The following is a 72,089-nucleotide window of genomic DNA, read 5'->3' as shown; positions in this document are numbered from 1 at the left end:
CACTGGAGAAGTCAAAAAACATGACCCTCACAGTGCTTGCTGGCTTGTCCAGGTGGGTGTAGACACTGTTCAGTAGGTAGACGATGGCATCCTCAACTCCTAGTCGGGGCTGGTAGGCGAACTGGAGGGGATTTAAGTGTGGCCTGACCATAGGCCGGAGCAGCTTCAGAACAAGTCTCTCCAGGGTCTTCATGATGTGGGAGGTCAATGCCACTGGTCTGTAGTCATTGAGGCTGCTGGGGCGCGGCGTCTTCGGCACAGGGACGAGGCAGGACGTTTCCACAGCACAGGAACCCTCCGGAGCCTCAGGCTCAGGTTGAATACATGGTGAAGTACTCCACATAGCTGAGGGGCACAGGCTTTGAGCACCCTGGTACTGACACCACCCGGTCCTGCAGCCTTGCTTGGGTTGAGATGTTCCAGCTGTCTTCTCACCTGTTCAGCTGTGAAGCCCACCGTGGTGGTTTCGTGTGGGGAAGGGGTATAGTCTTCCTATAGATGCATTTTGTGTGTGTTGCTTGAATTTTCCAGCATCTGCAGATTTTCTCGTGTTTGTGTTCATATTAAGATCGCATTTTGTACATTATTTGTGCTTTGGAGCTAAGGATTATTGTGTTCCCAGGTGTGACACCAAGCGTCAAGTTATATTGGAGCAAAGTTATCACAAAGCTTAAAGTTTCCCTTGACTAATATGAGGAATTATTTGCCTTTAGTCGGTGGTCGTGACTGCCTATGGAGAACGAGGTTCAAACACTGAGTGAATGTTGACTATATCAGGAGGGCTGACTGCAGAGAAACCACCCTTGTGCTTTCTTGAGACTGGCACTGGCACTGAGGCACAGTAGTTGGAAGGAGTAAAGTTTTATACTCCAGCTGCCTGTGCTAAATCTGATACAGGATTGCTTCAGCACTCTCTTGGGATCTGCCACAATACTGGACCAACTCAGGAGAAAAATCCTAAGGACTGTAAAACAAAAGCGGTTCTTTTTTTTTGAAAATGCAGGTATTTACCATACAATTATTTAAGCTGGGAATCAAGTGTTTATTTAGGCAAGTGGTTTAGTGGCAAGACCACTTATTGAAATCCATGGGAATATATATTTCAGCTAAGAGTTGGTGAATTTAGTTAAGGATTTATGCAAGCATGAAAAAGTGTATTTCTCAGACACTAATCTATTTTACTTAACCACAGTAACTGAACAAATTAAGACTGATTTGAAGCTCAGCTAGTTACCAGAAGGGTTACTTTAGATATAATCATGACCCACGCTCTCCCAATTATTTGGCTAAACAGCATACAGAAAATAATTTGCTGCAGAAAGGTTCTTAACCATTCCTATAGCAGCTCCTGCTGGGGATTATTCATTACTGCAACCTGCAGGCCAGAGCTTAAAGTGAATTGATTAACACAAACTATTCTTAATTAAGATTTTTAATGTACCTTATGATTGCATTTTTCATCTTATTAATGAAACTCTCTAACACCAGCTTTGTTTCCATAACTACAGGCAAGATCTCTCTCTCGGAGACCCCTTGCAGTCTCTGCTGAGCCGGTCACCAGGCACTGGAACTTGCTGCTGCTTTTCACCCCTCTTTGGGAGCGTAAAAGGGAACCAGTGCACAGCAATGTTTTGAGAACGTAGTGAGGGTACCAGTCTACAGCCTTGAGAACAGGTTTTGGTGGAAAACGTGTTTGTCTGGGAAAATACTGGAGCAAGAGCTCTTTTGAAGTGTACAACAAGGGGCAGGCTTTTGTGTAAGTTGGAATTTTCTCTTAGGCTGACTGGTGACTAACTAACTCTAAGAACTGGAGATAGAGGTAAGGGCATCAAGAGGGAGAGAGAGAGACTGGAAAAGCTGTTGGACGTTTGCAATTCCCTCCAGCAGTACATTGGGTGGTATGGCTTAGTGATTGTCTGATATGCATTATTTTGTCTCTTTTACTACTTTATTAACCATTTTCCTTTCTTTCTGTATTTTATTCTTTATATAACTCTAATAAAGTTATTTCTTATAGCCTTTAACACATGCACAGGGCCTTTGTTTGTGGTTAACTCTTGCTGCTGAATCAGAATAGAACAAGGAATGAATTTTGAAATATTTTGGTTACAACTGCTTAGACTGTCTCCTCCTTTCCTGTACAATCATTGGAAACTAGTCTGGTTCGGTGATCATGAGCACCATGGTTCCAACATTCTGATAACTATTTCTATTTATGAAACTTCAAAGGTATGATATAAAATGAAGATTTCAACAATAAAAATGACCCAGAGATCAATATCAGAATGTAACAATGGTTTAGTAAGAGAGATGGGCCAACTTAAATAAAAATGGCAATAAAACAAATTTGTGAGTTGCCTTTGTAATCTTTGGTAATCAGATTCACCAGCAGAGGTAATGGTTTGATAATACTTAATCTTATTTAGACAAAGTCAGTAATAGATAAACTAGGTTATAAGGCATTAATGGGAATAGAGTATCTCAGGGAAAACGGAGGGATCAAGCAGCGCAGTAGCGGCAGGAAAGTCACAGTGACAGGCTAGAACATTCGGAATATGAAACCATGGTGACAAGGGATCTGAGGGCCTAGTTTTTTCCTCCCAAGGCAGATATTGAAGGGAGTGGAGTTTGCAGAGAGTAGAGAAATATGGGTGTAAAGTTAAACAGGTAAGCAATCAGAGATGACCTTCTCGTCGACATCTGCAATCAGAGTACCAAGACCATGTGAAACAACAAGATTGCCAAGACTACCATAAATATGGGTTGGAGAGTTGATATGATGAAAAAAAGTTTACAGGAAGGGAGAGCAATGGCAGCAAAGAGGAGGTACAGGAGCCTGAACAGATACACTCAACATTTTTGGAATAGCTTCTTCACCTCTGGCATCAGATTTCTGAATGCATAATGAACTATCCTATCAGCAAGAATAATCAGGGCCTCTGCTCATTTGAGACAACTCTTAAAGTACAAAACCTAATCGAGAAAACAGACAGGATGCCCTTCATTTATTTGGGACACGATGCTACTCATTTGGGAGAAGAGACTGTTGCCGAACACTTTTTAATTAGCGTCAGTCACACGCACTTGTGTGACCATTAAGACACTAGACCATGCTTAGAGTGAACAGTTTTTAAATAGCATCAGTTGTGTGCATTTGCATTATAGAAACATAGAAAATAGGTGCAGGAGTAGGCCATTCGGCCCTTCGAGCCTGCATCGCCATTCAGTATGATCATAGCTGATCATCCAACTCAGAACCCTGTACCTGCCTTCCCTCCATACCCCCTGATCCCTTTAACCACAAGGGCCATATCTAACTCCCTCTTAAATACAGCTAATGAACTGGCCTCAACTGTTTCCTGTGGCAGAGAATTCCACAGATTCACCACTCTTTGTGTGAAGAAGTTTTTCCTAATCTCAGTCCTAAAAGGCTTCCCCTTTATCCTCAAACTGTGACCCCTCGTTCTGGACTTCCCCAACATCGGGAACAATCTTCCCGCATCTAGCCTGTCCAATCCCTTTAGGATTTTATACGTTTCAATCAGATCCCCCTCAATCTTCTAAATTCCAACGAGTATAAGCCTAGTTCATCCAGTCTTTCATCATATGAAAGTCCTGCCATACCAGGAATCAATCTGGTGAACCTTCTTTGTACTCCCTCTATGGCAAGGATGTCTTTCCTCAGATTAGGGGACCAAAACTGCACACAATACTCCAGGTGTGGTCTCACCAAGGCCTTGTACAACTGCAGTAGTACCTCCCTGCTCCTGTACTCGAATCCTCTTGCTATAAATGCCAGCATACCATTCGCCTTTTTCACCACCTGCTGTACCTGCATGCCCACTTTCAATGACTGGTGTATAATGACACCCAGGTCTCGTTGCACCTCCCCTTTTCCTAATCGGCCACCATTCAGATAATAATCTGTTTTCCTGTTTTTGCCACCAAGGTGGATAACTTCACATTTATCCACATTAAATTGCATCTGCCATGAATTTGCCCACTCACCTAAACTACCCAAGTCACCCTGCATCCTCTTAGCATCCTCCTCACAGCTAACACTGCTGCCCAGCTTCGTGTCATCCACAAACTTGGAGATGCTGCATTTAATTCCCTCATCCAAGTCATTAATATATATTCTAAACAACTGGGGTCCCAGCACTGAGCCTTGCGGTACCCCACTAGTCACTGCCTGCCATTCTGAAAAGGTCTCGTTTATTCCCACTCTTTGCTTCCTGTCTGCCAACCAATTCTCTATCCACATCAATACCTTACCCCCAATACCGTGTGCTTTAAGTTTGCATCCTAATCTCCTGTGTGGGACCTTGTCAAAAGCCTTTTGTAAATCCAAATATACCACATCCACTGGTTCTCCCCTATCCACTCTACTAGTTACATCCTCAAAAAAACTATGAGATTCGTCAGACATGATTTTCCTTTCACAAATCCATGCTGACTTTGTCCGATCATTTCACCGCTTTCCAAATGTGCTGTTATCACATCTTTGATAACTGACTCTAGCATTTTCCCCACCACCGATGTTAGGCTAACCGGTCTATAATTCCCTGGTTTCTCTCTCCCTCCTTTTTTAAAAAGTGGGGTTACATTAGCCACCCTCCAATCCTCAGGAACTAGTCCAGAATCTAAAGAGTTTTGAAAAATTATCACTAATGCATCCACTATTTCTTGGGCTACTTCCTTAAGCACTCTGGGATACAGACCATCTGGCCCTGGGGATTTATCTGCCTTTAATCCCTTCAATTTACCTAACACCACTTCCCTACCAACATGGCTTTCCCTCAGTTCCTCCATCTCACTGGACCCTCCGTCCCCTACTATTTCCGGAAGATTATTTATGTCCTCCTTAGTGAAGACAGAACCAAAGTAATTATTCAATTGGTCTGCCATGTCCTTGCTCCCCATAATCAATTCACCTGTTTCTGTCTGTAGGGGACCTACATTTGTCTTAACCAATCTTTTTCTTTTCACATATCTATAAAAGCTTTTACAGTCAGTTTTTATGTTCCCTGCCAGTTTTCTCTCATAATCTTTTTTCCCCTTCCTAATTAAGCCCTTTGTCCTCCTCTGCTGAACTCTGAATTTCTCCCAGTCCTCAAGTGAGCCACTTTTTCTGGCTAATTTGTATGCTTCTTCTTTGGAATTGATACTATCCTTAATTTCCCTTGTCAGCCACGGGTACACTACCTTCCTTGATTTATTCTTTTGCCAAACTGGGATGAACAATTGTTGTAGTTCATCCATGCAATCTTTAAATGCTTGCCATTGCATATCCACCGTCAACCCTTTAAGTGTCATTTGCCAGTCTATCTTAGCTAATTCACGTCTCATACCTTCAAAGTTACCCTTCTTTAAGTTCAGAACCTTTATTTCTGAATTAACTATGTCACTCTCCATCTTAATGAAGAATTCCACCATATTATGGTCACCCTTACCCAAGGGGCCTCTCACGACAAAATGTTATCCATTTGACCAACAGATGCCGATTGAAAAAGCAGTGATTTTTGAAGAGCCAGGGTTAACCTTCTACAGGCACTACAGTTTTTCTCTGATAGGTGGTAAGAAATATGCAGCAAGACAACCCAGAACTGTTTTGCTCACTGCAGTTTCAAGCATTCAGGCTTGGAGTTGCCACTACTTCAACAAGTTAGAAACTACAACGAATTTGAAGATATTGACAGTCATCTTGAATGTACAATGAAAATGAAGATTTGGAGGATGCAATTGTCAACAGCATTGTATCAAAACACCAAGGCAGGAAATACAAAGACAACGAGAGTGATGAAGGTAGCATATCTGAACTTGAGCTAGTGACTATAAAGGATGCCAGGGAATTTATTGATGGATATGACATTACTTCATGCAGAAAGGCAATGAAGGCAGCCCATTAGCTGCACTAGGTGTCTCCACTGATTTTGTTTATTTACAGTCAATCAAAAGTACACAGCGTACACTGGATGAATTCCTCAGTCAATAATTTTTAGGTACTAATACAGTTTTATAGAACTGTATTCATAGTGGCAGTGTTCTAATTGTTCTGTATTTCATTTAAATATATAATTTGTTACTTAGTTAAATGGTAGTTTGCATTTTTAAAATACCTTTTTAACTATTTCCATGAAACGACAGTTAGTTGGGGCAGCCGCTTTATTGGGCCAAAATGTACTTGTCCCAATGTGTCTCAATTAATTGGAATCCACTGTATATATATTTCCAATTGTAATTTATAGTTTTTTTTATGTTTTACACTGGACTGCTGCCACGAAATAACAACATTCACGACACATCAGTGATTTAAAACCTGATTCTCAACTTAATCAATATCAATAGCAACAAGTGTATATGATCATCTTTAACTAAAGACCATCACTGGAGATATGGAATTGTACAGCACAGAAACCAGCTCTTCAGTCCACCTATCCATGGTAAATATTTTGTCCATCTATAGTAATCCCAATCCTGCATGAGGACCATATCCCTCTGTGCCTTGCTTAAGGATCTGTCTAAATGCCTCTTAACTGTAATAATTGCATTTGATCTGCAACCTCTTCTGGGGGCATGTTCCAAATACAAACCAGAACAGGTTGAAAAAAATGCCCATAGATCACCTTTAATTTCCTACCTCGCACCTTAAAACCGTGTCCTCTTGTTTTTGATATCTCAACCGTGGGAAGTTTTTTGATTATCTATTCCTCAAATCATGTCATATCCTTTGTAAAGTCACCTCACAGCGCACCAAGGAAAACACACCCACCTATCCAATCTCTCCCCAGGAATAAAGACCTTCAATCCTGACAACAGCCTGGTGAATCTCCTCTGCACTCTTTCCATTGCAACCGCATCCTGCCTATAGTATCGCAACCAGAAGAGTACCCAATACTCCAAATTTGGCCAGTGTTTCCATACTTTGATTTTTGTTCTCGGAGCAAAGATCAATATGCTGGAAGAACTTTGCAGTATTACTGGAGGCAGGGGGATGGTTAACATTGAGATAAAACACAGTATAAGACTGGATCTTTATTAAGAGTACTTCATGATCATGCATAATGTATCTTGGGGGTTATGCTAACTAGAATATTATGAATGCCATGGAATATATTTATACTTCTGTCTTGGCTCAAAACTATGCAGTGACAGAATTCTTCCGAGGAGAACCTAGGGCTTATGACTCATGGGTTCGTAAACGGACAGGACACACTAATCCTGTGATGTGATATTCTATGGCACATTACAAAATGTGTTATTTTTGAGAGAGAATTCTCACTTATCTAATCAATAACTATCCATATGGCTGCATTTTGGATTATTGATTGTGTTTGAACATGTTAAACGTTTGGTTATATTCAGTTAGAGATAATTCAATACTCAAAATTACAAGCCATTTGTGATATTATAAATGACATCACCACATCACCTGTACTGACGTAATAATAGCATGAATGTTATTTTAAATATAAAAATTTTTATTCATATATGGTTGCTACAATGGGTAGATTAAATCATTAATTTTGTCAATTGCTCACAGTCTAAAGAAACCTACTCAGAACTGATCTGTATATTGTGACAAAATGCAAGAAGTTCAGCAATCACCCCATCTCCAAAATTATGAACCACGACAAGGCTTTCATTGTAGTGAAGAGCAGACCTTGAACCTAGTATAGAATCTTCACCTCATTCACTCATTAACTAATGACCCAACAGATCTTATTAATTCAGATATAGTCTCTTCATTTAGCCAGCTAAATATTGGCAATGAATCCATGTAAAAATTGAGAAAATGTTTATTTGCTTGGGTTGTGAAAAGCAGAAGAAACAAAAGTATGGATCACTTCAAGTGTATTAAGATAGATATTTCTTTGTCCAGAGATCAACTTCCTTTGATTGATTAAATTGTTTTACCAAATGAGTAAGGTACATATTCCAACAGTAAATATGTGCTACTTTGCTCTGGTTACAATGAAATATTGACATTCTTAGTTTTGGTCAGACTGAGGTCTAAGTCCTGAATAGTGTAAGAACAACAAGAATCTTTTCTTAATGTCACACATATGTTATTTTTGTGTTTTGGTTTTCAATTTCCTAAAACAGAAGTCAGAGGAATAATATCAGGATGTTACTAAAACACCAACAAGGATGGTTTGAAAACAACACAGCTCATTACAGGTGACATTACCCACTTCTACTTGTTTCAGTTGGTTAACATACAGACGTCATTGATCTTCAAATATATGTCGAAAATAGTCAAGGGAACAGATGCATAAACTTTCAAATTAAAAATGGCACTTCATATTAACCACCTGATTTTAACCTTAAATTATAAAAAAAAGTTAGTCATAAATCATATTTCATTCAAAATAAAACTACATATTCTTTAGACTTCACTTTTTTGTAGAAGGTAGAAAAACTAAAGCATTGCAGATTCTGGAATTCTTGAGACACTGCATTTTGACGAAGTCCTTGTAAATGGGAGAGCTGTGGACATGATGGAACTGTTTGAGTCTATAACTGCCTGCAGCCTCTTACAATCCTATGTATTGGAGCCTCTATACAAGGTGGTGATGCAGGCAGTCAGAATGCTCTCCACAGCTAGAATCTTTGGTGACAAACCAGATCTCCTCAGACTCCTCAAGAGTTACAAAATACACGTGGACTAAGATGTTAACTGTCCTGTGCTATCACCAGTGGGATCATCAGTTGATCTGCCACCTGTCTTTAGGAGTTTTGGCCCGCTTATGATCAAGACTCCCTCAAGGTGGTGGGTCAGCAGTGCTAAAGCACCACCTCCCACTGGTGAGTTTAAAAACTTGGCATCTGCCTCTATCAATCACTTCCATCCAACAGATAGTCTGCTCTTCAGGTGTCTATGCAACTACTGAAGGGTTTGCAAGATATGTATACACTGTCTGACTATCTGCCCCTCTGGACATACTTGGTCCACACACACGCTGATCCTTTTTCTGCTGCCTCAGCTACAGCCCTGCTGGTTGACTTGATCTCTCTTCTAGTGAAGCCAAGGTCACGCAGCCACTTCTAGAGAGTGAACGCAATAAAGCCATGGCAGCCTACTTCGAATGGATAGCATGAGACCTTCCACCCTCTGTCTCTGCACTCTGATCTCAAGTATAACTGTTGGTGTGATTTCTTCATGATTTAATCAATATATTGAGCCCAAGATATATCCTCAGAGATATTGACACCCAGGAACTTGAAGCTGCTCCCTCTTTCCATTGTTAACTCCTCAATGGGGACTGATATCAATTCTCTCAACTTCCCCTTCCTGAAGTCCACAATCAATTCCTTGCTCTTGATGACGGTAAGTGCAAGGTTATTGTTGCAACATGACTCATCCAGCCGATCTCACTCCTGTAACACCTCCTTGTCACCATCTGAGATTTTACCAACAGCTGCGTCATTGGCAAAATTATAGAAGAGGTTTGAGCTCTGCTTAGCCACACAGTCAGGAGTGTGGAGAGAGTGAAGCAGTGGGCTAAGCACACATCCTTGAGGTGTGGCTGTGTTGACTGTCATCAAGGAGGAAATGTCAGTATCAATCCTCACCGAATGTGCTCCTGAAGAGGGAGTCAAAGATCCATTGGCAGAGGGAGATACAGAGGCCCGGGTTTTGAAGGCTGTTGATTAACAATAAGGAGATGATGCTGTTGAATGCTGAGCTGTAATCGATAAACAGCAGCCGGGCGTAAGTACTGCTGTTGTCCAGGTGGTCTAAGGCCAACTGGAGAGCCATTGAGATTGTGTCTGGTGCAGACCTGTTGTGGCAGTAGTCCAAGTCCCTGGTTAGTCAGGAGTTAATTCTAGCCATGATCAACCTCTGAAGGCATTTCAACACTGTAGACTTTATGACAGGCGATAGTCATTGAGGCCGCTCTCCCTTCTCTTCTTGGACACCAGTGTGACAGATGTCCTTTGAAAGCAGTAGGGAATCTCCGACTGCAGCTGTGAGACACTGACGGTGTCCTTGAATGCTCGAGCCAGCTGGCAGGCACAGATTTTCAGTACCTTTCCAGGTACACCATCAGGTCCTAAAGCCTTGTGAAGGGTTCAACCCCCTTCAAGGCAAAGCTTTCTGCTGAAGTACTTCTGGAATGTGCTCCAGCAGGAAATGTAGCCTACTGTCTGTCGTGGCAGGAGATCTCATTCACATTTACTGCTTTCCCCATGCACCTGCTCTCAACCCTCCACTCCTCCGGCCAGAACATTTCACCTTTGTCCTCACATTTCACCCCGGCCCCTGCCACTTTCCCCTGCAGATGCAGGAGGTGCAACACCTGAAACATTGAGTGTCTGCTCTCCCTGAAGGTATTAATGAGAAGACGCAATGTCCTGGGTGGTGAGGGTCCTTAATGATGGATATCACCTTCTTAGGTCAACACACTTCAAAGATGTCCCTGATGGTGGAGAGGCTAGTGCTGGCTGAGCCGTGCAGCTTTTCCCAATCCTGAACAACGGCAGTTCCACAGCGGGCGGTGATGCAATCAGTCTAGGAAGCAGAGGGTGAGGGTTGAAGGTTGCTCCATGGAATGGAGGCCAGAGATTAGTGGTGTGCACAGGGATTGAGGCTAACACACTTGTGTGTTGTTTATATCAGTGATTTGGATGAAAATGCACAAGGCTCAATCAGTAGGTATGCAGATGACACAAAATTAGAAACCATAGAAACTACAGCACAGAAACAGGCCTTTTGGCCCTTCTTGGCTGTGCCGAACCATTTTCTGCCTAGTCCCACTGACCTGGACATGGACCATATCCCTCCATACACCTCCCATCCATGTATCTGTCCAATTTATTCGTAAATGTTACAAAAGAACCCGCATTTACCACCTCGTCTGGCAGCTCATTCCATACTCCCACCACTCTCTGTGTGAAGAAGCCCCCACTAACGTTCCCTTTAAACTTTTCCCCTCTCACTCTTAACCCGTGTTCTCTGGTTTTTTTCTCCCCTTGCCTCAGTGGAAAAAGCCTGCTTGCATTCACTCTATCTATACCCATCATAATTTTATATACCTCTATCAAATCTCCCCTCATTCTTCTACGCTCCAGGGAATAAATTCCTAACCTATTCAACCTTTCTCTGTAACTGAGTTTCTCAAGTCCCGGCAGCATCCTTGTAAACCTTCTCTGCACTCTTTCAATCTTATCTATATCCTTCCTGTAATTTGGTGACCAAAACTGAACACAATACTCCAGATTCGGCCTCACCAATGCCTTATACAACCTCATCATAACATTCCAGCTCTTATACTCAATACTTTGATTAATAAAGGCCAATGTACCAAAAGCTCTCTTTATGACCCTGTCTACCTGTGACGACACTTTTAGGGAATTTTGTATCTGTGTTCCCAGATCCCTCTGTTCCACTGCGCTCCTCAGTGCCTTACCATTAACCCTGTATGTTCTACCTTGGTTTGTCCTTCCAACGTGCAATACCTCACACTTGTCTGTATTAAACTCCATCTGCCATTTTTCAGCCCATTTTTCCAGCTGGTCCAAGTCCCTCTGCAGGCTCTGAAAACCTTCCTCGCTGTCTACTACACCTCCAATCTTTGTATCATCAGCAAATTTGCTGATCCAATTTACCACATTATCATCCAGATCATTGATATAGATGACAAATAACAATGGACCCAGCACTGATCCCTGTGGCACACCACTAGTCACAGGCCTCCACTCGGAGAAGCAATTCTCTACTACCACTCTTTGGCTTCTTCCATTGAGCCAATGTCTAATCCAATTTACCACCTCTCCATGTATACCTAGCGACTGAATTTTCCTAACTAACCTCTCATGCGGGACCTTGTCAAAGGCCTTACTGAAGTCCATGTAGACAATATCCACTGCCTTCCCTTCATCCACTTTCCTGGTAACCTCCTCGAAAAACTCCAATAGATTGGTCAAACATGACCTACCACGCACAAAGCCATGTTGACTCTCCCTAATAAGTCCCTGTCTATCCAAATGCTTGTAGATTCTGTCTCTTAGTACTCCCTCCAATAACTTACCTACTACTGATGTTAAACTTACTGGCCTATAATTTCCCGGATTACTTTTCGATTCTTTTTTAAACAACGGAACAACATAAGCCACTCTCCAATCCTCTGGCACCTCACCTGTAGACAGCGACATTTTAAATATTTCTGCCAGGGCCCCTGCAATTTCAACACTAGTCTCCTTAATGGTCCAAGGGAACACCCTGTCAGGTCCCGGGGATTTATCCACTTTAATTTTCCTCAAGACAGCAAAGACCTCCTCCTTTTCGATCTGTACAGTTTCCATGATCTCACCTCTTGTTTCCCTTAATTCCATAGACTTTATGCCAGTTTCCTTAGTAAATACAGACGCAATAAACCTATTTAAGATCTCCCCCATTTCCTTTGGTTCCACACATAGCCGATCACTCTGATCTTCAAGAGGACCAATTTTATCCCTTACAATCCTTTTGCTCTTAATATACCTGTAAAAACTCTTTGGATTATCCTTCACTTTGACTGCCAAGGCAACCTCATGTTTTCTTTTAGCCCTCCTGATTTCTTTCTTAAGTATTTTCTTGCACTTCTTATACTCCTCAAGCACCTTATTTACTCCCTGCTTCCTATACATGTCATACAACTCCCTCTTCTTTATCAGAGTTGCAATATCCCTTGAGAACCAAGGTTCCTTATTCCTATTCACTTTTCCTTTAATCCTGACAGGAACATACAAATTCTGCGCTCTCAAAATTTCTCCTTTGAAGACCTCCCACCTACCGATCACATCCCTGCCAGAGAACAACCTGTCCCAATCCACGCTTTTTAGATCCTTTCTCATTTCTTCAAATTTGGCCTTCTTCCAGTTAAGAACCTCAACCCTAGGACCAGATCTATCCTTGTCCATGATCAAGTTGAAACTAATGTTGTTATGGTCACTGGAACCAAAGTGCTCCCCTACACAGACTTCCGTCACTTGTCCTAACTCGTTTCCTAACAGGAGATCCAATATTAATCCCCTCTAGTTGGTCCCTCTATATAATTGATTTAGAAAACTTTCTGAACACATTTTATAAACTCTAAACCATCTAGACCCCTAACAGTATGGGAGTCCCAATCAATATATGGAAAATTAAAATCCCCTACCACCACAACTTTATGTTTCCTGCAGTTGCCTGCTACCGCTCTGCAGATTTGCTCTTCCAATTCTCGTTGACTATTGGGTGGTCTGTAATACAATCCCACTAATGTGGCCATACCTTTCCTGTTTCTCAGCTCCACCCATAGGGACTCAGTAGACAAGCCCTCTAATCTGTCCTGCCTGAGCACTGCTGTAATATTTTCCCTAACAAGCAATGCTACTCCCCCACCTTTCATTCCTCTGCCTCGATCACATCTGAAACATCGGAACCCTGGAATATTAAGCTGCCAGTCCTGCCCCTCCTGTAGCCAAGTTTCACTAATTGCTATAATGTCATAATTCCACGTGTCAATCCACGCCCTCAACTCATCCGCCTTCCCCGCAATACTCCTAGCATTGAAATATATACACCTCAGGAGATTTTTACCACCACTCACAATCTTTCTATTAGCGGATTTGCTTGAACTTTTAACATCATTTATTTTCACCCCAGCCACACTGTCAGCTCTGGCACTCTGGTTCCCATCCCCCTGCAAATCTAGTTTAAAGCCTCCCCAATAGCCTAACAAACCTTCCTGAAAGGATATTGGTCCCCCTGTAGTTCAAGTGTAACTCCTCTCTCTTGTACAGGTCCCACCTGCCCCAGAAGAGGTCTCAATTATCCTGAAATCTGAAACCCTGTCCCCTACACCAGTTCCTCAGCCACTTGTTCATCCTCCAGAGCATCCTATTCCTACCCTCACTGGCATGTAGCACAGGTAGCAATCCTGAGATTGCCACCCTCGAGGTCCTGCTTTTCAACTTCCTACCAAGCTCTCTATACTCACTCTCCAGGACCTCCTCACTCTTCCTTGCTATGTCATTGGTACCGATGTGCACCACGACATCTGGCTGATCATCCTCCCACTTCAGAATGTCATGCAAGCGATCAGAGACATCCTTGACCCTGGCACCTGGGAGGCAACAAACCATTAGCAGCTCTTCTGGATAGTGAAGAAGGTTATCATAGGTTACAAGGGAATTCAGTTAGGGAATGGGCTGAGGAGTGGCAAATGGAACTCAATACAGATAAGTGTGAGGTGATGCATTTTGGAAGGTCAAACCAACATAAGTCCTATGTAACACACAGCATAAGTCTTACGTAGCCCTACACTATGAGTAGTAGGGTATTAAACAATGTAATAGAACAGAGGGGCCTAGGGCTATAAATGCAGAGTTTGTTGAAAGCACAGGTAGATGAAAAGGTACTTGGCACACAGGCACTGAGTACAGGGGTCGGGACATTACGTTGCAGTTGTACGAGTCAATGGCAAAGTAGTACTTGGAGAATCACGCGGAGTTTTGGTCACCCTATTACAAGAAATAAGTGGTTAAACTGGAAGAGCACGGACAAGATTTAAGAGGATGTTACCAGAACCAGAGGGCCTGAGTTGTAGGAAAACATTGGGCAGGCTGGGCTTTATTCTTGGAAAGTAGGAGGATGAAGGGGGTGATCTTATAGGAATATTTAAGATTTTGAGGGGCAAGGATAAGGTGGGTGGTAATAGTCTTTTCCCAGTGTAGGGGTGACCAAAACGAGGGGGCATAGGTTTAGAGCAAGAGGTGAAGCATACCTGAGAGGCAACATTTTCCATACAGAAGGGGTTGAATATATGGAACAAGCTGTCAGAAGAAACAGTTCAGGCAAATAAAACAGTATCATTTAAGATGCACTTTAATAAATACATAGAAGGACAGGGCGTAGAGAGGTATGTGCCAAGCGGAGGAAATTGGGACTGTGTGGGTGGGCATGTAGTTGGCAATTGACTAGTTGTGCTGAAGGTCCTATACCTGTACTGGATAGCCCCATGACTCTATTCAATTCATAAAGCAGCTTTAAGCATTAGCTAATGCTTACTGAGGTGATGGGTAGCTGGAACCATTTGTGGGAGGGGATGGAAAATGTGACCCAAGAGAGAAAACATTTGGGGAGATAGATGTACGAGTGATGGGTGAATGGATCCAGATTGGGGGGGGGTGGGAAACAATAAGACAACGATGAGTAAAGTTGGGGGAGGTGGTTAGGGGGCAAGAGTACTGGAAAAATAAAAAAGAGAAAGAACTTGGATGAACAAGTCAGAATGGGTAAAGAAAAGGGGGGAAAGGAGAGTAGATTACCTGAAATTTTTACCTTTGACTCTGGCTGCATTCAACTATAACTGCTCACTTCAGTTCACTGACCTTTAGTAGTTTCTCCCCGTAATTTCCCAGTTCTTCTGACCACAGTAAACCACCTCACTTTCTATGTTATATCCTATTTGCCATATTGCCCAACTAAAATTAACTTCGGAAGGCTTGGGGGCAGTTTATTTCTGTCTTGCAGCCCACCTTTGTAGCAAGAGGAAACTTGGAGTTGTTACACTCTCTCCAAGTTCATTCTGGCATGGTTATGCCAAACCCACCAGGTACCTGCTAATTTCAGAAGCAGAGTACGGAGTAGACTGGAATATCTACTCAAGGCAGAGTCAACAACCATTGCTAGAGACAACTTTCAGGGAAACTTATTTCAACCAATTGTTAAATTGAAGGCTTTCAGCACAAAACCATGATTCCAAGAAGAAAAAAAAGTTTGAGAACTTTCCTGCTAAGTCAAAAATTTTTTAAAGCTCACAAGTGTATGGCTACAGCACTGGCAATGACAGCCAAAGAATTATTCCTGCGTAAGTGAAAGGCAGGTTGTTACTTGAATATGAAAGAAGCACTATCCAAGCTCTTGAATCATACATCATAATAAGAACATTTCCAAAGCAACACCTTGATTAATGGAGGAACTCCCATAATAAAGACACTTTGAAAGGCGGTTAGTCACAAAAATCGGAATTCTAAAGAGGGTCTAAAAAGGAAGCATACAAAGGAGAGAAAAATAGCAAAGTGGAACAATTTAGAAAGGAAGCTTGAGAGGGTTAGGGTCTGAAACTATTACATTCGAATCTTTCGCCTTCTTACTCCCGTTCATTCCCAATACCTTCTACTAGTCTACCTAGCATTATCTTCACTTAACTACAGGGCACCATATATAAATACAACAAAGAGAAAATCTGCAGATGCTCGAAATCCAAGCATCACACACAAAATGCTGGAGGAACTCAGCAGGCCAGGCAGTATCTATTGAAAAGAGTACAGTCGACGTTTTCAGCTGAGACCCTCCATTGGGACTGGAAAAATAAAGATGAGGAGTCAGAATAATGGGGGGGGGGGATGGGTGAAGGAAGAAACACAAGGTGATAGGTGAAACCGGGGACGAGGGGTGTGGGTGGGGATGAAAGAAAGAGCTGGAAAGTTGATAGGTGAAAGAGATACAGGGCAGGAGACAGGGGAATCTGATAGGAGAGGGCAGAAGACCACAAAAGAAGAAAAGGGGAAGGAGTGCCAGAAGGAGGTGATGGCCAGGACCTGTGATTCTGTTGGGTTCTGGTGCAGCCTCCTGTATATCAGTGAGATCTCCCAGTGACCACCCATTTTAATTCCACTTCCCATTCCGGCATGTCAGTCCATGGCTTCCTCTACTACCGTGATGAAGCCACACTCAGGTTGGAGGAACAACATCTTATATTCCGTCTGGGTAGCCTCCAACCTCATGGCATGACATCGATTTCTCAAACTTCCAGTTATATGCCAACCCCCCTTCACCATTCCCATTTCCCTCTCTCACCTTCTCTCTTTACCTGCCCATCAGCTCCTTCTAGCACTCCTCCCCCTTTTCTTTCTTCTGTGGCCTTCTGTCCTCTCCTATCAGATTCCCCTTCTCCAGCCCTGTATTTCTTTCACCTATCATTTCCTAGCTCTTTACTTAACACCTCCTCCCTACCCCAGTTTCACTTATCACTTTGTGTTTCTTCCTCCCCTTCCTCCCTCCCCCCCCCACCTTCTTACTCTGACTTCTTTCTTTCTCCAATCCTGATGAAGTGTCTCGGCCCAAAACATCGATTGTACTCTTTTCCTTAGATGCTGCCCGGTCTGCTGAATTCTTCCAGCATTTTGTGTATGTTGCTCATATAATTGCAATATTTACTTCATTTCTTCATTTACTGATAACCCTCCTACAACGGGAAGATTAGATAAATAGAGCAAAAACTTCACTGTGGTAATTGTTCTACAATGTTTGATAAACAATGAAACAGAAAATACTTCAACTTAAATAATAAACCAAAATGCATTGGCTTTAGCTCCTGAAATTTAATCAATTGTTCCGATCTTAACACAATTTCTCTCCTCAGGAGAGCTGATGAAAGAGATGGATTTATTGGTTGAATGAGCTTCAATCTCTATATCGTCCCACTAAGAAACACACCCTCCCTTTCAAAACATCACCAATTTTTTTTCCCTTACTGCATTCATTCTACTGCAAAGACCTTGTTTCCTGTCATTTAAAGATAAAAATGTTTCAGTTTATTCAGTTTCAGTCCACATTAATTCCAATATGAACAAAATTCATCTCTTCTCTATTATGCTCCACTCCACATCTAATTCATGTCCTAGCTGCTTGGCTCTCCTGACTGTCTCTGCCTTATTGTAACTTCATTGGCTGCAGAGCCATCAATCATCTCATTTGGGCACAATGGAAAAGGAGCCTCCATCCTAGTTGGCCCTTGCTTCACACAGCTGACGAAGAATTGGTGAGAGACAAAATGATTGAACATGATATTGATTCCAAATTAGGTCTTCAATTCCAAATTGTATCTATTGCACAAATTTTTTCACTCTGTTGATTAAAAACTCAGAGCCACAAGAAAGTGTATAATAGACGATGATAAAAGTGATTATTTTCAAGGTCATTACTCTTGCTCGTTATTAAAGATAGACTTTTACTTTCTATTCCCCATCTCATTTCTAAATTTTGTCATACCTATTAGATGTATTTTAAGAAGTCAGACTCCCTTTAATCTATTTCTTGTGCACATAGCTTTCTAATAATGATTTAATAAGTCTTCTACACAGTAATTAATGCTTTCTATAAAATTAATGAGCTTTAAACTAAAGCTGTTGGGGAATAGAACCATAAAACCATAGAAACTACAGCACAGAAACAGGCCTTTTGGCCCTTCTTGGCTGTGCTGAACCATTTTCAGCCTAGTCCCACTGACCTGCACACGGACCATATCCCTCCATACACCTCCCATCCATGTATCTGTCCAATTTATTCCTAAATGTTAAAAAAGAACCCGCATTTACCACCTCATCTGGCAGTTCATTCCACACTCCCACCACTCTCTGTGTGAAGAAGCCCCCCGCTAATGTTCCCTTTAAACTTTTCCCCCCTCACTCTTAACCCATGTCCTCTGGTTTTTTTCTCCCCTTGCCTCAGTGGAAAAAGCCTGCTTGCATTCACTCTATCTTTACCCATCATAATTTTATATACCTCTATCAAATCTCCCCTCATTCTTCTACACTCCAGGGAATAAAGTCCTAACCTATTCAACCTTTCTCTGTAACTGAGTTTCTCAAGTCCCGGCAACATCCTTGTAAACCTTCTCTGCACTCTTTCAACCTTATTAGTATCCTTCCTGTAACTTGGTGACCAAAACTGAACACAGTACTCCATATTCGGCCTCACCAATGCCTTATACAACCTCATCATAACATTCCAGCTCTTATACTCAATACTTCGATTAATAAAGGCCAATGTACCAAAAGCTCTCTTTACGACCCTATCTACCTGTGACGACACTTTTAGGGAATTTTGTATCTGTATTCCCAGATCCCTCTGTTCCACTGCACTCCTCAGTGCCTTACCATTAACCCTGTATGTTCTACCTTGGTTTGTCCTTCCAACGTGCAATACCTCACACTTGTCAGTATTAAACTCCATCTGCCATTTTTCAGCCCATCTTTCCAGATGGTCCAAGTCCCTCTGCAGGCTCTGAAAAACCTTCCTCACTGTCTACTACACCTTCAATCTTTGTATCATCAGCAAACTTGCTGATCCAATTTACCACATTATCATCCAGATCATTGATATAGATGACAAATAACAATGGACCCAGCACTGATCCCTGTGGCACACCACTAGTCACAGGCCTCCACTCAGAGAAACAATTCTCTACCACCACTCTCTGGCTTCTTCCATCGAACCAATGTCTAATCCCATTTACCACCTCTCCATGTATACCTAGCGACTGAATTTTCCTAACTAACCTCCCATGCGGGACCTTGTCAAAGGCCTTACTGAAGTCCATGTAGACAATATCCACTGCCTTCCCTTCATCCACTTTCCTGGTAACCTCCTCGAAAAACTCCAACAGATTGGTCAAACATGACCTACCACGCACAAAGCCATGTTGACTTTCCCTAATAAGTCCCAGTCTATCCAAATGCTTGTAGATTCTGTCTCTTAGTACTCCCTCCAATAATTTACCTACTACTGACGTTAAACTCACCGGCCTATAATTTCCCGGTTTACTTTTCGATCCTTTTTTAAACAACGGAACAACAGCCACTCTCCAATCCTCCGGCACTTCACCCGTAGACAGTGACATTTTAAATATTTCTGCCAGGGCCCCTGCAATTTCAACACTAGTCTCCTTCAAGGTCCGAGGGAACACTCTGTCAGGTCCCGGGGATTTATCCACTTTAATTTTCCTCAAGACAGCAAGCACCTCCTCCTTTTCAATCTGTACAGTTTCCATGGTCTCACTACTTGATTCCCTCAATTCCATAGATTTCATGCCAGTTTCCTTAGTAAGTACAGACGCAAAAAACCTATTTAAGATCTCCCCCATTTCCTTTGGTTCCGCACAAAGCCGACCACTCTGATCTTCAAGAGGACCAATTTTATCTCTTACAATCTTTTTGCTCTTAATATACTTGTAAAAGCTCTTTGGATTATCCTTCACTTTGACTGCCAAGGGAACCTCATGTCTTCTTTTAGCCCTCCTGATTTCTTTCTTAAGTATTTTCTTGCACTTCTTATACTCCTCAAGCACCTGATTTATCCCCTGTTTCCTATACATTTCATACAACTCCCTCTTCTTCTTTATCAGAGTTGCAATATCCCTTGAGAACCAAGGTTCCTTATTCCTATTCAATTTGCCTTTAATCCTGACAGGAACATACAAACTCTGCACTCTCAAAATTTCCCCTTTGAAGGCTTCCTTCAATAATGTTCTTATTGATTTGGATTAATGAGATTCAAATGCCCTCATCGTTCAAAAGCAGAATTTGGGGCAAGATTCAGTTCTTATCTGTTTATGTCATTTCAGATAATCAAGTGACTGATCAAATATGCTGCTTTGTGATATTGAGAATATTCAGTCCATTGAGTGACTGCTACCTCAGAGACTGAGAACTTCACCATCCCAATCCCAAATACCACCCGCTGTCCACCTAACCCCCCCCACCCTATGCTACACCATATTAATGCACATGATGATATACATTAATGGTTTGAGACATAAACCCATTGTCTCTTCACATTTCTTCAGTGGCCAGATGCTAAAAGGCGAAAACAATCTATTTTCATACGAGTGAAAAGAACATGCTTGGGAGTTTGGCCCAGGTCACACTGTTGCAGGTCAGTTTAGACAAATTAGGCAAATCAATCCATGGTTGGCAAATTTAGTCCCTGATTAGATATAAAAAAATATGCATATGAAGTTAGGAAACTCCAGACATCTGTAAAGACCTCCAGATATTCAAGCCCCTCAGCTTGGGCAATAAGGACAACCTAAATCTTGGAGTTTATGTCATTTGTAAAACAAGATGGAAACTGAGAGGGCGGTCATTAAAATTGTTAAAACTAGATGCTGAACACAATCCACTTTAAGAGAGGTTTACATACCAAGTTATAAAGTTAACATTGTAGAAACAAACCCTTCAGCCTACCATGAATATCCCTATTGAAGTTCATATCAATAAGTTCGTGCTCATTTAACCGCATTTGGTCTATAGCCTCCTGTGCATTAGCAATTGAAGGGTTCATGTACAAGCTTCTCAAGATGTTGTGAGCACTTGCCTCCTCCATCTTCTCAGTCAGCGCTTTACAAATTGCAACTAGCCCCTGTTGAAATAAAATCTTCCTTTCATTCTAAACTTCATATTTCTCAACTTAAACCCATACCTTCTGGTTTTAACCACCTTTGCCGTGAGGACCTGATTGTATGAACATCAATTTCTTCTGATAATGCCCCCCTTCTTCACCATTTCCCATCCCCTTTTCCCTCTCTCATCTTATCTCCTTATCCACCCATCACCTCCTTCTGGTGCTCCTTCCCCCCCTTTTTCTTTCTTCCATGGCCTTGCCTCTTTCACCAATCACCTTCCCAGCTCTTTACTTCATCCCTCCCCCTCCAGGGTTCGCCTATCACCCGCTGTTTCTCTCTCCCCTTCCCCCACCCCACCTTTTAAATCTACTCTCCAGCTTTTTTTCCTCCAGTCCTGCTGAAGGGTTTTGGCCTGAAACGTTGACTGTACTTAAAGGTTGCATGGATGAACTACAACAATTGTTCATCCCAGTTTGGCAAAAGAATAAATCAAGGAAGGTAGTGCACCCGTGGCTGACAAGAGAAATTAGGGATAGTATCAATTCCAAAGAAGAAGCATACAAATTAGCCAGAGAAAGTGACTCACCTGAGGACTGGGAGAAATTCAGAGTTGAGCAGAGGAGGACAAAGGGCTTAATTAGGAAGGGGAAAAAGGATTATGAGAGAAAACTGGCAGGGAACATAAAAACAGACTGTAAAAGCTTTTATAGATATGTAAAAAGGAAAAGACTGGTAAAGACAAATGTAGGTCCCCTGCAGACAGAAACAGGTGAATTGATTATGGGGAGCAAGGACATGGCAGACCAATTGAATAGTTACTTTGGTTCTGTCTTCACTAAGGAGGACATAAATAATCTTCCAGAAATAGTAAGGGACAGAGGGTCCAGTGGGATGGAGGAACTGAGCGAAATACATGTTAGTATGGAAGTGGTGTTAGGTAAATTGGAGGGATTAAAGGCAGATAAATCCCCAGGGCAGGATGGTCTGCATCCTAGAGTGCTTAAAGAAGTAGCCCAAGAAATAGTGGATGCATTAGTGATAATTTTTCAAAACTCGTTAGATTCTGGACTAGTTCCTGAGGATTGGAGGGTGGCTAATGTAACCCCACTTTTTAAAAAAGGAGGGAGAGAGAAACCAGGGAATTAGCCTAACGTCGGTGGTGGGGAAACTGCTGGAGTCAGTTATTAAAGATGTGATAACAGCACATTTGGAAAGCAGTGAAATCATCGGACAAAGTCAGCATGGATTTGTGAAAGGAAAATCATGTCTGACGAATCTCATAGAATTTTTTGAGGATGTAACTAGTAGAGTGGATAGGGGAGAACCAGTGGATGTGGTATATTTGGATTTACAAAAGGCTTTTGACAAGGTCCCACACAGGAGATTAGTGTGCAAACTTAAAGCACACTGTATTGGGGGTAAGGTATTGGTGTGGATAGAGAATTGGTTGGCAGACAGGAAGCAAAGAGTGGGAATAAACGAGACCTTTTCAGAATGGCAGGCAGTGACTAGTGGGGTACCGCAAGGCTCAGTGCTGGGACCCCAGTTGTTTACAATATATATTAATGACTTGGATGAGGGAATTAAATGCAGCATCTCCAAGTTTGTGGATGACACGAAGCTGGGCAACAGTGTTAGTTGTGAGGAGGATGCTAAGAGGATGCAGGGTGACTTGGATAGGTTGGGTGAGTGGGCAAATTCATGGCAGATGCAATTTAATGTGGATAAATGTGAAGTTATCCACCTTGGTGGCAAAAACAGGAAAACAGATTATTATCTGAATGGTGGCCGATTAGGAAAAGGGGAGGTGCAACGAGACCTGGGTGTCATTATACACCAGTCATTGAAAGTGGGCATGCAGGTACAGCAGGCGGTGAAAAAGGTGAATGGTATGCTGGCATTTATAGCGAGAGGATTCGAGTACAGGAGCAGGGAGGTACTACTGCAGTTGTACAAGGCCTTGGTGAGACCACACCTGGAGTATTGTGTGCAGTTTTGGTCCCCTAATCTGAGGAAAGACATCCTTGCCATAGAGGGAGTATAAAGAAGGTTCACCAGATTGATTCCTGGGATGGCAGGACTTTCATATGAAGAAAGACTAGATGAATTGGGATTGTACTCGTTGGAATTTAGAAGATTGAGGGGGGATCTGATTGAAACGTATAAGATGCTAAAGGGATTGGACAGGCTAGATGCAGGAAGATTGTTCCCGATTTTGGGGAAGTCCAGAACGAGGGGTCACAGTTTGAGGATAGAGGGGAAGCCTTTTAGGACCGAGATTAGGAAAAACTTCTTCACACAGAGAGTGGTGAATCTGTGGAATTCTCTGCCACAGGAAACTGTTGAGGCCAGTTCATTGGCTATATTTAAGAGGGAGTTAGATATGGCCCTTGTGGCTACAGGGATCAGGGGGTATGGAGGGAAGGCTGGGGCGGGGTTCTAAGTTGGATGATCAGCCATGATCATAATAAATGGCGGTGCAGGCTCAAAGGGCCGAATGGCCTACTCCTGCACCTATTTTCCATGTTTCTATGTACTTCTTTTGCCCATAGATGCTGCCTGGCCTGCAGGGTTCCTCCAGCATTTTGTGCGTGTTATATGAAGAGTGATTGCCAGCTACACCTCCCACTTCTGTATACCTCTCACAGCTGAACCCTCATTCTCTTCCGCTCTGAAGCAAACAAACCCCACCTTCCAGTCTCTGTTAACTGAAGCTTTCCATCTCGGGCAACACCCAGGTAAATCTCCTTTGCACCCTCTCTGAAACAATTACATCTTTCTCATTAGTAGGCAACCAGAACTTCACTATATTCCACACTAAATGCTGGAGGTGATAGGCGATACCAGACGAGGGGGACGGTGGATGGGATGGAACAAGCAGCTGGGAGTTGATAGGTGGAAGAGGTAAAGGGCTGAAAAATAAGGAATTTAATAGGTCTGTGGCCAATGGAAGAAGGGGGAATTGAAATGCATAACCACCAGGGATCCTGCCTTTTGCAGCAGAGAGAAGGTGCTTAATGAAGAGGTCCCCCCATCTGCACTGGGTCTCACCGATGTAGAGGAGTCCACACTGGAACACCAAATGCAATAGATGACCACAGTAGGTAAAGTGTTACCCCATTTGCAAGGACTGTTTGGGCCCCTGAACAATAGTGAGGGAGGAAGTGCAGGGGCAGGTACATCGCTTAACCCACTCGCAGGGACAAGTGCCAAGAGGGAGATCAGTGGGGAAGGGATGAGTGGACAAAAGAGTTGTGTTCTTTCTGATCCCTACCCAAAGTGGAGAGGGGTGGGGTCGGGGAACGGAAAGATGTGCTTAACAGGAGGATACCTTTGGAGATGGTAGAAGTTAGAGAATGCTGACCTGGAAGCACAGGCTTTAAGGTGATAAGGACAAGTGGAACCCTATCCCTGTTATGGTGGCAGGAAGATGGAGTGAGGGGAGATGTGCAATAAATGGAAGAGGTAGAGCAAGAAGTCGCTTAATTTATTTTGTTCAGTCATCCTATCTTACCTTCTTCACCACCATCACTTGAGGAATCTTTAGACCTGTACGCCAGACCAAGTTCCTCAATACTCCCTGGCCCCAGGCATTCTCTTTTTAAGAGATCCTCCCCCACAAAAATGCTTCATCTCAATTATTAGAATGAAATTCCGTCTGCCATCGCTCTTCACAGCTTGCCTTTTGATCGGTCGATTTGTAATGACCAATGTGCCCAAAAGTCTTGAGTTGTGCAATTTTTTGCCCAGTGACAACATGTGTGCACTGAACAATTTCTTCAATAAAACAGTATAAATAAGCCAGTTCTAAAATCTGTAAACAAATCATCGCAAACTCCATGTTGTCAACACCGTCCACGTCAGAAACCAGAAAAGGAAACGTGATTGTGTATGATTGTGGGATATACTTAACATGCCAACAAGGTAGAAGGCGACAACCTTTTGTGTGCAGTTTGAATTCCTTTGTGTGCTATTAGCAAAAGATGCATGCACGTGCACAGCTTAGAGGGAATATTGCTTCTGAGCAGCATCATTCTATAGCCCAAGACCCCCTGCCTTACACAGGAGCAAGTACTTTTCCAGAATCATTGCCAACATTGTGACATAATTAAAAATAAGTAAAATGACAAATCCTAATGTATACAAAATAACAGATTCAATTATGCATATTTAAACTTTATTGGCTATACAAAGCATACAATTTATACTTTCCAAGTTTCAAACTTGCTCTATTAACTAAAGTACATACAACTCAATCAGCCTCACATGAGACCTTTTCAAAATCTTGTTCTGCTGATATTGCACTTTGCATTAAGGCACATAGGGAAGAAAATCATGGATAACAAGGTATTAGTGCTCCAACAGCAGGTAATTTGTCACTTAGTCATCATAGTGTAAAAAAATTCATCCCTATTGCTTACAGGCATATACAAAAAATTTCTATTGCATGCATTAGAGGCAATACCTATAAGCAGCATCTTTGTGTCATAATATACAAATGGTTTAACATAAACACTGCATGCACATTAAGAACAGCAAGTCTACATGTGGCTCTGAAGCTACTAGGTTTAAATAAAATATATAACTTAACTAGTTAGCATTCTCAAGTTTTGCAAGTCACTTCCACGTCAGTATGAAGTCAAAATCATAAATGCAAGTTGGTAGTTAAAAAGGTAGAATATTGCAGTTTATTATGGCTTTTGCATTAGTGCATGACCCTTTGGCAGAAAGGGGGTGTCCCACACTTTGTAAGTTTCCTTTTTTGCCACATTCTGTACAAGGCCACTTTCCTTTAAGGACTTGTCATGCATTTCCCATGGGTACGAAGACTGGCAAATCGATGATGGGCCTTACACCAATCGGAGGCTTATGTACTGATGACCAATAAGTTGTCCATTCTTTTCCGATATAGCTCGTGTAGCCATCTCAAGGGTTGGAAAAGTCACCAAAGCTTCTCCACTGGGCTGGCCATTGAAGTTATACAGAATTAAGATGGTATCTGCTTGAAGCTGAGGGGGAGAAAAAGGGAAAAAATTGAAGTGTACATGGAAATTCTTGATACAAGTTGGAGGTTCTTCAATTGATAAATGAGCAAGTCAATCTAATGACTCAGACCATCCAGTTGGTAAATGTGTATCTAAACAAAAATTTAAATTGACAAAATTTAAAGAGCAAAATTGGATCACATTAGTTTAAAGAAGTTAGTGGGCAGACTATGATCAAGCTTCCACATAAATAACATTGTAGCATTTTAAGCATTGCTAATATTCTAACAAACCAAAAAGTCAGAAAAACACAGGAAAGCAGATTCAGGACAGTAACCAACAGCCAAAAAGGGGAAAACAAAAGGATAATCCTTTCAATGTACAAAGGGAGAGGGGGCAATAAAATGGTGTGCAATGTGTAAGTACGAGCACTAGACTTGCACTTAAAGAGCAGTGCTGCGTTTCAGAAAATGAAAGTTCATGTCATAACAATTGTAACTGATTTCACCAGATCTACCCTAGATGTGGGTGGAAGGAGCCGGTGAGTGCAAATGAAAATAGTGCTGCAATTAGTCAGCAAGTCAAGCAGCCTTCTTGGAGAGTGAAACCATTAGAATTTCAGGTTTCTCCTTGACCTACAGAATGTTCCAGCACTCAGTTTTACCTTTGTGCAAAGTAATTTAGTCCTGGTCATTCTGAAAATAAAATTTTAAAGCACACACCAGTTTGTCTGAAAAAAAAACATAATATCCTTTGATATTAGGAAAGGTCCATATTTCATCGATTCTCCAGGCTATAATCTACCAGAGAAGGAAATTTCATGTAAATACATCTCACACTCACATAGGAAACACTATTTTCCATGTGTAACTTCCTTCTCCTTCATGTCCACACCTTTCCATCTTTTCAAAGCAATAAAGGAACCATGGGTATTAGCATCAATCAGTGTTAGCTTCCTATCCTGTACCCATATTTCTCCAGTTCATTCTTGAGGGATGGAAAACAGGGTGCAATAAAAGTACCTGCACTGAACTGACTCTGGTCACTATGGTTACATGTCACCTGACTCGGAGTTTTCTCACCGGCACTCCCCACCCCCCCAACATTGGTATTATCAAAGCCAAGCAAGTTCCTTTAACCAGCACCGCTCCCACCAATTTCATTCCTAGCTGTTGAGAAAACACAGCTAGAGCCACTGCACAAAAGCTAGCTGCAAATACCTCGTTGTGGGTTTGCAGCTCCACCCTTGCAAGATGCCGGAAAAGCTGAGAGTCTCAGAGATGAGGCCGAGAGAGAGAAATGGAAATCCCAGTTAGGAAACATCAGTGGTATCACTCGAGAGCGAAGCCTAGCCAGACAGGCAGCTGGGAAGTTGCTCCCTTACCTTATTGACATTTGTAAAGTTGGTCATCTACAAACAGACCCACTCTTTGGGTGCCTGATACATACTCCTTGCTTGTTCGTTCATCTGAATAAGGCCGCTGTAGTCATCAGGTGCATACTACAGTACAAGTTTGAATATACACATCAGTCAATAGGAACATTGCTTGGTGAGTGCATGCTTCACCACAAATTGCAAACCTAGAAAGTTTTTACCCTGGGCTTTAACTTGGCAAGAGAGAATTTTAGATATTTTTTTAAAAAATGATTAAATTAAAATCCTTTTAACTTGATGATGAAAGGCACCAATGTTAACCATTTCTCTGGAGAAGTAACTTCTGTCTAACTTTGCTATACCTCTTCCTCAACCATATCATGTTGACTGTGGTCAAAAGTCATGAATAGAAGCATCAGCAGCCATTCATTCAGGACAAAGAGGGCATATGCCTTGGATAAATTTAATGAGAATGGGTCTAACTGATAGATTTAGGGAGCTCAAGGGTGACAGCTTGCTTCACACATGTAGTCTACACAAGCTCGGCAGAACCAGCTGATCTTTCTGCAGCAGCACAGCAGACATTTTAATGATGTGTGGGGCACAGGTGGCAAGAGAGAGCCATCTTTCACTTCAGCAAAAAAAAAAATTAAAAACACTGTACAGCTACTTTAGTTCAGAGCTAACTATTGAAGTGATTTTACTTCCAGCCAGCAAGAAGTGTTAGGGACTTCCACGCTGTCACCAGGTCTACGGTGCTGGTCGAGGGGAAACCTGCGAGAGTCTTCCTCGCCATTTGATTGATGCAAATTCTGGCATCGAGACTGGGACAGCACAATCTGGCCCAAAGTGATCGAGCCTTGTTGCTCATGGTAGTACTGGAAAGCCACACACTCGTCTCCACAAGGCTGGGCAATAATCATCATTCAGTTCACAGTGAGCCCTGGTGAATCATATTACAACACAGCCTTTGATTAAAGGTATGAGAATAACGTCACGCATATTCCCCCTTCAAAGTCAAAATTGATTTAAAGAATCCACACGGTAGGCTTATTCAGGAAGTCAGAAGGCATGGGATCCAGGGAAGTTTGGCCAGGTGGATTCAGAATTGGCTTGCCTGCAGAAAGCAGAGGGTCGTGGTGGAGGGAGTACATTCGGATTGGAGGGTTGTGACTAGTGGATTGGAGGGTTGTGACTAGTGGTTTCCACAAGGATTGGTTCTGGGACCTCTACTTTTCATGACCTGGATGTGGGGGTAGAAGGGTGGGTTGGCAAGTTTGCAGACAGCACAAAGGTTGGTGGTGTTGTGGATAGTGTAGAGGATTGTCGAAGATTGCAGAGACACATTGATAGGATGCAGAAGTGGGCTGAAAAGTGGCAGATGGAATTCAACCTGGAGAAGTGCGAGGTGGTACACTGTGGAAGGACAAACTCCAAGGCAGAGTACAAAGTAAATGGCGGGATACTTGGTAGTGTGGAGGAGCAGAGGATCTGGGGGTACACGTCCACAGATCCCTGAAAGCTGCTTCACAGGTAGATAGGGTAGTTAAGAAAGCTTATGGGGTGTTAGCTTTCATAAGTCGAGGGATAGAGTTTAAGAGTTGCGGGGTAATGATGCAGCTCTATAAAACTCTGGTTAGGCCACAATTGGAGTACTGTGTCCAGTTCTGGTCGCCTCACTATAGGAAGGATGTGGAAGCATTGGAAAGGGTACAGAGGGGAGTTACCAGGATGCTGCCTAGTTTAGAAAGTATGCAATATGATCAGAGATTAAGGAAGCTAGGGCTTTACTCTTTGGAGAAAAGGAGGATGAGAGGAGATATGATAGAGGTATACAAGATATTAAGAGGAATAGATAGGAGTGGATATCCAGCGCCTCTTCCCCAGAGCACCACTGTTTGATACAAGAGGACATGGCTTTAAGGTAAGGGGTGGGAAGTTTAAGGGGGATATTAGAGGAAGGTTTTTTTACTCAGAGAGTGGTTGGTGCGTGGAATGCACTGCCTGAGTCAGTGGTGGAGGCAGATATACTAGTGAATTTTAAGAGACTACTAGACAGGTATATGGAGGAATTTAAGGTGTGGGGTTATATGGGAGGCAGGGTTTAAGGGTCAGCACAACATTGTGGGCCAAAGGGCCTGTACTGTGCTGTACTATTCTAAATATTACAGGTCACACAATAAAGACAATGCAGTTCACCCTGGTGTCCATTAATAAGATCAAAAGCAGAAGTCTACCACCCAGCAAAAATTTAGAAGCGGATAGTTAAACTTTGATCAAGCACCACTCAGGTTTCTAAATTAGCTGAAAAATAACTTCAGGGAAAAGATTAGACCAGTTAAATAACACATCTCAAGAAAGGGGAATGTTAGTTACGTGGTTCTGGGAGAACTGTGAAAACAAATGGGGTTGGGAAGTGCCAGTTAGTTTTTTACGGTTTCTAACATGTGCTTGAAGTCTACTTTCATTACAACTGTAAAATTCTCTCTTGCCAATTTCAAAATAAAAAGAGTTGGGGTGGAGAACATTATTACTTCAGGCATCTGAAGTGAAAAGGATCAGAATTACATTAAAGCAAACATGTACATTCCAAACTCACACATTGCAGTCAATCTGTCATTGATTCATTAATCCTGATAAAGGCCCATCCACCATTTTCTAAAAACCATTACCTTGTATCTAACATGCCCAGCAAAATATTAGAGGTTGGGCCAGATAGTTTGTTCAATTATTAGCATATTACCAGACCTGCTCTCACACAAAGCAATTTTTAAGTGATTCCCCCATTATGGAATGAGATGGCAGGAGGAGCAGCAAAGAGACAGACAGATCCAGAAAAATTATTGAAAACATAAACATTAGCTCAAATCTCCTAAACTACATATCCAATCATAAACATATGGAGTCAGGGCAGTTGAAAATTTGGCAGTCTTAATTTTCCTTGCTGAAAATTTAATCCAATACAATCTCAGTAGTTCGGGAGAGAGCGGGGAACAAACATTTTAAAGTCCCCATGCAGATTTTTTGTATGAAGCACAGACCAGAAACTATAAGTTAGGTTAAATTTCCTTCCTTACAAGCAATACATCAGGTCTGGTTCTGTTAAATTCTCTGAAATATCATGTGTTCTGAGGGTCTGATATCTGGTGGAACGAGAAAATAACATTTGATTATACTGCCCATCTTATTCAAAGAGAAAGAGACAACAATTAACACAGTTCACTGGGTTGGGGGAAGGAAATAAAATAATTTTAGGATATCAGCTATTAGGGACCTTTTTATATTTAACTCCTAACATAGTGGGAATTCAGAATGGACTCAAATCAAAGATAGATTCTATATTCTCCAGAATCAGCTTGGGGTTCAGTGGAAACAAAATAATTTACACATTCAAATGGAATGAGAACAAGGCTTTTTAAGAATTAAGATTTTTCATCACAAGCTGATTAGTTGGTGACAATCCCATGGGTAAGGAATGGGACTAAAGTTAAAATCAGTGCTAATGTCCACTGAAAATGGAAGGAACATCTTGCTCCTCAGAATTTAGTTTCACCAATTTTATTGAGATGGTGCAACAACTAGTAGCAGCTGCCAACACCAGTGACCTGGGTACAATCCCAATCTCCAGTGTTATACACAAGGCGTTTGCACGTCCTCCTAGTGGGTTTCTGCTGACTGCTCCAGTGTCCTCCCACATCCCAAAAGATGCAGGCCGATAGGTTAATTATCCCTTGTCTGTAGATGAGTGTTAAACTCTGGGGAAGCAGATGGAAAGGTGGGGAGAATGGTACAGCATTATTATGTGAGGAGGGGTTTAACTCACCTGATGACTTCCATGCTGTTTGACTCTATAGCTACAAGTGTGAACAGTGGAAAAGCACCCATAATTTTTAAGATACACATTTAAACTACAATTGAATGCGTTTAATTAGTGTGCAAAATAAAATTTTCCACTGGATGAAAGATAGCAACTTTAGATTTGCACACCATATACTCTAGCACAACAACACTCCATTTGACAATTTTACTGAAAGGATTTAAATTAATTTCAATTACTAAGGACAGGTATAAGTTGATACAAGATCTTGAACTTAAAAAGTAGTTAGTAAGATAACTGAAGCAAAGCAGCAGATTACAAGAAAGGCCATGATGCAAAGCTTGGTGCTAAGACATTAAATTTTTTGAGTATTGCAAAGAGACTCGTTAGTATTGAGATAGAGCATTTTAATGGCTCAGAAAGGTGACTTGTACTACAGCAGGTCTGGTATTACTGCAACTGCTTATTAGACTGTTCAAGACATGCAGTACAAAACCTCCAAAACCAAAAGGGATTCCATGTAAGGGAAGGGAACCCAAAACCAACCATCTGATTTCTCCCAAAACTGGAATGAAGACTAAATTAGATCATCATTAACAGCTGACAGATCAATACCCACGTGAAGTGCAACTTTTCACAGTATTCCCATTTTCACAGGGCCATACCAAGCTAGAGGCGGTTCCAAAATGCATTCACTTTAAGATCAGCACGCCATTCAACACATCCAGGAGAGCGAGAGAAACAGAATGCACGAGAAAAAAAATTCTTAGTTAGACATCCTTAGGCCTTGGCCAACAGGTGAACTGCAACACCAACACGCTAAGGCTTCATAGCTGCACTGCAATCTTAAAAACGACACTCAGGTAAAAATGTCCTCAAATCAAAAGGAGCGATGCAGCTCGGGAGAAGGTCCTCAAAAGGAGAGCAGATTAATGGTGTTTACCTGATATCCTTGGAAGAAGCTAAGGATGTCTTTCGTTGCAATGTTATAAGGCAGGCCCTGCATGCGGACAAGTGCACCTGGCTGTGGTAACATGGCGTGGGTTGCCGACGACGCCGCAGCAGCTATGGCTGCCTGCGGGGCTGCGAAGTATCCAACCGTCGTCGGGGATACCGGAGGGCTGAAAGTTAACACCAAATATTCTTAGAGAAAGGCGACGCACGCAAGAATCAGCACCCTCCTGCGTGCCTACGCACAAGCCGATCTAAATTTTAAATGGGCGCTGCGCGCCACAATATCAGGAACAATATGAGCAAAAAGGAGTCCACTGAGAAAGTTACCTTGGATAGTAGGTCGTGTAATTCATATAAAGCTGAGTGGCTGTTGCCTGAGCAGGGTAATAGGCAACTGCGGGTGGCGCCGGCTGAGCTGACCGTGCTGGAGCCAAGAGGGCCTGCGGTTGATAGAGGGCCGCCTCAGCTGGTATTACAGCAGGCCCGGGCGAGAATGTCGGGTACGTTGGCGGCGAGAGACCTGAAACACAGATAGCAAAGTGTGCAACTGAGAGCAGAACGGAGGCTTATGATCAGTGTGTTTAAATGTCCCAAATATGTATGCGTGTAATTAGTATTCAAAGGGGTCTGCACTCTGCAGGCAGCCGCTGCGCACTCTATGTCAAATGTATCGAATTTTGCATTCATGCATCTTCTTGGGTAATTTGATTTATCCCTGCATTTTGACTCGGAAAAAAAACTGGCCACTTTAGTGAAAGGCAAAGGTTAATCCAAACATTTTATGGCATCGTGTTAAAGCGTTTCCGAGACTGCACCCCATCCTCAACCCATGAGCATCATCTCCAAAAATTTTCAAAATCCTACAACCCGGCAGACCTACTGCAGAGCTCCAGAAAATACCAAAAAGCAAAAGTCGCCCAGTACAAAACCCAATTTTGCCATTTGGTGAAGTGGGGAAGGGAGGGCAAGGCGTGGGGAGACAACGGAAAAAAAAAAATCAAAACCTCCATTCATTCTCAAGCCTCGATTGATGAAATATTGATCACGGCAAACCAGACAAAGATGAAAAGGTAAACGAAGCTACAGCCTCCACCTACCACAATTTCAGCCTTTAGCAGCAAGAGAGCGTCAGAATTCAAAACTTACATGGTAACTTACATGGCGGCGGAGACAAGCCACTACGATTTAAAGTGCCACCCATTAAAACATAGCTCATTTCATCTCCGGAGCACTGAAACACTTCCACATATCTGTCCTTCATTGTCTTCTTGTGACATTTCTGTGCAACCAAGAAGGCACGGTCTGGGGACTTCATCTGAATAAAAGCGTCACCTGAAGGTCGGCCCTAGGATAAGTGTGGGGAGGGGAGAGCGGATAAGGAGAAACAGCAGTTCAACATTGAGCCTGTTGCAAATTATAGTCAAAAGAATCAACATTTTACATAGATACAGTACAGTGAATCTACTAAAATCACACCTGCAGCTGGCTCAACCTAAAGCCACATTTACAGATTCTGGCTTACAAGGACTTCCAATAACTCTGCTATCAGGATAAAACATAACCCGCCTGGACATCGCCTACTTCCAATAATGAATGTTTAGGAGTGGTTGCAGTGCTTTTTTTAAAAAAACTACGCACAGTTGTGAAAATACTCCATGCTTGGGCAGTTTCATGAATTATCATTGAAACAAATCTGCACACTAATTAGGCAATTCAACAATGCTATTTCTGCTTAACGAATGAACTTCAGTGTTGCTCAGGACTTGTGAGTGCTAACAGGTCTGCGTTACTCAAAATGAAACACGTGACATTTTGATTTTAGGAAATAGAAGATATGAATTGAACTGAGTTAAGTGCATTAGTCCCAAGTATAAATTTAAAGTAATAAACTCAGAATATATTCAAAAATATTTAAAACAATATGGTCAAATTAATCTTGGTAGAGTTAGTGAATTAAAAATATTCTTCCAATACCTACTGAGGAATAAAAGCATAGAGTATAACATATTGAACTTTCCTTTAAAAATGCAGAAAATTGCTTTATCTACTCAAAAATTTATAGATAAGAGTCCAAAGTACTTAGACATTAATATATGTCAATGCAGGATATACAGGACCTCCACAGCTTACAAACACCCAAGTAATGTACATATGAACATTACGTACATGTGGACACAACCTGTACACGAGAACAGGAGACTGATGGGATGGAATTGCTTGCTACTGCGGAACCACAGGCTGGCAGCTGTTTGCAGCCACATTTGCACTTACAAACAGCTCACAGGAATGGAACCTTGCTATAAACTGCGGACAACCTGCATGAGCTCTTAAAACATCACTAGTTGGAGGATATAGTAGAATGAATGTAAACAGCTGAGAGATGGAGTTAGACAAGAGATTATAAAATGACTGTACAAGAAACTTCAAAGCTACTGCCAGCCAAAAGAAAGATAGTTAAATATAGAAAGAGCTTCCTTGCAACTATTGTTTAATTATTAATCAATGATCAAGATAGCCATCAGATACCTTCTAAATGTATACTGCAAAGCTGAATCATAGTATTATTCTCTTCACGGAGTGGCACTATGCAAGAGGACTTCAATCCCAAACAAGTTTTAACTCTAGACCAAACCTCCACAGCCATCACTCCTTACTAATCGCTGGAGAAAAGGCATTGAAAATGAGAATCCTAGCAAAATATTATGTAAGAAATACTTCTGAACAATACAAAATCTAACTTGCTGATACAAGTTCCAAGTTTTATGAAACTATAATTCAAAGCCCGATTAATATAACCAAAGTACTTTTACGACAAATGTAGATTTTTCAGAAACGTTGAAGCTTAGTATACACTGTAGCTTTGGTTGGACTGTGGCGAGGAGAATATAACAGAGCCAGCAGGTATCTAGGGTGAATTCTTATCAGAAGGCACACCTATAAGAATGCCCATTGCAAATGTATCCATGAATTAGAAATGCTAACGTACATCTAGTCACTGTACAAATTAGAACCAAATTAAAAACTCAACCGAATAAACTGCAACAAATGCCACTCAAGTCTACACAAGCTATTGGATCTGAGTCACGGCAACTTTTAATCTCTAATGCCTTAAACTGCATCAAACATGCAATTTTATTTGAAGTTTACTTGTCCATGACCAACATATCTAGCAGCCATAGCCCAAACACCAAATTCAAAGCACTCCAACATGGGCAACTTCCAAAGCTTTGATGGAAATCTATACCAGGGCAACTTTCTGGGAGACAAAAAGGCAGGTGTTAAACCTTAATAGGAATTAATCTGCAGTCGTCCACAAACCCAAGAAAATAATCTATAGCCTACAGAATGTTGGTGAACCCATTTATCAAGAAAATATACATAAATAGATTTATATACAGATAATTGGATTTACATGTTAGAAGAGACCTGATTGAAGGGGGTGTTTAAATAGAAGACAAATAATGTCAAACTCCAGAGATATTAAAGTGAATCACCACATCAAAATTCTCCTTCAGCAAGTCAAGTCTTAACTAGAAGTATGCATTCTCAAAGAGTAATGATAAAAATGAGATGATTTTGAATTACCTGTTGATTCAGCACCATGTGAACACCGTGTGGTTTTATGTCAACTGTAAATTCTCCCATGAAGTCCAGAATATCCTCGATGCTTGCTGTGTAGGGGAGGCCACGTAGACGAATACAATCTCTGGTACTTCCAGTGGCAATGAACGGCTGAGGTATCACAGGGATTATTGGAGCAGGGAGTGTTGAAATTAATGGCGTAGACATGTATCGATTTAACACCTGGGATGTTGGAGGTGGGAAGAAACACTTCTAATTATTTAATATTTCTACAGTTTTGCAACATTACACCAACACAAGCATGCACATGATGCATTTATGTTTCAGCAAGAATCTCTGCTAGTTTAGTACAGGGCTAGTGTCAGAACCCGACTCAATGTCAATAACAGGAAGTGAGATCCTCTCTCAAAAAGGGATCAATTTGCCAGGAGTCTCACTGAGACCCGGCTGAAGACCAACCCTGTTGCGTCTTAGTGCCTTGTACTAATGAAGCATCATAAAATATACAGCAGGGCACACAAAACACAGGAGGAAGTCAGCAGGTCAGGGAGCATCTATGGGAAGGGAATAAACAGTAGACGTTTTGGGCTGAGACCCTTCATCAGGACTGGAATAAGGGGAAGAGAAGGAGTACAAGCCAAAATGCGATAGGTGAAGCCAAGTGGCTGGGAAGGGGGGAATGAAGTGAGAAGCTGGGTGGTAAAGGTAAAAGGCTGAAGGAGTCATTTAAGAAAATACGTGACTGGTGAATAGTTACAAGATAATTACCATTACTTTCACTGGAATAATAATTTCAAAATCTATTGGAAGTTAATACATTATAACCAGACATCACTTTGAGGCATCCACTTCCAAAAAAGTGAACATTGTTAGAAAGAGATGCAACTCCAGATATCTTTGCTGAGAACTACAGGTCGTCCCCAGGACACAGAGGCGATCGTAACCCGGACAGCTCACAAGTCAGAAATGCACCTGTGAACCAAGTCCCCAGGAGGCAGAAGAGGTCTGCAGCGACTGACCAATCCATCACACCAATACCATGGCGTAGAACGTTCAGTCAGCACTTAAAGACAAATATGACTTATGAGCAGCTGCTTAATGTAAAGGTCAGATAGGACACTCCACCTTAAACTACAATTCACAGAAGTTGCTGCACTAGTCTTGATTGCAATCAGTACTCATCGCTTGCTGCAAGCAAAAGGTATGCAAAAAGATGTTGTGCAAAACAACAGTTGCTCCACATCTTCCCTCAAGACTTTGCTTATGCAAATACTTCGTTGGAACCAAGAAAAAAAAAGCACCAACCAGAGGGAAACCTGCTACTAACTGGAACGATTCCTTCTTCTACAAAGCAGGTGCAGTAAGTGGTGGAAGCAGATTCTAAAACAGCTTTCCAAAGTGAATTTAATGGACATCGTTTGTTTGAACGTTTGCAGTGTTAGGGGATGACTGCTCCCACTGAAATGACACAGGTTTTTCAGGAAAACTGCCTGCCCTGTGCCATTTTGAGTTGAAATTACAGTGGAACGGGAAGGGTAGTGAATGGACAGAGGGAGACAGACCCATAAAGGGAGGACAAATACTTATATCCATTCTAATTTAGTTAGAACAATACTCCTGTGCAAACATCACATGCAGGAAGGGATACATACCTGTTGAACTTCTGCTGCAGTGCTTCTGAACAGCTCTATATAACGTTTCCCCAGTATTTCCTTGTGTTTCTTAAGTGCATTCTGAGCAAATTCTTCACATGCGAACAGTACAAATGCATCCCCAGTTGGTCTCCCATCAGGGTATTTCACAAAGAGGAGCCCCTCCTTTTCACCTGTAACAGGACACTCCTTTCCAAAAAAGCCAAGGACATCCTCTGTTGTGGCTGTGAAAGGTAAGCCACGCATTCGTATTATAACTTGGTTTTCCTTCGACAAAAATTGTGCCACTTCATTTGAGGTACCTGTAATTTAAAATAAAATTCATAATGCAAGATACCAGCGTAGCATTTACACAACTGGCCCCCTTTTACTTTTTACTGAATCAAAAATAGTAACTGCAGAAAACAAAAACTACACAAATAAATCTCCAAACAAATCTTGAGCTGATCACAATGGAATTGCAAAATTTGATTACTAATACTTACTTATTCAACAGTAGTATGTTATATAGCAATATGCCATAAAATGACAGGAATGTTGTGTAATAACAGAATTTAAATCCAAATTCGACAGGAAGATGTTTAATGATACCCACGATTATTAGGAAATAAGACATATGCTGCCAATGGAATCCTTGAAGGACTTTCCTTTCGAATAGTCTCCTCCTCACGAAGAGTTATGACAAAACACAAGGTGGAGGAAATCTCAACTAGGTAAGACCACATACAGCTGAATATTAAAAATGCCAGAGTTTTCATGCTAAACTAACCCAGGATGCCTGGTGAACAATAAATACTGGTCAGAGCTCCTCAGCAGCTTCCTTTCACCTTATGGCCCATCTGCAGCTGGAAAGCCTCATTCAGGATTTACCTTTAGATATTGTTACATTTGACCATTGCCTTACTGATCCATTCCTCCCAACCCACCTCCTGAGCCTGCCGATCCCAGACTGCCATCCAAAAAAGCAAAATGATTTTAAAAGTGTTTCCTAGCCACTTCCATATTTCCACATTTCCAGCCGCAGTCACGGATGTTGAAGGACAATCTCCCTCACAGACAGGGACTTCTATCTCCTACAGGCCAACTCCACAGAAGCTTTCTTCATCCCAGCTAATCAGCTTTCCTCACTTGTTCTTCCTTTCTCTCCCACCCACTGGGTGTAATCACTGCCACGCAGACTTAATCAAATGAAAATATAATGTTCTTCTCAGCAGCGATTATGGTGTTACAGTAGGACTGTTTGTGGTAGACTGATCCCAAAAAAGTTAGTGTCACAGTAGCATTACAAGTGCACAGATATACAAATATTAGAAGTAAGAAAGAATAAAAAATAAGTTACCTTAAAAATAAGATGTGCTACACTTCCAAGACAAAGATTACAAGATTTCCAAGTTCACATTGATAAGATGGTAGTGTAAGAACTATCATAATATTATACAGTAATGAGTGCACACTCACACCATCCAGATCAGTGATGGTAGTATGGCACAGGGTATCCGCGACAGCAGAGTGTGGTAAACAGAGTTAATCAGAGCTTAAAACAGAGGTTAACAACAGTCTAACAGGAGGGGGTCATCACTTCCCCGGGTATAGCTGACTCATTACGAAGCCTAATGGCAGAGGGCAAGAATGACCTCGTATAGCGCTGTTTGGAGCAACGCAGTTGTCTTCGTCTATCGCTGAAAGTGCTCCTCTTTCAACACTAGATACACGATAGTGATCACTAGATAGGAAAAGCATTGAGAAACCACATATCGCGTGACAAGTGGCAAACCAAGTGCCAACCCAATGAGCCAAGGCCTCAGATCTGTAACTTACTATGATTTTTTTTTCCCGGCAAAGTCCCAGGCATAATGCATTAGAAGATATTTAAAACTCACAGCCAAATTAAAAATGTTTTTTTGACCAGGAGTCTTTTTGTTTTACATCTCTCCTTTTTTTAAAGCCATGAATTTTCGCAAACCTTACCTCCAGCTATTTTTAGGAATTCTTCTCCAGTGGCCTTGTACACCTGGAAAGTAAGTTTGATATAAATCAAACATTGATTTTAAAGGAGAAAACAAAGCTTAAAATGAGAAATTAAATAATAAGCACAGAAGTCTGAAGATGCTGGAAATTCAAAAGCAACACACACAAAATCTGTGGAAATGAATAAACAGTCGACATTTTGGGCCTAGACCCTTCATCAAGACTGGAAAGGAAGGGAGAAGAAGCCAAAATAAAAAGATGGGGAGGGAGGGGAAGGTTTGCTAGAAGGTGATAGGTGAAGCCAGGTGGGTGGGAAAAGTGAAAGGCTGGAGAGGAAGGAATCTGATAGGGCAGGAGAGTGGGCCTTGTGAGAAAGGGAAGAAGTAAGAGAACCAGAGGTGATAGGCAGATGAGAAGAAGAGACAAAAGTCCAGAGTGGGGAATAGAAGATGGGGGAAGTGGGGAAGGGATTTTTTTTAAAAAACAAAAGGGCGATCAACATTCATGCCATCACGCTGAGGGCTACCCAAACAGAATGATGTGTTGCTCCTCCACCTCAAGAGTCACCTCATTGTGGCGGAGAGGCGGCCATGGACTAACATGTCAGAATGGGAATAGGAATAGGAATTAAAACGGTCGACCACTGGGAAGTTCTGCAGTCGGCGCATGGAGTGGAGGTGCTCCACAAAGCCGTCCCCCAATTTACGATGGGTCTCATGAGTGTAAGGGGTGGGGGGAGGGCCACAACGGGAGCACTGGATACAACAGATTGGCAGGCAAAGTGTTGGCTCAACTATAAGGTCTCTTTACGGCCCTGAATAGAGGCGAGAGAGGAGGCGAACGGGCAGGGTGCAGCACTTTGGCTGCTTGCAAGGATAAGTGGGGAGGGGTGAACGGACAAGGGAATCTCAGAGGGAGCAACCCCTATGGAAAGCGGGGGGGGGGGTTCAGATTGTAAATACGTGGCTGATGGTACAATCCTTTTGGAGATGGCGGAAAATGACGTTGGGTGTGGAGGCTCATGGGGTGGTAGTTTAGGAAAACAAGAACTCTATTCCCATTCAGGTGGTGGGAAGACGGGGTGAGCGCAGATATCCAGGGAATGGAGGAGATGCAGGTGAGGGCAGCATCGATGGTGAAGGAAAGGAAACCCTGTTGTTTTGAAGGAGGACATCTCTAATGTCCTGGAATAGAAAGCCTTATCCTGGGAACATGTGCAACTGAGATGAAGGACCTGAGTAAAGGGAACAGCATTTTCACAGGAGACAGGGTGGGAAGAGGTATAGTCAAGATAGCCGTGGGAGTCAGTAGGATTGATCCCACCTCAATGTATCGGCTCCCCATATGATGTTTGTGTCTCTCCAGTGCAAGATCCCTCTGTTCGCGATTGATGAATCTGACAAGAGCTTCTCCATTTCTTCTTCCTTGAGAATTCAGGCACAGTGCAACACCACCCCTTCAATAAATCCAGAGAGATTCCATTAACAAAATATCCTCATTTCATTCCAGTACCACCACTGACCAATCCAACAGTAACAAACCCATTTAAAACTTGCTTTTAACAACTTAAGTATCATATCAATAATTGATTACCTAGATGCTACTCAACCATTTTCTGTACAATGCTGTCATGTAATGCTGAGACTTAATAAGGCATTGGTCAGACCACATTGGGAGCAGTTTCGGCCCCATATCTAAAAAAGTGCCTCTCAAAGTCCAACCCTATGTTCCCATTGTGAGAGGTGGAAAAGAGTAAGGCTGGCCAAGGGAGCTCTGGTGAAGCTGTATAGGCCAATCCCCTGTAGAGTGGATGCAATGGATCGCAGAAGCATTGATAATCTCCAACCATACCAACGATTTCAGAGGACAATGGAGACAGGAGGTCATCGATGGCCTGTGTGCCATTGGGAGCTAAAGGCCCAAGTAACTGATAGCTCTGGGCCTGTACTTGCTGAAATTTCAGAGACTGTTGGGGGTGGGGGAGAAAATCTCATTGAAGCATTCTGAACATTGAAAGGCCTAGATGGAGTGGCCGTGGAGAAGATGTTTCCTTTAGTGAGGGAGTCTAGGGCCAGAGAACACAGCCTCAGAATAGAGGGACATCTTTTTAGAACTGAGATGATGAGGAACTTCTTCAGGCAAAGGGTGCTGAAACTGTGTGATTCATTGCCACAGACAGCTGTGGAGGCTAAGTCATTGGGTATATCTAAAGTGAAGGACGATAGGTTCCTAATTAGCAAGGGTGTCCAAGGTTATAGGGAAAAATCAGGAGAACCGGGTTAAAAGGGATAATAAGTCAGCCATGGAATGGCGGAACAGATTAAATGGGAATTATACTCTTATATCTTATGATAGAAGGATGAACACTTGCAGTTTTCCTTTGCCAACTCATTTACCCATTGACCAGGAAGACCATAAGAATAATCCTCAATCTGTGTGGCTCCTCCCATGCTTTGGAATGGGTATTACAAACAGTCTCAGCACACTGATGTATTGCAAAATAAAAGTAAAGACTTCAGAGCAAGATTGCTACACAAGAAGGACACCAGGGATTTCTGTCTACTTTGTTTCATGTAAACATGGCCATCTCCCACCATTTTGGATTCAACGCTGCAGAAGGATGGCTTTATCATTCTCCGCAGAGAAAAGACAGCTCACTATTTTAAAAGGTAGAGGAGGTACAGTATGCTTTATGATTAACTCATCGTGGTGTTAGACATGGTGGTCCTTTCTCTGTCCAGCATCAATGACACCTTCAAAAGGTGATGTTTCAAAAAGGCAGCACCCATCTATCACCCAACATGCCTTCTTCTCATTACTGCCATTAAGGTGGTGGTACAGGTGTACCTGAAGACATATGCTCAGCAATTCATGAACAGCTTCTTCCCCTCTGCCATCAGATTTCTGAATGGACAATGAGTGCATGAACATTGCATATTTTTCCCTCTTTTTGGACTATTTTTATACTTACTGTAATTTATAGATTTTTAAATTATGTATTGCAATGCTGCAAACCAAAACTTCACAACATAAGCCAGTGATATTAAAATTGATTCTGATTAAATCACAGAAATAAAGAATCTCTATCCAGCAACGCTAACAGTAGTGGGTGGAGATCCTATCAATTCAATTGCAGTTTCAACCTGGTTAAGAATTGGTTGATAATAAGGTGATGCATGAACAATTACTTGCCCAAGAAGTGAATAATGGTTTTTGGAGGAGGGGAGGGAGAAGAGAACAATCCTTCAGATAAATCTCATGCCTTTAAAAGAGAAAATTGAGAAAGCAAGTATCTTTCAATTTTTGTTTTGTGCAGTCAATCACCAAAGACCAATAAATGTCATCCATAATGTCCAATCCTCTTACACTTATCACAGAGTATCAATTGTGGAAATTTACACCTTCAGATTATTAATTCATACTTTTTTGTGGATCAGGTCATCAATGCCAGCATTTATTGGAGGTGGTGGTGAGCCATCCTTTGAACCTCCGTATTGGGCAGGGACTTCCAGGAGCAATGATGCAGAGAGAGCAACGATAGACTGGTAACACACTTCAACATTGGGACGGTGTGCAACTTGGGCAACACGCAAAGGTTGGCATTTCCATACAACAGAAGCCCCAATCCTTTTTGGAGTTTGTGAGTTTGGGATCTGGGTGATGGAGTGGAGATACATCTCTACCAAGGGAGGTGTAAGGTGCTCCTTCTCTCAGCTAGCCTGCAGGTCTCCCTTGGGCAAGGTGTAGCACCTGCTTTGTGCCGCCCTCCCCCCCCCACCTCCAATTAGTTTCATGTGAAGACATGGGAGCAGCTGGTGGACAGCTGTATGTCCTGGAACTAGAATATTAACTACTGTACCTTCCTTTGTACAAAGTAAAATTCCAACTCCTTGATTTCATTCTACTTCCATCTCAAGCCAACCTTTTTAGACATTCCATATATTGCTCTTTGTTGCAGACTGCTTTTTCTACAAAGATGGTCATTCGTTCTCACTACCCTCCACTGATTCCCAGAAACAGCTCTATTGTTCGTCCCAGTTCCCACTCTACTGTTTACATCTCCCAATATCCTAATCACACTTCCACGTCAATTCTCCCCTATTTTGCATTCCTCCGCTTTACCAGAAGCCACATGCCATTAGTTGCCTGTGCATTCTTCATGGGAAAATTCAAGACAATCATCCTATGATAATGTCCAGGAAGGCTGTGAAAAGATGCAGCTAAGGAAATGAACAACCAAGAGTAAAGTCAAATGATGTAGAATTACACCAGGTCAATCATGGATTAAAGAACATTGAGAGATTCAACTAACCACCAATTTGGTGAGCCAGAGCTTCACAAAGCTTTAAATGTGGAAGCAAGGAAAAAGCATCAAATACAAATGCTACAATTTTTTTTTGGGAAAATAAAATTTAAAGTGGTAAAAGTGGATTGTTATGAATTACTGATTAACGGCAAAAGAAATTTATGATTAGTGCTCAAAGCATAAATAGATAATGTTATTTGATATATGCACAAGACCCTGTAATCAATTCCATCAAAGCTACTTAGAATATTTAAGGAATAGTCAAGCACAAGATTTACAGAACTATGTCCTGATGAATGGTATTGGCCCAAAATGCTGGCTCTTTACTCCTCTCCCTGGATGCTGTTTGACCTGCTTTGTGTGTTATAAAGTTCATAAAATCCTGATGGAGAGGCCATAGAATTAGTCCCTAACCCCTTTTCTTTTCACTTTTATCCTTTTTGGCATTTATCCTTGATTGTGCTCCCACTGCTTTTTTTTTGTTAGTATTTTGCGAATCTCAACAATTCACTATATTTTGCTTTCTTGATGGCTCAGGCCATTAAACAGATTATGTATATCTGTCGACTGACCATTTCCTCTTTATCAATTATTGTTGCAAACTTCCTCCTGTTAAGCTTTGCTCCAAAGCAAAACAACTCATCTCAGAATGCTCAAGCAAGTGGTACCAAGTGAAATAAGTTTATTCTACACCCTAAAGGTTTGGATGTCCTTCATACGTGTGGTGAAATAGATACTATTTGAAGCTTGAGAAGTTCCAAATCAAATGCTTTATGCTTCCTCCTTGCTATTGTACAGTGAAATTAAGATGTCTATGTGCACCCACATTAATTTGTTCTAACATCCCTTCTAGTTTGTTAATATTGCCTGTCCTCATTCTTCCCAACTGTAGCATTTTACACAGAACACTGCTCTGCCCTGTATTGTTTCATAGTTCTCTACATGCACACCAACGCCTGAATGCTATGTATTTCCACGTCCTCTCCACAGCAGATTTTGAAATTATGCCCAATACTCCAGTTCAGATCTTTAGCATCAAAAACTATCAAAGTCATTTGCTCTGGGGACCACCACAGCCTGCAACCATTCACATCATCTGATCAGTTTTGTATCCCCTATCCTTTTAAATTCTGCTTCTAGGAATCTCTGACAGGCTGAGAAAGGATCATTATTTCCAAACACAGTTGAGAATGAAATTATCCCGGACAGGCCCAGCCCATAATCTGAGCTGATTTTGACTTCAGATGACCCACTAAAATATCCCTCCCTAACATGACCAACCGCAACCAACTGAGATATCAGCATGTTCAAGCAGTAGACTAAAAAGTCCTGACCATTACCCGTTCTTCATAAAATGGAACATAACATTGGATGACAAAGATTTTGCTTCCTGAATACTTCTGGGTGTATTTCATGGATTTTGGATGACTGATCATGAAAATCACCATGAAATTTCCCCATCACACACCATTAAAAAATTGCCTAAATTTGTTATTTCAATTCATAATTCAAGTCAGAATAACTTATGCAAAGATTAAGGAAGGTGTTTTTGTTGGTCCACCAAACAAAGAACTCAATGACAGGAAATTCAAAGAACTTCTAATGCGACAGGAAAAATTCGCAAGGAAGACAAAGGTATTGTCGAAATTTTTTTTGGCAACTACAGGGCACCAAACTATGTGCAGCTGGTTGACAACATGCTTCAAGCATACAAAACCATGAAGTACAACCTGTCACTAAAAATTAATTTTCTGCATACCCATTTAGACTTCTTCCCTACAAATCTTGGCGCTGTCAGTGACGAGCCAGTGAAAGGTTTCATCAGAACATTGCCGTCATAGAGAAACGGCATCAGGGCAACTAGAATCCATCAATGTTGATTATTGTTGGATGTGATTAAACACATCGATGAAGGTAGAGCAGTAGATGTAGTGTATATGGATTTCAGCAAGGCATTTGATAAGGTACCCCATGCAAGGCTTATTGAGAAAGTAAGGAGGCATGGGATCCAAGGGGACATTGCTTTGTGGATCCAGAACTGGCTTGCCCACAGAAAGCAAAGAGCAGTTATAGATGGGTCATATTCTGCACAGAGGTTGGTGACCAGTGGTGTGCCTCAGGGATCTGTTCTGGGACCCCTACTCTTCATGATTTTTTATAAATGACCTGAATGAGGAAGTGGAGGGATGGGTTAGTAAATTTGCTGATGACACAAAGGTTGGGGGTGTTGTGGATAGTGTGGAGGGTTGTCAGAAGTTACAGTGGGACATTGACAGGATGCAAAACTGGGCTGAGAAGCGGCAGATAGAATTCAACCCAGATAAGTGTGAGGTGGTTCATTTTGGTAGGTCAAATATGATGGCAGAATATAGCATTAATGGTAAGACTTTTGGCAGTGTGGAGGATCGGGGGATCTTGGGGTCCGAGTCCATGGAACACTCAAAGCTGCTACGCAGGCTCTGTGGTTAAGAAGGCATACAGTGCATTGGCCTTCATCAACTGTGGGATTGAGTTTAAGAGCAGAGAGGTAATGTTGCAGCCGTATAGGACCCTGGTCAGACCCCACTTGGAGTACTGTGCTCAATTTTGGTCGCCTCATTACAGGAAGGACGTGGAAACCATACAAAGGGTGCAGAGGAGATTTACAATAGACAATAGGTGCAGGAGTAGGCTATTCGGCCCTTCGAGCCAGGACCGACATTCACTGTGATCATGGCTGATCATCCACAATCAGTATCCAGTTCCTGCCTTATCCCCATAACCTTTGATTCCGCTATCTTTAAGAGCTCTATCCATCTCTTTCTTGAAACTTGGCCTCCACTGCCTTCTGGGACAGAGCATTCCACATATCCACCACTCTCTGGGTGAAAAAGTTTTTCCTCAACTCTGTTCTAAATGGCCTACCCGGTATTCTTAAACTGTGGCCTCTGGTTCTGGACTCACCCATCAGCGGGAACATGCTTCCTGCCTCCAGCATGTCCAATCCCTTAATAATCTTATATGTTTCAATCAGATCCCTCTCATCCTTCTAAATTCCAGTGTATACAAGCCCAGTCGCTCCAACCTTTCAACATATGACAGTCCTGCCATCCCGGGAATTAACCTTGCGAACCTACGCTGCACTCCCTCAATAGCAAGAATGTCCTTCCTCAAATTTGGAGACCAGAACTGCACACAATATTCCAGGTGTGGTCTCACCAGGGCCCTGCTGCAGAAGGAACTCTTTGCTCCTATACTCAATTCCCCTTGTTATGAAGGCCAGCATGCCATTAGCTTTCTTCACTGCCTGCTGTACTTGCATGCTTGCTTTCAGTGACTGATGTACAAGAACACCTAGATCCCGTTGTACTTCCCCTTTTCCTAACTGGACTCCATTTAGATAATATTCTGCCTTCCTCTTCTTACCACCAAAATGGATAACCTCACATTTATCCACATTAAACTGCATCTGCCCACTCACCCAGCCTGTCCAAGTCACCCTGCATTCTCATAACATCCTCCTCACATTTCAGACTGCCACCCAGCTTTGTGTCATCGGGAAATTTGCTAATGTTACTTTTAATCCCCTCATCTAAATCATTAATATATATTGTAAACAGCTGTGGTCCCAGCACTGAACCCTGCTGTACCCCACTGGTCACCACCTGCCATTCCGAAAGGGACCCGTTAATCACTACTCTTTGTTTCCTGTCAGCCAGCCAATTTTCAATCCATGTCAGTACTCTGCCTCCAATACCACGTGTCCTAATTTTGCCCACTAATCTCCTATGTGGGACTTTATCAAAGGCTTTCTGAAAGTCCAGGTACACTACATGCACTGGCTCTCCCTTGTCCATTTTCATACAAACGTTTGTAGTTACATCCTCAAATAATTCCAGAAGATTAGTCAAGCACGATTTCCCCTTCGTAAATCCATGCTGACTCGGACCTATCCTGTTACTGCTATCCAGATGTGCCGTTATTTCATCTTTTATAATTGACTCCAGCATCTTTCCCACCACCGACATCAGGCTAACCAGTCTATAATTCCCTGTTTTCTCTCTCCCTCCTTTCTTGAAAAGTGGGACATCAGCCACCCTCCAATCCACAGGAACTGATCCTGAATCTATAGAACATTGGAAAATGATTACCAATGCATCCACGATTTCTAAAGCCAACTCCTTAAGTAACCTGGGATGCAGACCATCAGGTCCCGGGGACTTATCAGTTTTCAGACCCAACAGTCTATCCAACACCATTTCCTGCCTAATATAAATTTTATTCAATTCATCCATTACCCTAGGCCTTTTGGCCACTATTTTATCTGGGAGATTGTTTGCGTCTTCCCTAGTGAAGACAGATCCAAAGTACCTGTTCAACTCGTCTGCCATTTCCTTGTTCCCCATAATAAATTCACCCGTTTCTGTCTTCAGGGGCCCAATTGTGGTCTTAACTATTTTTTCCTTTTCACATACCTAAAGAAGCTTTTACTATCCTCCTTTATATTCTTGGCTAGTTTACCTTCATATCTCATTTTTTTCTCCGCGTATTGCCTTTTTAGTTACCTTCTGTTGCTCTTTAAAAGTGTCCCAATCCTCCAGCTTCCCACTCGTCTTTGCTATGTTATACTTCTTCTCTTTTACTTTTATACTGTCCATTACTTCCCTTGTCAGCCACAGCCTCCCCTTACTCCCCTTACTACAAGGATGTTGCCTGGACTAGGGAGCATTCCTTATGAGAATAGGTTGAGTGAACTCGGCCTTTTTTCCTTGGAGCAACGGAGGATGAGAGGTGACCTGATAGAGGTGTACAAGATAATGAGAGGCATTGATTGTGTGGATAGTCAGAGGCTTTTTCCCAGGGCTGGAAAGGCTAGCACAAGAGGGCACAGTTTTAAAGTGCTTGGAAGTAGGTACAGAGGAGATGTCAGGGGTAAGTTTGTTTGTGTTTTTTTTTAAACACGCAGAGAGTAGTGAGTGCGTGGAATGGGCTGCCGGCAGCAGTGGTGGAGACGGAAACAATAGGGTCTTTTAAGAGACTCCTGGATAGGTACATGGAGCTTCGAAAAAGAGGGCTATGGGTAAGCCTAGGCATTTTTCTAAGGTACGGACATGATCAGCAGATCTTTGTGGGCCGAAGGGCCTGTATTGTGCTGTAGCTTTTCCAGGTTTCTGTATCTACTTAAGCGAGAAGCCTCAGACACTGAGTACAAACGAAAATCAACAAAACGTTTATCCTTGAATGTCTTCCATGCAAATTTCTCCAGTCCCACTAGAAGTTCTTTGAATTGCCAGTCATTGATGACCGCTTTGATTGGTGGACCAACAACGCCTTCCTAAACGTTGGCATAAATTAATCTGACTTGAATTATGAATTGAAATAACAAAATTGCAAAGCATCAGCACCGTTAAGCAATTCAATACATTATATTCAATAAAAGTTGATTTCTTGTTTCTCCAAATTCCTATGTGATACAAGTAGTCTGAAATATAATTTCAAATATAGCGCTCAGCTTCAAGTGGTCTATCATAAACAAAAAAATTCCGAGGAAGCAACAATTTTGAAATAAATGTTGTCCACTGTAATTTATTGCAACAGCACCAGGCATCTGTTGGAGTACCTTCACCGTGAACAGAGCCCAGAGTTGCTTCATAGGATTAAGAAAAACAAGATGCCACAGTAGCAAGGGAAATATTAAGGATTACCAAAGACTTGATGAAGGTCATGATATGGATAGTCTTTACAAAATAGGAAAGTAGAGGGAACTCCAGTGAGCACATTGAGGAAACTCTTCTGACCTTGGACAGAATCAATATTTTCAACACAGCTCCTACCTACATCTTACCTATCCAGGTAGTTAATTAAATTAGACAAATGGAGGAAAGCCTTGTTAACTGTTTTTGACAAGTCAAATCACATACGGCTGTAAATTAAAGTGAATGCAACAGTCTGAGGTTTGGGCTCTTTTCCCAAAGCGCACTTACTTTGCTATGTTTAGTCCTTTGAAAAATCGTGCTATGTCTTGGTCGGACGACTGCCATGGCAAACCTCTGGCTCGAATTACTGTTTCACCATCTACTCCTTCAGCTTTGCTGCTGCAAGAGAGCATTTTCCAGCATCAGTGTTACCTCAGAAATGGCAGTTATACAATTCAAAACAATCCTTGATAATTACTGCCTCCACTAAAACCAATAATTGGGATCTTTCCCCACCCCCTCCAACTTCCATCCCTCAGGATTGTCAAAGATTCCATTCAGTTGTCCTTCAGAACTGCACAGCTCAAGATTCAGAAATGAATGGCCCATTTATGGTGAGACACTGAACCAATGGTTCCCTGAATTAGACTTTTGTTTCCAGATCTAGATTTTTAGCCTCACTGCACCTTTCTAACTTTGTCACACTTGAGCACAAATATCAAGTGTCAGTTTTTGTTTCTTCACTACAGTTTCCCCTAGAGGTATAACACCACAAGTCAGCAAGTGCACTATTACTTACCAGGGACCAGTTTCAAACTTGTAGTTGACTGATTCAAAGTTTTTGAACTGATAATCTGCAAAAGAAAGCAAATCTATCACGTCATCCAGTCTCTGTGACAGATTAAGAATGCTGAATTGGGCGTGTTATAACACTTACTGTAAGGCTCACTAATTAACTGCAAAATAACTGAACCCATGATGGTCACGTCAAATACACCAAACTCACTGACTGCATTGTCTGTGCTCAACTCCAAGTCTGTGCATTTCATTAAGGAAGATAGATTGACAAACATCAAGAACTGCATCCTTAAATGCAATCATTTATTACTTGCAACTCGGGGACAGTACGGGCAATAAAAACAGAAGTTACAAGACAAAAGAACAGAAGAGGGAGATATAGGCAAATAAAGTGGATTTCAAAACCCTCTGCCCTCTAATATCTTTCACAATTTATTCCCCTCCAAATACGCTGCCTGACCTGCTGGGTTCTTCCAGAATTTTGGGTGTATTACTCAAGACTTCTTGCATCTGTAGAATTTCATGTCTACCAAATATTCATGCCCCATTTATGCCCCTTGCACAATCAGAGATTGTAACACTGATTTCATTTTCATTGATCTAGTCTTCAATGAGTCAAAAAGTTTCACGATATATGGAAGGAGCAAAAAAAATGTAATATCTTTAAATTAACTGTGCAGGGGGAAAAGAAATGGTAAATGGTGGAGATCCTGCTCCAATTTTGATCACAAACTAATCAATGTATCACTTTGTATTATTTTCTATTTGGATTGCACAAAGATGAAATCTTCCACTTTATTTGTATCAGTGTGGTATTCATAAGTGGTTAATGATCAAATAAAGAACCCCATCTCAAACTTGCATCTGTTTCCAATTCTGGGATCACCATATAGAATCTACTGAAAAATCACAGCTTGCAGAAGTCTAGACACAAGACCAATGTTTAACCAAAGGGAAGGATACATTCTGCCATGGAACTGATGGATGTTTCTTTTGTAGAGGTTGCATCTGGGCAGCACTTCTCAAACTCCTTCTGCAGGTCATAAAACGAATAGAAACATTCCGGCAGCACCAAGTTCTGTAAATAAGAAATCAAAATCAAATTAACTTGAGCTGTCTTCCTCCATACCATATAACAAAATTCTTCCCCATAACACAAAACAAAATTTTTTAAAAATCATTTTACTGGGTGTATTAGATTTCTAGCAAAGAAACAATTTCTTGAACCAGATCCACAGATTTATTACCAGATCAATACTTCACATCATATAATAGTGATGATAAGCCAGATTCTGATAATAATTAGCCTAGAATAACAAGCACACCAGGAACAAGATGGAGCAGCTCTAAGCAGAAGCACCAGTGGGATTATCTGGAAATCTTTAATTATTGCCTCAACTGACAGTTTGCCTCGATGCAAAGATAATCCAGACTTCCAGAGAACTTTCCTATTCAACAGCAAATTACTCTGAAATGACTGCAAGCAATAACCAATAAACACAGAACAGCACAGGCATTTCAGCTCACAATGTTATGCCAAGCTTTTAACTTACTCCATGATCAATGCAACCCTTCCCACCCATATAGCCCCTCCACTTTCCATTCGTCTAAAAGTATCTGAAATACCCTTAACGTATCGGTCTCTACCACTACCCCAGCAATATATTCCACAAATCCATGTTGTTCAAAAAACCTACAAGCACCATTCTCCCTCATACTTTCCACCAAAGGCATCGGCTGTCCACCCTATCTACGTCCCTTATCACCTTATACACATCTATAAAGCCTCTTTTCATCCTCCTTCAGTCCAAGGAGAAAAGCCCTAACTCGCTCAACCCATCTCCATAAGAACTGTCCTTTAATTCAGATGGCATCTTGATAAATCTTGTCTGCCCTCCAAAGCTTTCATGTCCTTCCTGTAATAAGGTGACCAGAGCTGATCACAGTAGTCCAAGTCTGGTCTAACCAGAGTTTTACAGAGCTGTAACATTACTCACTGTTCATGAACATAATCCCTTATCAAACACAGGCCAACATGTCATATCCTTTTTAACAACCTATATCAACTTACCTGGCAGCTTTGAGGGATCTATGGACACGATTCCCAAGATCCAACTGTTTCTCCACCTGCTAAGAATCCTGCCAGTAACCTTGTACCCTGCCTTCAACCGACCTTCAAAAGTGTACCACTTCTCATTTTTCCATATTGAACTCCATCTACCACTTTTCGGCCCAACCCTGCATCCTATCCATGTCCCATTGTAATCTATGACAACCCATCTAAACTACCCACAACACCCCCAATCTTTGTGTCATCTGCAAACCTACTAACCCACCCTTCCACTTTCTCATCCAAGTTACTTACAAAGGTGAAGGGTTGAGTTAACCAACAGCAATGCTCTCATTTTAAAACCAAAAGTGGGGAAATAAACAAATTTTCAAAGGATTGTTAGAGTAAAAAGTGCCAGTTGGGTAAGCTAGTTAGAATGGATGGATTTGGCAACTTAGGAGATAACACTGTGCAGTCACACTCTTACCGTAACGTTTAAACTTTTAATGAAACATGTACAGGTGAGGCAACACTTCACGTGCGATTCACCAGGGGTAGTCTACTGCACCTGGTGCTCCCGGTACTGCCTTCTCTACATTGACTGGAGGACCACTTTGTCGAGCACGTCAGCTCCATCCACAAAAGGTGGAATTTCCCAGCGTCCAACCATTTCAATTTCTATCCCCATTTCTGTTCTGACATGTCAGTCAACGGACTCCTCTGCTGCCACAATGAGGTCAGTCTCAGGCTGAAGGAGTGACACGTCATATTCCATCTAGTTAGCCTCCAACCTGATGGCATGATCATCAATTTCCCCAGCTTCTGCTGTTTCCCCCCTCCCCCCTTCTTCATTGCCCCTTTCTGGCCTCTTACTTCTTCTCCTTACCTGCCTATCACCATCTCCTGGTGCCTGTTCTCCCACAATCCACTTTTATCTCCTTTCAGGTTCCTTCTTCTCCAGTCCTTTGGCTTTTCCCCTTATCACCTCCCAGTTTCTTACTTCATCACCCCCCCCCAACCGCCTGTCACCTTCCAAATTGCCCTCCTCCCCCTTCCCCCACTTTCTTATATTCTAGCTTCTTCCCCTTCTTTTACCAGTCCTGATAAAGAGTCTCACTGAAAGGGATATTCCGTTGAATATTTTACAATAATTTAGCCCAATATTTATTAACAAACAATTCTAGAAAAGGCCCTGAAATGAAAGTGCAATCAGATTATGAAACTGAACTGAAAATACAACACTTAGGAGCACCAGACCAGCACAGGAAGAACACAGAACGCAACAGCAGAATACAGACCCATCAACCCAACCTTTTAACCCACTCTTAAGGTCAATATAAACCTTCCCTCCTACATAGCCCACCATTTTTCTATCATTGTGTGGCTGCTACCTTAAATGCATCTGCCTCCACCAACACCCCTGACAGATCATTCCATGCACCCATCACTCTGTTTAAAAAAAACCTTAAATCTGTGACATCCTCCCCATACTTTCCTCCAATCACCACAAAATTATGCCCCCTGGTATTAGCTATTTCTGCCCCCTCAATCTATGCCTCTTATCATCTTGTACACCTCAAAGATTTAATTAAATAGGAATAGTGACTGGAGTCTACATGCCCACCAAAGTCACATTCATAAATTTGGTATGAATGCTCATAAATTGGGGCACCACTAATTCATCCAATCAGAAGAAAATTTGATCCAATACATAATTCAACCGAAAAAGAAGTGGAGCAATATTGAGCAAAGGTACTGGGGAAAAAAGGTACAATAGACCTAATTTCTTTTGAGCCCAGATGAATCCTTGACTACAGAGGACTGTGGAGGGTGATCTGCTAAGTACAGAGGTCAACAAGTTTTTTTTTAATATTAAGGGAAAATCAAGAGATAAAAGCTTTGTGTAGAAAAATATAGATGTAAAATATCAAATACAATTTTATTGAATAGCAGAGCAGACAAGAAGAGTTGAATGGCCTTCTCCCACTACTGTTACACTCTTTTGATGAAGATAAAAGCAAAATTACAACTTTGGACGAGGTGGGAAGCAGACCACGAAGTTACACTGGTGGTGTGCTAAGTTACTCGTTGATCAGACTGCACTGTGGAATAACATTTGGGAGGGAATGCAGGGCACTAGAATCCTGAACTGGGAAACCAAAAAGCAGCTAAGGTGTGAGCTCTGCAGAAATAAAAAGTTTGGAAGGTGGGGCGACAACGGTTAGGAAACCTGGGCAGTTATGTAAATAGTCTACACAGGAGAAAATTAAGTTGACAGGCATATGCAGAATGGTTACCCAATTAGAAATACGCACTTTGAATAATTATCTAAAGATCAAAGACATGGAGACCTTGAAGCATACTTAGTTGCCAAACTGGTTCCAGAGACCCAAAGGAAGGACTGTTAATGCCATCCACTACTTCAATCACAAAAAGATGTACAGAACATTTTTTATTGTGTGGGGAAGCTGATTTAGGAAGTCATTCACCATACAAGCCCAAGAAAAAGAGTCACTAAATTTAATCAGATTCCAACTGCTGGAGAAATGCTGCATAACTACCAAATGATTAATCTCATTAGCTACAGGGAAAGTTAGGTACACCAGTAAACTATACTCAATTTTAACAAAGGTGATGCAGTTTGCAAAAGTTTAAATCCAAGATATGATGCTAAATAGAGAGTGGATCATAAAAGATATTTAAGCAGCAGTGTTTGGGTTTAGGCCAGAATAACCAAAGTGTTTTGTTTTCCCTCATTGATCACGTATAACCTGAGAGCCGCCAAAATGCTTCACCTTCTTGGAGGCTTCTGGGTGCAGGACCTGTCGAACAAGTAACTGGCCATCCGTACAAAGGCAGTAGGAACTTCTCCCAAGCGCTTTCAACTCGTTTGACACCAGCTGGTTGAACTGAAAAGAAATGATTCATGTATTTATTCAGATCATTTACAATTATTGGTTCACACCTCTCCAAGGAATGTGGGAGGAATCGCAATGCATAAAACATCAAAACCACAAAAAGGTTCTATTGGCCAACATTCATAAAGTACAGTGCCTGCATCCTAAATGTTGATCATTCCCAATTACAGTACGTATATTCAGCTTTTTCAAACCATGGATGGGTGGGGAAGGAGATCAAGAGAACTTTCCTACTCCCATATCTGTTGGCATGTTCGTTTCACTGCTAATAAATTTACTTGTTCATCTTCAACAGCTATATATCCAAGGCCACTGCACAAGTGGAAACAAGTTATGCTTTAATATGTTACATAACCGTCAAGCTGTTTTGCAAGAGGACATTATGATTCTGTACAGAAAAAACATCTACAGAAATAGGTTTAAGATTTGTGCGAGTGACAACTCTTTATATTCACGTGAAACAAATGGGGTGGAGTTAAAATTTAACAGCATTGGTGCAATAAATAGAACTCTAGGGAATCTTAGCAGGTCAGGCAGCATCTATGGAGGGAAAAGAACAGTTCACTTTTTGCATTCAGATCCTTCACACGGACTGGATTAGTGGGTCAGGAAGCCTTTCCAAAGAAGTAGGCTCCAGAACGACAAAAGAAGATCTCGGTGTCATGGCAGGCATGACACTGACTGAGGTAGGGGTGCAGGAGTACAAATCAGGGTCTCTGCTGAGGATAGACCATTTTGGCTCACAGAGGTGGAAGTCGGAGGGGATGGAGAAGACATAGTAGGGGTCAGAGCTGGGGTCAAGTGTGAGATCAGAGGAGGTCAGTGGGGTGGGGGCCTCAGGGGAGTGAGGAAAGGACCAGGGTTTGGTGTGGAGTAATGGGCAGTCATCACACATCATGGTATGGGCATGACTGATGTCAGCATAGACTCAGTAGAGCATACGTCTATTTGCACCCTCTATAAATATTGAACATGAACTGTTTATATTACTGAATAAAATGTCTGATGGTGGACTCGTTTACTTTCAATCTACCCATATGTAAAAATAAGTTACATCAGCATCCATGGAGATGAGGCGGCCTAGGCTGTGAGAATACATTCATTTGATGAATCTACAGAAGTACACATTAAGAATCAGGGATTTCTTTAGGCAAATAAACACCAAAGTTTTTGTAGTAATGCACATCAAACTGTAATGCTGACTGAATCAAGAATAATTTTATCAAAACATAAATGCCAGGTATAAAGAGGATCAAGTCATTTAAAATCTACAAACAAGACTTATCAATTTAAAAACAGTTTTAGGATTTGCCGAAACATGTAGTCCCTTTCTTTACACGAAGAGTGCCCTCCGCTACCAATTACAGATGGCTCCACAGAGTCTGCACACACCAATGTATTTTGCACTGATGGCAACACCATAATGACAGTCCTCCACCACTGCCCCCCCATCACAAACACTCACTGAGACACTAGACTGGACATTTCCAAACATTTTAAATTCAGATTTTTAAAAAACATGTCCACCTCCACTCCACAGGCTACTCATTTCAACTTTCAAACACAAAAAAAAATGCAGAAGACCAGGTTAGGAAAGGGTTAAAAGGAAGCGCTAGCTGGATGTAAATTTTTTTAAAGTGGAAATACAAGTTTAGCAGCTTGGTGTCAATGCCTGGACAAGGCAGTGTAACACACCTGACCACTTTAAAGACAGGCAACTAATCTCCTAGAAACTAAAAGCACCACAGCCCAAACACCCCAAATTTTCAGGTTAATTTTAATTGAAAACTTGTCTGTACGAACATTTGTAACAAAAAGACATCAAATTTGGAAAAATAAATAAGCAATACTAAATCAAAGGACCTAGAGACTTGGTATCTCAAGTAACGCCATCATCAATAAACAAATTAATGACTCTGTCTAGTTTGGATTCACACTCTACTACTCATTTGATAACATGACAATACTTTTCAACATGTCTTCGATACGTCTTGAATTCAGTTTCCATGGTATCAGCAGTTTAGTTTTGTTCAGTTTTAATCAGTTTCTCTGTAAAGCCAAGATCCCATGGACTAACAGATGCCCCATCAGTAGTAATGAAAGTTCTCTAGTGCTTTACAACAAAGTTGTGACCATTAGCTATGTTAAGCAATTGTTGGGGCTCATCACCAAATTGTTTTATCAAAATAATATGTTTAAGGAGAGTCTCAAAAGGAGGGAAAGGGGATCATGGCAAAGCACTCTGTGCCTTAAGCACATGAGGCTAAGAATCATATTTATTATCACTAACATATGACATGAAATTTGTTATTTTGCTTTGTATATTATTTTAAAATTAGTGCAAATAGAGCTTACTGAAGTACAACGGATGTGACCGAATTTCAGGTGCAGTAGTCCTAAAAGGGAATACTTGATGATCCCCTTTGGAGCTGCATTCAAAATGTGGCTACTTTGCCGTGCCATCTTGGATAAGTTCAGTTATTGTGCCATGATCATATCTGGGAATAACTTGGGACAGTTATTGATTGATTTAGTGCATGATTAAGAATGGAGGTTGGTCAATGATCAGACGAAGTTTTCAGGTTAGGTAAAGGTAACAGAATTTTAAAGGAACTTGGCAGGAGAAATACAGGTCAAAAAAGTACATTCCAATCGATGAATTTATGAGTAACAAAAGGATGGTTATGGTTTTCTGTTTAAATTTACTAACTTGAAATATAATATTCAAGTTGAAAATAAATGTCTAATTGTAATTCGCTACAAGTAGGTGATGGCAGGTTGAGAAGGAAGAAAATCTCCACCTTCAACTATGTAAAGATTGCTGGTTTAAGCTGTGGATGCTACACAAGTTAGAAACAAGACAGGAAGCAAAAATAAGGAAAATTGAAGCAACATTTTCACAATAAAGTGATTTATAAACAGAAGCTGGCACTATCTTGAAGATGACAAAAATGAGAAAAAAAAGTCAGTTTATTATTAACTCAAGATTACAATATCTGAAATTTCTAGCTACAACTCAGAAGTGCAACATTCATTAAAATAAGGACTTAAAAAAAGTAAACAAAAGACATTCGACATGGGAGCTAGAACTTATTGGGGGGAGAAAGAACTTTAAATGAAAACAATTACTAACCAGCTATATGCTGTCAGACAAGAACTGTACTAAAAAGTGTTGTAATTTGTGTTCCTCTTTCTCCACCGCCTGACAACAATTCTTCCTTGGCCTTCTCTCATTTCCCACCTACATGAAGCCTATTGTAACATCACTTTGATATGTTTACTTACAGCTGCTGGTTATACTAACCTGCCATTGCTTTTAAATTGTCAAAATGGTTTCACAACAAATACTGGAAAAGCAGAAAATTCCTGCAAGTGTTCATGAAATCTAAGCCAAAGACTTTGAAACCACTACAAATTCAATACCTTACCTATTGATAACATTACTCTCCTTGGTACAGCCTCGAGGCACAACCAATCAGTCAATGGCACATGGGACCTGCCATATATCCATATATCCCTGTGTAAGACTACAGACTCAGCTTCAGTTTAAGCTGCTCTCAAAATGCTTATCCATGATCCTCCCAGACTCTTATTATCCATAAACACAAGAGATTCTGCAGACGCTGGAAATAACACATGCAAAATGCTGAATGAACTCAGCAAATCAGTCAGCATCTATGGAGGGGGAATAAACAGTCAAGGTTTTGAGCCAGAACCGTTCAACAGTGCTGATAAAAGATCTCAGCCTGAAACAGCAACTGTTTATTCTCCTCCATTGATGCTACCTGACTTGCTGAGTTTCTCCAGCAATTTCTGTGTAATATCAATGCCTATCACACCCTATCCAGAACTTTTCTATTCCTAATTTAAATAACAACAAAGTTTTGATACAAAGTTAACTGTGATCATTAACCTACTCCAGATCAAGTCTGAGCATCATCTTAAAAATATTAGGTGTTTTGTTCAAAAATCTCCATCCCCATGCCCTCATTCTCTCCAATTCCAACACTAACATTTCCTAAGATATTTGCTAATTCTAGCATTCCCACTTTAAATTGCTCCAGCAAAGGTGCATTCAGCTGTCATGGCCCCAGGTTCAGCTCCTGCTCTCTCATCCAAGGCAAGTTCTACAACCTAACTATTACAACACTGTCACAGGAGTTATCCAATGATAAGTATTTTTTTTTAATTCCACTGAACTCCCATTAAGCACTGAAATGATTTACAAAAAGGTTGTTATACAAATAGTAAATCCAAGTCTTCCATGCATATGAAAGATTTTTACTGTTGTACCATTCCAACAGCACAAGCTGCAGATCACTCAGGCCAGATTTTGGGTCCAGCATAGCATTCACCTGCCTGTTACAAGCAGTCTTAATCTGACCTTGAAATATTATGCAGTACGAAGCAGTAACTGACCACTTAAACCTATTCAAAGCAGAAGCCCAATGGAGATTCCACAAGACATAGGAGCAGAATTAAGACTATTCAGCCCATCGAGTCTGCTCTGCCACTTCACCATGGGTCCAGATGCATTCAAGGTGAAAGGTAACCTTCTGGAGCCAGGGTAGTGCATGACTAAGGCACCTAGATTACATGGGCTAAAATCTGTTACTTGTTGGTCCAAAAGACAATGGAATGACAGTACTTTTTCTTTGAGTGCCAACACTTGGATAATGAACAGCTTTGGGGCACATCCTTTATTTGCAAGATGTTCTGTTCCTCAGACTTTAAATCTCAGGAATAAGAGATTCACACAAGGACTAACACTGCAGTCGTTACATTGGTATGGAGAGATTAGATTTCTGCTCACTTGATTGACTTGAGCCTCTTCCTTTCATTTCATCACACTTTGGGTAGTTAAACTTCGAACAATGTAGAAACAAAACAAATAGGTGGGGAGGGGAAAGCCAACATCAATTAAATCAACAGGGATTTAACAGGATCTAGTTTCCTTCAACTGCTAGCAACATGCCCTGTCACCTTTAAACAGGCAGATTGGTCTCCATGTGCTGACAGTTTGTACAAGAAAGAAAACTCATCCCTCAGAAGCAGAATTTTGTCGAAATCATCTATTAATTACTCTATTGTATCACTGATAGCCAACCTTGAGCCTTTTGGGCTCCACAGGTGTTATTTTTTTAAATTTCTAAAATTCATACTTTTATTACTTAGCCAGGTATGGGACTTTCCATTAGTGGCCATTTTTGTCAGAAATGTCTGAGGTGGATGGGATACACTGATTAAATGAGGGGCAAACCATCTGCTCTCCCATCATGAACAACCCCCCCCTCCCCCACCCACCCCAACTCCAAAGATGTTGATTATTAAAAGCAACTCCGTTTACCCAGGTCACCAAACACAATGGAGCTTGAATTTTGTTTCATGTAAATAAACTCCCAAAAGGTGGCCAAGGTTTAATTGGTCTTGTTTGGATCTGGTATTGAAAAATAACAGTGTTTATTAACGCACGGCTCTTCCCTTCCACAAACAGCTGTGGGGGATACCAAACAAGCACAGGTGGACAGAACCGCATCGGCCTAGTCGGTTTAACACACTGTCAGACTGTTTCTGAAGGTCAGTAAATACTCTGAAGACACGGTAACGTCACTGGCTGCCGCCACCCCTCCAAACAGTTCCGGCTCCTGAAGTCTTAAGCCCTGATATTACACACCGAAACGTTCCAAGTTACTCAATTTGTTTCACATTTCTGCGCCAACCCACGCAAATGTGATTAGAATCTGTGTACGCGAAGGCCGCCTCCTGAGTTCGGCTGAAGGCGACTGAGTGCGAGTTTCCTTCAGGATTCAGGTGGGTCACTCCCAGGAACCGAGCCGCTTCCTGGATTTGCAACAGGATTCCATGTTGCTTGTCAACATTTTATCCAGCCGCGTTGCAAACTTCATACCCCGTACACGTCTTCGCTGGAAACTCGTTTTTGAAAAAAAAATCCGCTTTATTAAAATTTAAAAATAAACTATTTTTTTCGGGCCAGAACGCCGGAGACTCACCTGTTCAATAACTCGATCGAGTGGCTCCGCCTTGACGATTTCCTCCGCGCAGGAACCCAACTCCTCTTTACACTGTTCGCTTAACTCTGGATTGTCGGCTTTAACCGGGATTTTGTGTACTTCTCCCACCTGTTAACCGTGGGGGTGGGGGGTGGGGGGTGGGGAGGGAGGGAGGAAGGGTTGTAACATTGCGTAAAACAAGTTGCTCACAAAGCAACACTACAAAAAGAAGTATTTATTCACCGGTGAAAATAGATTTGTGTACAAATCAAAAAAAAGACAGAAAGAGACACGCACAAAAAAAATCCAGATCGATTGCGTACCTTCTTGTTGTGTAGATCCACAACTTGCCACACCAAGAGAACTAGTTCCCTTTCATCCGAACCTAGTTTAGCCCCACTTGCACCAGCTGTTGCCCCATACAAAACCACCAGAGAGTCGTGCGAAGCCGTCATGACGGAGAACTACAAGCAAAGGATCAAACACACAAAAACAACAAAAAAAGTGTTCACCTTTCGAGTGATCACCTCTACCGAAAGAAAAGGGAAGGGAAGATAAGAAAGTCCTCTTTTCATTAAAAAAAAAGAAAGTAGCTCCTCTAATTCTACCTGATCCCAAGGTGTTTGAGGAGTTGATCGTTCTCGAGGCGAAACTGACAAAGCTTGTCTCTTTCACTCTGACATGAGAAAACGATGGCTGCTTTCTGTCCTCATTTACCTGCCTACAGATCAGACCATGTGACAAGCAAAGGAGCAATCGCCTGGGAGATTCCATTGGTTCTTTGCAAACAAGAAAACAGGGACGTGGCATTGTACAAAATGGAACAACCCAATCGGTGCTTCACCTATTGCTTGCTAAAGAATCATAAGAGACCCAAACGCGCCACCCTTGTCTTTTCTTTACCTTGGTCGTGTCCATGTAGGGCAACTATTGTTTTGGTTTGCAACAATGGGTCATATTCTGACAGTTAATTGAAACAGCCCATTGAATGTTGTTATACGTGATAAATGGTTACTTAAATTATCAATTATTGCGAAGATGGAAATACTTTGATGTTAACAAAAGTCCCTTCAACCCCAGCTCGAGCGCTTATCCTCTTTCAAAATTACTTCGCTGTTGACAAACTGACGAAGCTTTATTGCAAATTTTCACCTTTATTATTTCAAATACTATGAGTTACTGGTAAAGTTTAAGTTAGTTATATCGCTCTGGGTTAAGTTTGTGGCCTCCAGAGATAAAGGTGGGGGGGGGGGGAAGGAGAGGTACCATTCTCTCCTGCAGTACCTTAAACCGGCGTTTTTACTTTCTCCGGGATGTGCGGTGTAGTCGGCTGCTAAGAAATATTGAAAAAAAGTATGGTGGGGGGGTGTCTTCTCGTGCCCGTATTAACATTTCCTAACAACTAACACCATGGGAAACCCATTAACTGGCCATTCACTTCATTGGTTTTGGTGGGTCCAATGATCAGTGCAGTCCAATATTTGTTTAAGGCTGGGCTTTCTGCTGGTGTGGTCCACGCCTGCGCAACTGGAAATGTTTATTCACGATTGAAAAACAATGAAGTTTTGCAATTTACTTATATACCATATCCTTAATTCTGGGAATGATTTATTACACTAATTCCAGAACATTTTTATAGAAAATTTAATTAACAAGTGTTTCATTTAATAGATATTTTAAGTAACTCTGTGCTGTTAAGATGAAAAGACTTCAACACCGTGCAGTATCCAAAGGAAGCAGCTTCCTTGGCATTAATCTGAGATGGTTTACCAATTGAGCCAATATTAAAGTGGATCACACTCCCATTAATAATTAATGTTGCTCTGTTGATACGGTTTTTAATTTTTTTTCCACGAGGCTCCAAAAGCAAAATAGCATTGCATTGTATCTGTAAGTCCAACTTGAACTTTAATATATAAAAGCAGCCATTTGGAAGCTAATCAAACTGGTTTTCGCTTATTTGTAGTTTAATTTTTGCTCCCGTATATCTATCAAAATTCATTTGTATGTATTTGTAAGCCAGAATTGTTGCAATATTATTTAGGTTAACTTGGAGTTTAGCACACAATTAGCAAACGTTATCATTGTTAACGAAGTCGTTTGGAAATTGTGGTCACTATAATCTTCCTAGATTCTTCAGAAGGGAAAATCTTACTAGTCTTCAAAATTAGGGTCTTTGCTCTTTAGTAGTTACATTGCAAATTTGTCTTAACAATGAAATATAGTGACCAGTTTAAGATTTGCCAATCTCTACATTTTAGACCTGATTCAATATTTTTTTCATTTAAAAAAATATGACGATCTACTATGTAACTAGCTGTACGCGTCGGTTGTGAGAAGTCTCGGCGTACTTCTGTAGAATGGAATTACTGAAAAGTATTAACTTCCGCATAATGCGGCTTGGGCACGTGGTCCCTCCTCAACTGGACTCGGTTAAACAATAACCAGATGTATTTGCCGTTCACCGGCCAAATACCCAATGGACTTGTACTGTAAACACAAATAGAAGGTGGGAAGGCTGTTTCAGGGTCGCTTGAATTGCGTACTGGGAACTTGCTCAGAGACCGGCTGGGAAGTAACCGACACAAGAGCGGCCCCGTGATCATCCAGTCACAATAGATCCGGAGGAAGTTGACTTGAAGTTTTGATTACTTTGTATCTATGGCTTTACAGAGTTCGTCAGAACTGTTTGTTTAAAGCGACTTGATTGCTACCGCCCAGATCACCATGACATTCCCATGGAAACGCTGCCACGCCTTTAGCGCAAACCTGTCTACTGTAGTAATCATTGCATCAGGCCATAATGTACAGTGTGAACTCGGGCAGTTCGTCTAGTTAAAACTCAGAAAATATCCACACCTTGTCACCGTTTTATGCAATTATACCTTTTACAACGCTTGGTAGTCACAGAGTAGTTTTGACAGGGATTTTTTACTCGACCAAAACTTTCTTTTGAGGAAAAAGGTGATTAATACAAAAGTTATTAACCTGATTGCGCACGCCGGCTCTTAAATAAAGCAAAACGAGACTGTCGGGAAAGGTAAAATATCCAGAGGTATCGAAGCTATTTGGAACGTGGGGGGGGGGGGGGTTCTTTAAATGCTGTTAAAGATTTTGTCTCTCTTCACGGATTCCTTCGGATGAGACCAACAAAGCCTGAGTGTGAAAGGCAACCATTCACAGTCCATAACTATAGAAAGGTTCCGATGGTTTTCCTAGTAAACTCTTTCTAATGAAATATCTAACGTGACCAGCGAGGTCTCGGTGGATGCAAGGATCCCAATACACCTCCCGTGGTTTATTACACTGTCGAAATCAGTTACGAAAGATATAACTACACTTGACGAAAGTGAAAGTCTTAATAGTCCAAAAACCTTTTATAGAAGGTGAAGAAGATGCTTCTTAACATTTCCCATGTCCTTATTTAAGGCTTCCTGAAGCCAAAGGTTTCCGTTTTTAGCTAGTTAGTTCTTTACAATCCAAGCAGTCAGCAATGGTCACTTGTTCGCTGTCTTAATGTTTCACAATGACCTTTAGATGTCGGACATAGCTCGAGTTTATGTAGTCCACTGCAATCATGAGTTTCCTGAAATTGACAATGTGGCAATATGATCTCAGAAGGGCTTTTGGGATTTTCTTCATTCAGAGAAGTTAGAGAGAATTTTGGAAACATGGATTTTTTCGTGTGCATGATCTAGATTGGGAGATGCAATTTCTTGTTCTTGATATCTGAAAATGTGGAGACCTTACTAAATACAGACTAACAATACATAAAAATTTAAAACATTATAGAAAAACAAAATAATTCCACTGACTTTTGAATCCCTGACTTCTTGCAAACTATCTTTTTATGAATTTCGTTATCTGCCCTTAATCCGACTGAAACTTGAACATCATGGTCTGAAGTATCGAAAGAATATTTAAAAATTGGAAATAGTCATTCCATGTGTTTGTTTTCTCTGAGTAGGAGCCAGCGTCTCCACCGGAATTTTTCTCAAACAGCACTGTAGAGCAAAGCTGTGACCACTTTAATCACTTCGCATGACAATTGCTGCTTTTTTTTGTTCTAATCGTCTGCTTTCTTGTAAAGAGGTAGACTTATTTATACAACCCCACATTAACTACAGTATAACACATTGTGTGTCACGCAGTGGTAGCTATTAAGCTGCGCAGCCTCCAATTTGGAGTCAATAAATAAAAAGGCAAATTCAGTAAAGAAAGAATTGCATTTAACTGACATAGTTGTGTCACCATAATTTTGTCAGTTGCCATTTAAGGGGCAAGGTGGATTTCTTTTATCTGTTTCTAACAGAGTTCCCAAACACTGACAACAGGTCACAAATGGGATGCAAGTTCCTAATTTAAATTCAATATGCATGGAACTTTATTTTGTCCTACTTCAATATGTACTTCTCCACTTGTATGAGTATGGTCTTGTGTTTGGGATAAGAGTAGGGGTGATGCTTAATCCCTATCAAAGCAGGAAAGGCTATTATCCAGCTATCTTGAACTATTATCTTGCTACTTGACATTTATTTATCATTCTGATAAACTATATTCACAGCTGGTTTATCAATGAGGAGCCAACAAAAAAAATTATAATCATCTGGAAAGAATTTTATTTTCATTCTTTGTAATTACAACTTTATGACTCTTGGGAAGATTGATGAAGTTTTCAACATTCAAGGTAAATTTATACCAAAATACCTATATGTCGCCATTTACTATGCTGAGATTCATTTTCTTGCGGGTACTGTATTCACAGTAGAATAAAGAAATGCAATAAAATCAATGAAAAACTACACCTAAAAACTGTCAACCAACGTGCAAAAGAAGGCAATCTGTGAGAAGACAAAAAATTTTATCAATAATAATTATTGTCAGTGTATCAATGTTAGCAAAAATATTTCTCGTACTGTTACTTTACAGTCATAATGTTTTACTGGCATAGTTGATTTCCCCAAAGTTAAGTTTACACTAAATCATATAGACAACAATTTTGAAATTATTCTGTGTGAGCATTATGGCTGCAGTCCAGTTTTGGACTTTGCCAATTTTATGTTTTGGATCGGCGTAATGGAAAATGCAATCAACATGCTTTACTAACCGAATATCTCAATGCACAGCGGGAAATAAAGTATGTTTCTGGTTCTGTAATACACTGATAACCCCCATGCCTAACTTCAGTTTACAGCTCAGCAACTGGGTACTCAGTATAGTACAGAATTTTGAACAAAAAATGGCTGGCACATTTGGGAGAAGACTGAAGCTTGTATTCATTCAATATTGCAGTGTAAGAAATGCCTTTATGATCATGAAAAATATTTATAATCATCTGATCCTGAATTTAAGGAGCTGCATATTTTAGTGGGTTGGCGTCAGAGATGTTATGTTCATTCTGGTGGTTCCATTTTTGAATAGATTAGGATACCTGAACTCTTTCATTGGAAGTTTGATCTGATTGATCCGAGAGTTGTGTGAGCAAGCTAGTTCAACTTAGCAGATTCAGTGCTCTCAGAAAAATATATTTATTGAATACAATATATATTCAGTATATATTGCAGGATGACATAGTAGCATAGCAGTTGGTGTAATGCTTTACATGCTAGCTGTAAGATCAGGGTTCAATTCCCGCCCATCTGTAAGGAATTTGAATATTCTCCCTGTGACCATGTGGACTTAGAGTTAAACTGGTAGTTTGAGTGCATGCTTCATTGGCATCGGAAGCATGACGACACTTACAGAGTGTCCAGCACGTCCTCGGTGCAAACAACGTATTTCATTAGATGTTTCGATGTACATGTGACAAATAAAGCTAATCTTTTTTTTAAAAAGAACTCTTTATTTTCTTTCATAAAAACAGAAAATGGTGCAGATACTCAATAGGTCGGGCCACACATATGGGAAAAGAAAAAGAATTAACGTTTCAGATCACAGTCACTTCATTGGAACTGGGAAGGGGACAAAAGAAACTCGTAAAGCTGCGGGCAGGATGGGGGAGGGGTGACTCTGATGGGATAAATTCACGGTTTTACATTTCTAGCATCTGCAGGTTTTTACTCAATTTTAAAATCAAGTACAGCTAGTTATTAATACTTTTTTCAGTGTAGAATTTGGGAAGGCAACTGAAGCAAAATTACTTATTTTTATTTAGCAATACAGTGTGGAGTAGGACCTTCTGACCCTACTAATCATGCTGTGGCAATGACACTGACTAATTGCTAAATAAACACACGTGGTTGAACTAATTATGCATTGTTTAATGTATTTGTAATTAATTTAGATCACTTTGTAGAGATCCGTTTTCACTTCGACATGGAAGAGTCTTTTTCTGTTGATCATCACCAAAAAAAACCCAAATTAAGTCCACTGTGATTCAATGTTGTAAGACAATAAAACATGAAAACTTCCCGGGGCGGGGGGGCAGGTGGGCTTGAATATTTTTTTATAGGCACTATATGTATCATCAATCCCAAATTAAGTTTATCATTCATTCAATCTTCGGAAAGCTCTATTTTGTTTAAGCTTGTGTTCATATTCATTTCATTTTGAATTGTTTTACTTCATCACCTACGTTTGTATGATCTGATCACAATTAAATCAAATGACTGCTCCTTCACAGCTCCAGAGATCTTGGTTCAATCCTGGCCCTTGGTATCATCTGTTTCGAGCTTGATCATTCTGCAACAAATGTGGATGTTCCTGGGGTGCTTCAGTTTTCTTCCAAAGACATAGATTTATGGGTACTGTAAGTTACCCCCTAGTGAACGTTATTGGCAAAAGAGAGTTGGCAGACGTGTCTAATAGAAAATACGTTGCAAGGTACAAGGAAATAGGGGGAGCCAACCAACATGGCCCAAATGGCAGAATGTCCTCCTGATCATTGAAGAAGAACGAATTACAGATCTGCAGCTTAATGATGTCAAAATTTCCAGACTCCAGAGGTGGTGTGCTAGTGGTGGGACTTCTAACGACCCATGGGTTGAAACACTGACTCATTCAACAACCCTAATGAGCAGGAGGTGGAATGAAGACGCCTCGCACTTCTAGGACAGTTAGACATGGGATGGCTCAGAAATGTTGCACAAGAAGCAAAAAGAGCAGTGAATTTCTCAGTCTAACACTAGCGCACAGAATACATGAGATGGAAAGGCACATACCACCACCCAGAAAGGAGCAGAGAAGAAGGACTCAGACCTTACAGAATACAGTGTCATTTGTGATATAAGGTAGAGAAGAGGTAGTGTTTAATTCAAAGTTCAAAGTAAGCTTATTATCAAAGGACATATATGTCACCTGAGATTCATTTTCTTGCAGGCAGACTCAATAAATCCATTCTAGAATAATAACCATAATAGAATCAATGAAAGACCACACCAACATGGGTATTCAACCAGTGTGCAAAAGACAACCAAACTGCAAATACAAAAAGAAAGAAATAATATTAATAAATAAATAAGCAGAAACATCTAGAACATGAGATGAAGAGTGCCTGAAAGCGAGACCAAAGGTTGTGGGAAAATTTCAGTGATGGGGAAAGAGAAGTTGAGCAAAATTATCCCCTTTGGTTCAGCAGTCTGAAGGTTTGAGGGTAGTAACTGTTGTTTAACCTGGTGGTGTGAGCCCTGAGTCTCCTATACCTTTTTCCTAATGGCAGCAGCGAAAAGAGAGCATGACCTGCTCCGTGAGGGTCCCTGATGATGGATTCTGCTTTCCTGCGACAACGCTTCACAGTCTTGTGGTGCACCTGTGCTGGTGGAGATCGTGCAGGAGCTGCTGTTGCCAATCCAAACTGAATGGGGTCTGCAAGTAAGGAAATTGAGGATCCAATCACATAAGGAGTGATTAAGGCCAAGGATTTGAAGTTTATTGGTTAATTTTGAGGGGATGATGGTATTGAATGCCAAGCTGCAGTCAATAAAGAACATCCTGATGTATGCATCTTGGCTGTCCAGAAGTTCCAGGATTGAGTGAAGAGCCAGTGAGATGGCATCTGCTGTGGACCTGTTGCTCCGGTAGGCAAATTGGAGCGGATGCAAGTTGCTTCTCAAGCAGGAGCAGATATGTTTCATCACCAACCTTTCAAAGCACTTACTGTAAGTGCTACTGGACAATAATCATTGATGCAGTTTACCACCTTCTTCTTATGCACCAGTATAAGTAAAGCCTGCTTGAAGGGTGAACTCTGCAATTAATACTCCAGTTACCCGGGTGATTGAGAAAGAAGTGACAGTTAACCCACGCCTACAGTTGATCACAAAACACAATGTTTTTAAGAGCTCGCTGCATGGAAATTGCCTCCCCTTTACAGCTACTTTGAAAAGGATGTGAACGTATAGAAATAGAATGTGTAGAACCACTTTACAATTGCATAACAGACAGGCAATGAGCAATGAGAACTTCTGATACCTGGCAGAGCACTGGAAACCTGTGACAACCATGGGTTGGGAGTGTTGGAGGTAACTTCAAACTCTCACTGATGCAGTCAGAGGTTCTGACCTGCTGCAAAAGGGGCACCAATCATACTGGTGCCCAGGAAGAGCAGCTTGAGCTGCCTCAATGACTATCACTTAGCAGCACTCACATCCACTGTGTTGAGAAGTTGGTCATGGCTGGAATTACTTCCTGCAAGGACCCTGCCTCTCTGTAATTTGCCTACTACTGCAACAGGTTTACAGTGGATGCAATCTTGCTGGCTCTCTGCTGGACCTTGGATCACCTAGACATCAGCAATACATATACCAAGCTGCTTCTTATTGATTACAGCTCAGTGTTCAACACCATCTCCCCACTGTGCTAATAAACAAGCTTCAAAACCTGGGCCTGTGTACACCCCCTTTGCAGCTGGATCCATGACTTCCTCATCGGAAGGCCCACTGTCAGTGTGGGTCTGAAATAAGATCCACTCCTTACCGACAATCAGAACAGGTGCCCCTCAAGGATACATGCTTAGCCTACTGCTCTACTCTCTCTACCTTCATGTTTGCGTGGCTAGGCCCAGCTCAAATACCAAATATGCCAATGGCACAACGATGATTGGCAGAATCTCAGATGGTAACGAGGAGACGTAACGGAGTAAGATAGAATGGTTTGCTGAGTGGTGTCCACAACAACAGCAGTATGCTCAACATCAGTAAGACCAAGAAATTGATTGTGAACTTCAGGAAGTCAGGGGGACACTCAGCGGTCCTCAACAAGGGGTCAGCAGTGGAAAGGGTAAGCAGCTTCGGCTTTCTGGGCATCAACATATTGATGCAATGATGAAGAAGGCATGCCAATGGCTACACACATCAAAGTTGCTGGTGAACGCAGCAGGCAAGGCAGCATCTCTAGGAAGAGGTACAGTCAACGTTCTGGGCTGAGACCCTTCGTCATGGCTATACTACATTAGGTATTTGAGGAGCTTTGTTATGCCCCCAAAGACTCTAGCAAATTTCAGCAGATGTACCATGGAGACTATTCTGACTGGCTGCATCACTGCCTGGTCTGGAGCTCAGGATCAAGAGGCTGCAGATGGTTGTAGATCCAGCCACCTCCACCATGGACTATCGAAGATGGTCGAAAATATCTTCAAAAGCGGTCGCCTCGGGATGATGACATCCATTATTAAGGCCCTCACCATCCAGGACATGCCCTCCTCCCATTACGGAGGAGCCCGAGGACACACATTCGGTGTTTTAGGAACATCATCTTCACCTCTGCCATAAGATTTCTGAGCGACCCATAAACCCATGAACACTGCCTCACTCTCTTAGTTCTATTTATTTATGTTTTCTATATTGTTATTGTAACTAATTTTATGTATTGCACTGTACAGCTGTTATAAAACAACACATTTCATGACATATATCAGTGATAATAAACCTGATTCTGAATGGATTTTCTTTTTTTCACGATACACATTTTACACAGAGCAGTGCTGAGGGATGGTTCATTTCAGTTTCTTCCTGATATTCCCACATCCCAATCCAGTCCCTGCACCTTGACTTACTCTACAGGTAACGGCTGACCGTGCAGCTTCCAGTGAGAGGTGTAGGACCAGAGAGCATACAACTGTAGTACTTGAAGATCTGTACTCCAGGGTAAAATACACCTTTAGTCAAGCAATTCCAGTACAGTTACAGCACTGCGGTTGACCAGACAGAGTGGAAAATGTCCTGATGTGCCCTCCTCATCAGGATACAAGATTCAGGATTGCTTACCGTCATTCTTCAGTACAAGTGTAAAAGAGAACAGATCTGACTTAGCATTAAAAAAAAGCAGAATATGCATAAAGAGCACAATAAAAAAAACAAAAATATAACCACAATACATATAAATATAAAAACAATCCTATGAAGCACATTGTGCAAGTAATTGTTTGAATGTGGTTGTAAATACATAATGATATTCATGAAAATCAGGGCCAATCCATTCTGGCTAATCAATGCCAATCAGTTTACTATCAGTCTTCAACAAAGTAGTGAAAGTAATCTCGATAGTGCTATAGGGTAGCACTTTTTAATAATCTGCCCACTGGTGCCCAATTTGGGTTTTGCCAGGAACACTTGGCCCCACACGTCATCAGGGTCCTAACCCTAATGAGCTCTGGTGGTTTCAGGAGATAAAGACAGTGTTAAAGCTGATTTATACTTGTGCGTCAAATTGACGCCGTAGGTACGGCGTAGCCGCGAACCCTACACAGTGCCAACGTGGATCCCAATGCTGTAGCCTGACCTGCACCTCTCCCAGAATGTAACTACGTGTCGCTGCAACACAGACCACAACAACTGTGATTGGTCCGCTTGGTAGCATCGCATTTCCTCCTACGCTGCAATAACTTCCCGTTGTGCAACTGAAG

At 41.5% G+C, this 72,089-nt stretch overlaps 1 protein-coding gene across 3 annotated transcripts; it reads right to left on the bottom strand.

Moving 5' to 3' along the window:
• Positions 1-25,325: 25,325 nt before the first annotated feature.
• Positions 25,326-61,999, bottom strand: esrp2 (epithelial splicing regulatory protein 2). 3 transcript variants are annotated; one of them, XM_063066815.1, is made up of 17 exons: positions 61,858-61,999; positions 61,573-61,713; positions 61,250-61,378; positions 55,116-55,229; positions 51,234-51,348; positions 50,410-50,508; positions 50,272-50,326; positions 49,761-49,871; positions 40,815-40,947; positions 39,492-39,534; positions 37,524-37,825; positions 35,875-36,093; positions 33,436-33,634; positions 32,617-32,809; positions 32,279-32,456; positions 27,528-27,644; positions 25,326-26,167 (listed from the first exon to the last, which is right to left on the bottom strand). In XM_063066815.1, exons 2-16 carry the CDS (start codon positions 61,702-61,704, stop codon positions 27,555-27,557), a joined length of 2,112 nt encoding a protein of 703 aa, XP_062922885.1. In that variant the 5' UTR covers positions 61,705-61,713; positions 61,858-61,999; the 3' UTR covers positions 25,326-26,167; positions 27,528-27,554. The 3 variants fall into 3 exon arrangements, with proteins under 3 accessions (XP_062922885.1, XP_062922884.1, XP_062922886.1); XM_063066814.1 differs by having other exon boundaries at positions 61,573-61,979; XM_063066816.1 differs by having other exon boundaries at positions 33,448-33,634; positions 61,573-61,979.
• Between the last annotated feature and the right edge of the window lie 10,090 nt (positions 62,000-72,089).

Source organism: Mobula hypostoma, chromosome 14, assembly GCF_963921235.1.
Source record: "Mobula hypostoma chromosome 14, sMobHyp1.1, whole genome shotgun sequence".
Lineage (NCBI taxonomy): Eukaryota > Metazoa > Chordata > Chondrichthyes > Myliobatiformes > Myliobatidae > Mobula > Mobula hypostoma.
This window is presented reverse-complemented; position numbering and strand designations above follow the sequence as displayed.

Bases quoted from the DNA above. Each gene is read 5' to 3' on its own strand.
- esrp2 (XM_063066815.1), bottom strand. From the start codon at position 61,704: ATGACGGCTTCGCACGACTCTCTGGTGGTTTTGTATGGGGCAACAGCT. The intron at 40,948-49,760 runs GTAAGTGCGCTT...GATTTATTGAAG, and splicing joins AAAGGACTAAACATAGCAAA to GGGTGGTGTTGCACTGTGCC. The intron at 36,094-37,523 runs GTATGTATCCCT...CCAACATCCCAG, and splicing joins CTGCAGCAGAAGTTCAACAG to GTGTTAAATCGATACATGTC.